General features: G+C 33.7%; 2 protein-coding genes and 2 long non-coding RNA genes across 4 annotated transcripts; 3 read left to right on the plus strand and 1 right to left on the minus strand.

The window, feature by feature from the left end:
* The first annotated feature begins 10,565 nt into the window (after positions 1-10,565).
* LOC129871255 (alpha-xylosidase 1-like) lies at positions 10,566-16,688 on the plus strand. The gene is made up of 3 exons (XM_055946161.1): positions 10,566-10,861; positions 11,368-12,059; positions 14,718-16,688. The coding sequence occupies exons 1-3, from the start codon at positions 10,632-10,634 to the stop codon at positions 16,583-16,585; spliced, it is 2,790 nt and encodes a 929-aa protein (XP_055802136.1). The 5' UTR covers positions 10,566-10,631; the 3' UTR covers positions 16,586-16,688.
* Positions 16,689-34,979: 18,291 nt separating this feature from the next.
* Positions 34,980-37,268, plus strand: LOC129871214 (ethylene-responsive transcription factor ERF119-like). Its single transcript, XM_055946103.1, has 2 exons — positions 34,980-35,408; positions 35,618-37,268. The coding sequence occupies exon 2, from the start codon at positions 35,803-35,805 to the stop codon at positions 36,859-36,861; it is 1,059 nt and encodes a 352-aa protein (XP_055802078.1). The 5' UTR covers positions 34,980-35,408; positions 35,618-35,802; the 3' UTR covers positions 36,862-37,268.
* Positions 37,269-44,702: 7,434 nt separating this feature from the next.
* LOC129870353 (uncharacterized) lies at positions 44,703-47,899 on the minus strand. Its single transcript, XR_008762069.1, has 2 exons — positions 47,496-47,899; positions 44,703-47,349 (listed from the first exon to the last, which is right to left on the minus strand). It is a non-coding gene; the product is annotated as an uncharacterized LOC129870353 (long non-coding RNA).
* On the plus strand, positions 47,042-50,390 carry LOC129870354 (uncharacterized). Its single transcript, XR_008762070.1, has 2 exons — positions 47,042-47,251; positions 49,977-50,390. It is a non-coding gene; the product is annotated as an uncharacterized LOC129870354 (long non-coding RNA).
* The last annotated feature ends 21,699 nt before the right edge of the window (positions 50,391-72,089 follow it).

The raw sequence follows: 72,089 nt of genomic DNA on the forward strand, positions 1-72,089 counted from the left end.
GGATTGAATTGACTGTCTAATTGGGTTAGATGATAGCCAAGATGATATGGAGCTGTTACGACTTTACGAAATCGCATTTGGATGAGTAAATCTCCCATAATCCGATTTGGCGTGAAAGGTATGGTTTATGACGCCATGGGTTGAAGGTGTGTGGTGAAATGGAAGTTTGGAGCTCAAGTTATGAGCTCTTTGTTTCTGTGCAACCCGCTAGAGTGAGAATAATTTCACTAGAGCGGGATGGTTCCACTGTGGCGGGACAGACGGGACTTAAGTCGGAAAAAAAGCCAAAATGAATTATTTTATTCCCACTTCGTTCTTGAAGGAACCAAAATAACCTAGGGTGATTTTCTACTGGTTTTCAGCCCAATATGTACCAAAGGTAAGTAATTTACTCCCTAAACTTGTAAATTGATTCCCAAAACCCATAATCTATGGTGGGCGATCTTGATGGAGGGTTTTTGTCTTGAAACTAATGGTAGAAAGTAGCCCTAGAATGGGGGTTAGGATCATGGATTTGGCCTAGGGTGAGAATTGTACAATAATTCATATTAGTTAGGCCATTTTATTGATCCTTTGAATGTGTTTACTGTGTTTTGACCAAAAACAAGAGTAACAAATCCACAAAGGAAAAGCTCATGCACCTTAGAGTTGTTGAAGCTTGAATTCGAGGTAGGTGATGATTTTGTTTCCCGTATGTGTTTCATGTATTTTCTAAATTACTTTATTGTATGCATATGTGTATATGAATAGAAAAGCATGCTACGAACTATGTGAAATGATCACTACTGGCCTGTTTTGTGATGAACCTGTTCTTGGTGATATAATGTTGACAATTGTTGGTAATTTGTGATTGCTTAGTATGTTTGGATCGGGTGTCACGTTCTGACATAAAATAAGTGTTTGCAGGTCCCATGAGAGGTCCCTTATATGAAATTTCATGATATTGGGATTAATGAACTGTGATCTTGTTGAGTACTGTTTGAGATGAAAATGGTTAAGTTATTTCGTATATATGCACTTATTATGTTGGATTTACTTGTGCATGACTCGCTTAATGGCTAGCCGCATGATCCTACCAGAACACTATTTATTTTGTGTACTGATAGTACACTTGCTCTATCTTTGTTGAGTACAAGACATATTTAGCCGGCTACGGAGAGACCTCGCTTAGAGGTGTAATTATGTTCGAGTTCAAGGGTAAGCTATTTCTTTCAAGCTGCCATGGACACTCTTTTATTCCTAGTCCTTCTTTCGGCACTTAGCTTCAGACACTATTGTTATGTTTTTTTCGGGGTTGCATCCCCTTTCTAGATTTGTTAGTTGTTTAGAGTTTTGATACGATTGACTTTTAGTTTCTATGATAATATTTTGCATGGTTTAAGTTCGTTGACTGGGTTCTAGCTGAGTTTATGGGAACTCGGCGCTATTATTTATATTTAAGCTACTCGGCGCCAAAATAGGCCATGAGTGACACCCACACTTAACCTCCTAGGTGGAGAACCAATGATACAAACCCCAACTTACATTAACGATTCAACTTATAAACCACGATAATAATGCGGAAGCTCAAACGTTATTAAAATAAGACATAACAAAAGTCACTAAAATCAATTACGTAACATTCCCTAAAATCTGAAAGTCCTCACATAAAGACATCTAAATTCTAAAACTAAGTCTGAAAATGTCAAACACCAAAATAAAAAATAACAAAATGTGTCCGAAAACTAAGGACACCATGCCATGACAGAGAGAATCCATCACGAGCTAAAAGGATGGCTCACCCTGAAATCTTATAAACTGGAGACTGACTAGAGCTAAGGTCGAGTCGAAGTCGGTGGAACACTCGCTGCACTCCACAAAATAAAACAAGACAAATACAAGTAGGGGTCAGTACAAGACAATATGTACTGAGTAGGTATCATTAGTTGACTCAAAATAGAAATCAATATGCATAAAGTAATAGCGGGTAGTCAACCATAACACTTATCAGGTGACAACCAACAAGATCAAGATCAAGTGACAACACAATGAACAATTACATAACCAGTCAACAATATTAAGATCACATATGAGGACTCAGGCCTGCACATCACGCTCTTTTGGAAAATGAGTTATTGGAGATTAGTTTGTATTAAGTCATTTTAATTTGTTTTTCTTTAATATTATCGTGTCGGAATGTGACACCCGATCCAAATATACCATGCTAGAATATGACACCCGATCCAAATATATCATATCGGAATATGACACCCGATCCAAATATATTTAATTTATTATTCTTTATTATTATATTCTACTTTATTAGCAATATTTTATCAAGCCTTCTTTATTCAAGGCACCATTTTTGATAGGACAATTTCAAGATTATAGATTTTACGGTCTTGGGATCTCAGACCAATCACAACAACATATCAACCATCCAAATCACAATAATTAAATGCATAGTAAACTTCACACATTACTCAATGACTATCAACCACTATTAAGAGTCTATCTATGATATAGAATAAACCATAACCTTCCTTAACCGAAGAACCAAAGTCAAGCAAGCTAATTCTCCGATGCTTTTGCTTTCCTCAATGCCTCAAAATATTTTCAATCTACCAAATATACAATATTCGTAAGCAAACGAGTCTGTAGACATCCATATTATAATATGTCTAGTCTAGACCCAAAACTCACCTACAATTAACATAATTCTAATGGTATTCATACAACACAATATCCTAATATTTAATTACCTATCTCAATATATTAAAACTTGAATTATAATGTGATAACCAAAAAAAATTCAACCCAAAGCCCGATTATTGCACCAGTACCCTCAACTATAAAAAAGAAAAGAAAAGAAGAAAATATATATCACAAAACCCAATCCTAATAATACGTAATAATCATTGTTCTGCCAATGATTAACTCATTCTTAATTTCTCAATTAATTTTGCACTTGTGAAACAATTAGTACACCTATAAAAATTAAAGCTTCCAAACTAATATTGTAATATTAAAATACCCATCCTTGCAACCATCAACATATGCATACAGAGGAATATAGTTAGGCGAAAGTTTTCATTACCTCAAGCCGTTCTCGTCGTTCTTCTCTGTCTCCGCACAGGTAAGGTTTTCTCTCTATTATTTCATTTCTTTTCTATTTAATTATGTATAAAAAGTAATAGACCCTATCCTTTTTCTTTAATAATTGGTATAGAGTATTAAATAAATTATCAACTTAGCCCACTAATTAAATTAGTTATTTAAATTTACCATTCAACTAAATAACTATGGTTATCGAATAGTCCAAATACCCATTAAAAGTTTACGGAATGAGTCTTTTATAAAATAAAAAGTTCTAGTTCTCAAAATGACCTAATAGGTCATTACAACAGACACCAATTTACCCACCGTTCATCCCCGAATGGTCAAGAGAAAAGCAAGGGTAGAAAAGGATATCTGACTCGACGAACAGATGTGGATATCTTCCACGCATATCTGCCTCAGTCTCTCAAGTTGACTCCTCAATCAGATGATTCTTCCATTGAACCTGCACAGACGCAATCTCCCTTGACCTCAACTTACGGACCTCCCTATCAAGAATAGCTACAGGCTTTTCCTTGTAAGACAAATTCTTATCAAGCAAGACCGAATTCCAGCGAATAATATAGTTGCCATCACCATGATATTTCTTTAACATAGACACATGAAACACTGGGTGTACTTTGGAAAAACCTGGAGGAAAATCCAACTCATAGGCCACCTCTCCAATACGCTTAAGAACTTTAAACGACCCAATATACCTCAGACTGAGCTTACCTCGCTTACCAAATCTCATCACACCCTTCATAGGTGAAACCTTCAACAACAATTGCTCTCCCTCCATAAACTCCATGTCCTTGACCTTTCGGTCTGCATACTCCTTCAGCCTGCTCTGAGCTGCTAGAAGCTTCTCTTGAATAAATTTTACCTTCTCTAGTGATTCCCTCAAAATATCAGTTCCCTAGGGTCTCACCTCAAATGCATCAAACCAACCAATAGGAGACCTATATTTCCTCCCATTCAATGCCTCAAATGGAGCTATATCAATACTCGAGTGATAATTATTATTGTACGAAAACTCTGCCAAAGGTAGGAACTGATCCCAATGACCACCAAAATCTATCACGCATGCACGAAGCATATCCTCCAGTACTTGAATTATCCTTTCAGACTGCCCATTGGTCTGAGGGTGAAATGTAGTACTAAGATCCAATTTAGTACCAAACTTAGCATGCAAGGTCCTCCAAAAGTTAGAAGTAAATTGCGTGCCTCTATCTGATATAATGGAAATCAAAACTCCATGTAATCAAACAATCTCACGGATATAGAGTTTGGCTAACTTCTCAGCATCATAAGTCACCTTGACTGGAATGAAGTGGGAAAACTTAGTTAACCTATCAACAATCACCCATATCGAATCAAACTTACCTAATGTCTTTGGAAGGCCGACCACAAAATCCATTGGACGACAAAATCAACAATGTCATGCTTCATTCTACACCACAATAATGTTATCTCAGATCGCGATAAATCTTAGTTGCACCAGGATGTATAGAGTACCTCAAAGTGTGAGCCTCTGCAAGAATAGTCTCAATTAAATTATCAATACGGGGCACACATACCTTTCCCTTAATCCTCAAGACGTCTTTCTCATCGATCACAGCCTTTTTAGCCTCTCTCTGCAAGACCATATCACGAATCCGACTCAGCTTCTCATCATCAAACTGCTTTTCTTTAATCTTATCAAGAATAGAAGATCTTGCCTCCACACAGGCTAAGAATCCCCCTTTCTCAGTTACTTCTAGCCTCATAAAGTCATTAGCCAGAGTTTGTACCTCTCTAGCCAATAGACGTCTGGAAACCCGCAAATGAGCTAAACTTCTCATGCTCCTTATTTTTTCGCTCAAGGCATCGACCACTACATTCGCTTTTCTTGGGTGATAAAGGATAGTGATATCATAGTCCTTGAGTAATTTCATCCACCTTCTCTATCTCAAATTCAAGTCTCTCTAAGTGAACACATGTTGTAAACTGCGATGATCTATATACACTTCACACTTCACACATGTTGCTAATGAAGTGGATTGTAATAATAAATAATGATAAATTAAATATATTTGGATCTGGTGTCACATTCCGACATGATATATTTGGATTGAGTGTCATATTGCGACACAGTACATTTAGATTGGGTGTCACGTTCTGACACGGTAATATTAAAGAAAAACAAATTAAAATGACTTAAACTCGACCTCATCTCTAGTCAGTCTCTAGTTCAAATAATTATGTGTGTTCATGCTGATTATTCCATGTGAATTACTTGAGTAATGTGAATCATGAAATAAAGGGTGAATGTGAATGACTTAGTGTTGATAGATCTCATGCCATGAACCTATTTGATTACCTGTCACTGTAGGTTATGATTTAGTCTCTATAATAGAGAGACTCGTAATAGTGATTAAGTAATACTGTGATGTTTACCATGTATTTAGTCGTTGTGGATTGTGATTGTGTTTGTGATTGTCATATTGGATCGAATTTCACTTTCAGACACATATATTGAATTGGGTGTTACATTTCGACACATATATATTGAATCGGGTGTCGTATTTTGACACACATATTGGATCGGGTGTCACATTCTGACACATATATTATTTGGGCATGAGTTCCATGAGAGAACCATTGTGTGACTATCATTTGTGAATTGATCTTGACTATATGTGTGATAATAGACAACTAACCCGATTATAATTGAGCATGCCCATCTTGTGTAATAATTGATATGAAAATATCGAAGATTCAAGTGTTACCATATTGACTGTTTTATTTGAGATTTACACTTTGAAACTGTATATTACCCTTAAAATGGTTAATTGGTAATGTGTTTATGTATATACCTGTTCGGATTATGTTATGGTGGGTAGATATGTCCGTATCGTAGGTATGAGGCTTTGAGTAAACAGGTGGAGCGCAGTTGATGTGTGGTCTAGTAAGATTGATAACTTAGAGTTAGATATTGATGGTGTCTTGTTGCTACATGTGAAAATTGATGGATTGGGAGAGAATTCAGAAATTCTGTCTCCGGACAAACCGCCCTGGCGGAAGGAATCCCACTACGGCGAGGTCACCAGAGCGGAATTGGTCCTGCCATGATGGGCTAGTACGATTGTAACGATCCATTAGGTCATTTTGAGCACTAGGGCTTTTTATTTCATAAAAGATTCATCCCGTAAATTTTTAATGGATATTTTGGACTATTTAATAACTATGGTTATTTAGTTGAGAGGTAAATTTAGATAACTAATTTAATTAATGGGCTAAAGTGATAATTTATTTTATACCCTATACCATTTATCTCATATTATTAAATTAGGTTAAAGATATTTGACACTTTTAATACATAAGAATTTTATATATGATCATAATTAGATTTATGTCATTAGAAGAAACTGAGGCTTAATCCTAAGCTTGAGATTGAGGAAATTAATTATAGATTCAAGTAAGTTTTTGGATTTAAGCTAGATATATAGTAATATAGGTGTCTATGGACTCGTTTACTTACGAATATTATGTACTTGTTAGATTGGAAATTTTCTAAGGCATTGAGGAAATGAAAGGCGTTGGAGAATTAGTTTGCTTGAGTTCGGTTCTTCGGTTGAGGTAGGTTATGATTTTTATTCTATATCATAGATAGACTCTTAATAGTGATTTATATTCATTGAGTAATGTATGAAGTTTACTACGTATTTAATTGTTGTGGTTTGAATGGTTGATATATTGTTGTGATTAGTCTGAAATCCCGAGGCCATCATATCCATAATCTTGAACGTGCCCTATCAAAAATATGGTGCCTTGAATAAAGAAGGCTTGATGAATTTTTTTTAATGAAGTGGAATGTAATCATGAAGAATGATAAATTAATTATATTTAGATCGAATGTCACATTTCGACACGATATATTTGGATTGGGTGTCACATTCCGATACAGTATATTTAGATCGGGTGTCACATTTCGACACAGTATATTTAGATCGGATATCACATTTTGGCACGATAATATTAAAGGAAAATAAATTAAAATGAGTTAATACTACCCAATCTCCAATAACTCATTTTCCAAAAGAGTGTGATGTGGAGGCTTGAGTCCTCATGTGTGATTTTAATATTGTTGACTGATTATGTATCTGTTCATTGGTTGCCACCTGTTAAGTGTTGTTGTTGGTTTCCCATTATTACTTATTGCATATTGATTCCTATTGGCCGATAATACCTATTCAGTACATGTTGTCCTGTACTGACCCTTACTTGTATCTTTTCTTGTTTTATTTTGTGGAGTGCAGCGAGTGTTCCACCGACTTCGACTCGACCTCAACTCTAATCGGTCTCCAATTCATAAGATTTCAGGGTGAGCTATCATTCTAACTCGTGATAAATTCTCTCGGTTATGTCATAATGTTCTTAGTTTTCGGACACACTTTGTTATTTATTTATTCTACTATTTGACATTTTCAGACTTAGTTTAGAATTTAGATGTGCTTAATGTGATGACTTTCAGATTTTGAGGAACGTTATGTAATAAATTTTAGTGGCTTTTGCTATTCCTAACTTTAATAAGATTGAGCTTCCGCATTATTAGCGTGGTTTATAAGTTGAATTATTAATGTAAGTTGAGGTTTGTATCGTTGGTTCTCTCACCTAGGAGGTTAAGTGTGAGTGACACTCATGGCCCAATTTGGGTCGTGACAACGATTATGAGAGGAGCCTTAGTCCACCTAAATATTTTTCTCTCTCAAGTGAGATGCTAATTATTCTAGGGCCAGGTGTTGGTGAAAAAGTTAAAGATAGAAGACTGGTTAGACAAAGTTAGTGGTGGCCCGTAATTCAGAAAATCCTCCAGGTGATAGAAGGGGTAGGCCTTGATCTGTATTAGAGTTGGCAGTAGACTAACTAGAAGGGATGAGAGTTAGGCTTGAGCGTCTTTAATGAGGTTAATGAGAATGATAAGAATTTGTACATAAAGGTTTGGCGGTGTGTTTTCTCAAGATCATGTTTTCTTCTGGTTGATTTCTTTATATTATACGGTGAGTATCGAATTGACCAATAATGCCTACCAGTATGTGTTGTTTTTACTGATACTAATCCTTCTATGCCACTTGGCATAGTCTGGTTGCAGGGTCAGTGATGTTTCATAGGTGAAGACGCAGATGAGTCTCTAACAGCTTCTACTCTTTCTTTTTTATGGTGGGAGCTGTATCTTGTTTTTATTGATAAACTGTACTCTTAGATGCTCTTATACCTATTTAGAGTAGTATAGTTGGGAGTGCTAAAGTATCTTGTAATAAATCTTAGAGTTTTAAAATTCAATTATAATGTATTTTTGATTTTTCAGGCTGCTATTTTAGTATTAGTTTAACTTCTGCATGATATTTCTGGAAGGATTCTCCTATCTAGGTGTTAGAGTAGGTGTCCGCACGCATGATTTTTCAGGCCCGATGGGTTGAATCGTGATGTCCATTTATTTAGTTCTACAGTTCTACATTCTTTGCACTTATTCTTATTATACGTACTTACATAATAATTTAGTCGATTGCATGATGTTGTAGTATTTCGGATTTATTAGTGCAACCGTAAAAGTAAGTTTTTTCATTCCATTACTCATCCAATCCGTTTTTATTCGGTTGAAAATCCATTATCCCCTCCCTTAACTATAAACAAAACGCAAAAAGTAGTAAGAGAAAACATATATATAAGTGTTACCAATTAATTAAGATTAAACTAGTTAGTTTTGGGGTTGAATTAGACCTAAGTGTCATATATTTTCATGGTATCATACTATCATCAGGTCTATCCTTGTTTGGACTTCCGATCCATGCTTCAGTTACGGCTAGGCGTAAAGAGAGTGTTAGAATAAGTTTGAAATCTCACATTAGTTGGAGGATGGATTGACAGTCTGCTTATATGAATTTAGAACATTCTCTCCATGAACTATCTTTTGAAGTTAAGTCTCATACGCCATAACTTTAAAACATGAAAATTAAAAAATATCTAGATTTAACTTTACAGAGAAAATAATTTTTATTTTTTGTATTTACCTTAAAAGTATCTTACTCACTCTGCTAAAGCACCATGACATATTAAGGATTTCCCGAATAAAATAAAATATTCATAGGTAAATTAACCCGCAATAACACTCAACCATTCGCTAATCTCTAATAATACCATTCGCTAATCTCTAATAATGTTGTCACTAAGAATAACATAGCGTGTAAAAGGAATTTTGATTAGTGCAATTTGAAAGTATGAATAAAGGAAAATCAAAAGAGATTGGTGGGACCAAAAGAACATCAAAATCACATGATAATTTGGAAGTTATTGTGTGATGCATCACAACTCACAAGTATTGTATGATTCCTTCATATTAGTTTAATTTTTATACACTAAAACAACGGTGTGAAACAAATATTATACAATACTAGTTCACCTTAAAAATAGTTACGTTATAGTAATTGTCAATAAAAGGTGTATATCTTAATGCTATAAAATCACTCTTGCCAATAGATATGACATTTAATCGATCGGTGAGATGCAGAAAAAATCTCTTCCACTTTTTATTTCAAAGAAACATACCTTATGAGATCGGTTAAGTGATAAAAAAAATTGGGAAATATTAATACATAAAAATATAGTAATCTCATGGTAATTTTTTTTAATTCAAAATGCATAAAAATATCACATGAAAGTATAATACAAATTTATAGAATTAAACACTGTAATCTTAAAAAGAATATACCGATCAACTACTTCAAAAGGTTTTTTTAAAAAAAAAATAAAAAAAATAGTTGAAGTAGATATCATATTGAAACACTGGACCCGCCCCGCAACCCACAAAGATTTTTTTATTTTTATTTTTTAAAATAGAAACTGCCGTGCACCCGCATATGTCTAAATCCGCACCCACATCCGCACCGGTCTCATTGCCATCTTACTTGCCAAGTGAAACATATTAGGCTACCCTTCATATTTTTATATTTACTACTAAAAATTTACTATTTCTCCATTTATTTTTAAATGAAAAATATTCAGTAACTATTTTCATCGATATATAATTTATTGAATTGATGAGAAGAGAAAAAGTAGTGGAGTAACATTTTTTATACGAAAAAATTAGGAAGTTTTCCACTATTTCAATGACAATCTGTATTCTACGATCCATTTTTTCAATGAGCGGATTAGGTGAAAAAATGAGTGGAAAAATCATATTTTATAACGTAAAATGTCCACTTATTCGCGATGAAAAAAACTTTTATTGCAAATAGTGATTTATATTATACATTCATCAGGTATAGTTTAAGCAATTAGATAGACAACTATTTAGATTAATTTTTTATGATTTTTTAATAGATTACCAAGTCAGCCACTATAGTGTAACATCCATGAAAGGTAAATTAGTAATTTAGAAAATAAGATATATTATCTGTTACTATATAATAAGTTAACAATACACAAATAGGTGCAAATGAAAATTTGCCTTGTATATAAGTCTCAAAAACCTCAAAGATTCACTATTGCTAGTTGATTCTTTTCACAACAAAATCATGTTTTTCTGTTCCTTCTTATCACCTTCTCCCCTTACGTGTTTACTAATCTTGATTCTATGTATAGTTGGTGTTGATTTTGTCTCCACAACACAAACTAAGATTGGCCAAGGTTACAAGTTGATCTCCATTGAAAAATCACTAGATGGAGGCCTTATAGGTCACCTCCAAGTCAAGGAGAAGAACAATATTTATGGGCCAGATATTCCTCTTTTGCAACTCTATGTTAAGTAAGTTTTTCCCTTTTTCATGACTCAAAAGAAAATAAATAAATCATTTGTTAGACTTGCATGAATTGACATCATTCTTGAAAAGAAAAAAATTGAATCTTTATGTTAAGTTTGTGATTGTTATCCAGACATGAACATCATTCTTGAAAAAAATAATTGAATCTTTATGTTAATTTTGTAATTTTATCCAGGCATGAACATCATTCTGGAAAAAAAAACATTGAATCTTTATATCAATTTTGTGATTATTATCCAGACATGAACATCATTCTTGAAAAACATTGAATATTTATGTTAATTTTGTGATTATTATCCAAACATGAACATCATTCTTGAAAAATTGAATATTATTGTTAATTTTGTTAGTAATTATTATCCGGACATGAACATGGTTCTTGGAAAAAAAATTGAATCTTTGCGTCAATTTTGTAATTATTATCCGGGCATAAACAACATTCTTGAAAAAGAAATTGAATCCTTGTATTAATTTAGTGGTTATTATCCAGACATGAGACAGATGATCGTTTGAGGATTCATATAACTGATACAGAAGAGCAGAGGTGGGAGGTTCCTTATAACTTATTACAAAGAAAAACACCCCCATCATTGAAACAAAATGTTGATAAATCAAGAAAGAACCTTTTTTCATCAGTAGCGGAGTCAGAATATCCAGGAAGTGAGTTAATATTCAGTTACAAAAATGACCCTTTTAGTTTTTGTGTGAAAAGAAAATCAAACGGACAGACCCTTTTCAATTCAAGCTCTGATGATTCAGACTCATATAACAATTTGGTTTTTAAAGACCAATATCTTGAAATATCAACAAAATTGCCCAAAAATGCTTCTTTATATGGTCTAGGTGAAAACACACAACCCCATGGAATTAAAATTTACCCAAATGACCCTTACACTTTGTACACAACTGATCAACCAGCTATTAATTTGAATATGGATTTGTATGGATCACACCCTATGTATATGGATTTGAGGAATGTGAATGGAGTGGCAAATGCTCATGTAGTTTTGTTGCTAAATAGCAATGGGATGGATGTGTTTTACAAGGGAGATTCTTTAACATACAAAGTGATTGGGGGTGTTTTGGACTTTTACTTCTTTTCTGGTCCCACACCTCTTGATGTTGTTGATCAGTATACTTCATTCATAGGCAGGCCTGCTCCAATGCCTTATTGGTCTTTTGGTAAGTTTCAAATTCTCTCATCTTCCTTAATGCATTTTATTTTGGCATAATACATAAACGTGTTTTTAATTCTATCTCATTTTTTTATGTTTTTAAATCTTGAATGTGCATAAGTAAGTATTTAAATATGTATAAAATTGAACAAGCAAACATATCGTCCTATATAACATAACTTGAATTATACTATGTAGGTTGCGTGTGTAATTTTATATAAGTTTAAGTATTTATTTGTTCGCACTAAAAGCTAGAGCCCATAAATAAAAGTTAAAAGAATACATTTATGTTTTATGTCTTGTAATTTATGATGATACTCTTTGATATTTGTTATGTTTTATTGGTGCAACTCCCAAATTAAGTCAATTTTTATTATGACAACATTATTTGTTCAATATTTTTTGAAGCTGTTATAACAAGATAATACTACAAAGAATGTATAATAGCTATAGTCGGTTCCAAAAAATTAGACTGTTATAATAAAATATTATTATATAAAATGTTTGTTATATATAGAGAAAGAGGTACGACTATAGAGCCTTTTTGGATAAAGTTATTTTAAGTAACTTATAAGTTGAAAACTGATTATAAGTTAAAAAAATAAAAAATAAGTAGGTGCATCCTAACTTATTTTTTTTGACTTATAAGCTGTTTTCAACTTATAAGCTGCTTAAAATAAGTCACAACTTACAAGTAACTTATAAGTCAATTCAAACGAGCTCTATACTTTCCTTTGTCCATTTATTTCCTCTTTCCATCTTGACTCTTTTTCCGCTCATTACGAAAATATTACATACACAATATAGTTTATTAAATTATTTTTATTTAATAAATATATTACTCTTAATTTTTTGGAAATTGAGTATTTAATAATTAAATTGCATTAAATATACACATTAAAATTTAAATTCGTAATTATTATGAATAACTTTATCGTTGGCTTGAGATGAAGGCTGTGGGAGAATATTTGTCTTGATTAGAACCCGTGAGTAGGCTTTCAATAAGTTTAGTCTCTTTTGTTTCTATTAGGGTAATTTGAATAAGTTAGAACCCGTGTTATGGACAAAACAAAAACACCCTTCAATTTTTGTCTATCGGCGTTATTTCCTTAATAAAATTTTGTTACGTATAACGTAGGAAAATTGGTAGCACGTGGATCATTTTTTTTATTACACAGGGGTAGGTAGGGAAAGGAAATTGGATGAGAGAATTATAAGATGAAAATTAAATCCTCACCAGCTAAAATGAAATTCAGATAGAGTCAATCAATTAAGATCCTGAATAATCTTTATCAACAAATTAAAGTATTCTTCTAACAATTTGGCTTGAATAGACACAGTTCTCCTCAATGGGTTTATAGTTATATAATATAACAGTAACATACTCAGTATAATTCTACAAATAGGATTTAGAAAAGATGATAGTGTACATATAGCTTGTTTGGATTGGCTTATTTTTAACCAGCTTATAAGTTGAAAATTGCTTATAAGTTTTTTTAAAAAAAATACGTGCAGACCAACTTTTTTTTTGACTTATAAGTTGTTTTCAACTTATAAACTGTTTAAAATAAGTTCATCCAAATAAACCCAACTATTTATTGGGGCTTATTTTAAGGACAAAATAATTTTAAGTTGGTCAGTCAAACACTCAATAAAAGATGAAAACAGCTTATAAAAAGCTTATAAGTCAATCCAAATGGTCTCTATTCTTATCCATAATTTAAAAAGGTAGAAAAATTGTATTCAATAGACCCTCGACCGATACATATTTCTCCCATGAATTATTGAATAGGAAGATCATAATATTGATTTTAACGTTAAAAGAAAAAGGGACTTCTTGTATACTTAAATCTAGAAAGCTAAGGGGTAACTACTGAAGGAATATTCTTAGAAGAAAAAAGAAAGTACGCAATTTCTCTTTTTACATAAGTAGAAAGACAATAGACATCTTTTATTTCTTTGCCACTTTGGCTAATCATAATAATGCACTATGAAAGGTCTAAGTAGAAGATATTAATTAAGTTTTGTATGGATGGCCTCTATTACGAGATGTTCTTTTGTTTTTGTCCTCAAAATTGATGGTTTTTAATTTTTATTTTTATTTATTATTTAATAAAATTTTGTGGATCAAAATATTCTTATCTATTTAAATCTAATTTGCTTGTAATAAGCTTAGAAAACTTTTATTTTGCTCGACATAAGTTATGCTACATAAGTTGTGTAGTATTTTTCAAAATTTATTATAGTGTTCAAAAACTAAAGTTACGCCTTTTGGGGCATATGTTCTTTATTAGTTTTAGAGAAAAAAAAATTGATAGCTAATATGGAATGGTAGAGTGCACCTGTAGCAGTGTAGGTCTGTCTCAGAGACATAACTTGTTATGCCTTTTATGGCATAGCTTGTGGAATATTAGAATATGAAAATATAAATCAACACCCCGCGAAAAGTTATTTATTATTTCGGTGTCAGGACTTATAACACTTGATCTCTTCTTCGTTGTATCAGTATAATTTAACCGGTTATAATAAGTTACTCAATATATATATAACACGTACGGTTCCAAACCAACTACCAAATGACCCCTTAATATTTGGTAAATGTTGTTATTATCTTATTGTATGTATCTCCTAATTAAAACTATCTTCTCCTTGTTGATTGCTACAGGATTCCATCAATGCAGATGGGGTTACCACAATTTATCAGTAATTGAAGATGTTGTTGAGAACTACAACAAAGCCAAAATCCCTCTTGATGTTATCTGGAATGATGATGATCACATGGATGGTAAAAAGGATTTCACTCTCAATCCTGTCAATTACCCTCGTCCGAATTTGCTAGCATTCTTGGAGAAAATTCATGCCCGAGGCATGAAGTACATTGTCATCGTTGATCCTGGAATCGGCGTTAACAACACTTATGGTGTTTACCAAAGAGGTATAGCCAATGATGTCTTCATCAAATATGAAGGCAAGCCTTATTTAGCTCAAGTCTGGCCTGGTGCTGTCAATTTCCCCGATTTTCTCAATCCCAAGACTGTTGAGTGGTGGGGTGATGAAATCAGGAGGTTCCACGAACTTGTGCCTGTTGATGGACTCTGGATTGACATGAATGAAGTTTCCAACTTTTGTTCAGGTTTGTGTACAATCCCTCAAGGAAGAATATGTCCTAATGGCACCGGTCCCGGGTGGATATGCTGCCTGGATTGCAAAAACATAACGAATACTAGATGGGATGATCCGCCTTATAAGATTAATGCTAGTGGAATGCAAGCACCAGTTGGTTACAAGACCATAGCGACTAGCGCGGTTCATTATAATGGAGTTGGGGAATATGATGCTCATAGCATTTACGGGTTTTCTCAGTCCATTGCTACTCACAAGGCTCTTCAAGGACTCGAGGGCAAGCGTCCTTTTATATTGTCTCGTTCCACATTTGTTGGTTCGGGACATTATGCTGCACATTGGACAGGGGATAACAGAGGAACTTGGGATGATTTGAGATATTCAATATCTACAGTGTTGAATTTTGGCTTATTTGGTGTTCCTATGGTTGGTGCAGATATATGTGGATTCTATCCTGCACCTACAGAGGAGCTTTGTAACCGTTGGATTGAAGTTGGCGCGTTCTATCCTTTCTCAAGGGATCACGCGAACTACTATTCCCCAAGGCAAGAACTTTACCAATGGGAGAGCGTGGCTGAATCTGCGCGAAATGCATTAGGAATGAGATATAAGTTACTACCATATTTCTACACTTTGAACTACGAGGCACATACTACTGGTGCGCCAATTGCTCGTCCCCTCTTCTTCTCTTTCCCAAATCTACCAGAGGTTTACGACGTGAGCACACAATTTTTGGTAGGAAGCAAGGTCATGGTCTCGCCGGTGTTAGATCAGGGGAAAACAGAGGTGAAAGCTCTGTTTCCCCCGGGGACATGGTACAATTTATTCGATATGACACAAGCAATTGTCACAAAAGAGCTACATTACATCACATTAGACGCGCCTCTAAATGTGGTCAATGTACATTTGTACCAAAACGCCATAATACCAATGCAGCGCGGTGGAATGATATCAAAAGAAGCAAGAATGACACCTTTTACCCTCATAGTGACCTTCCCATCGGAGATGAATGACATAGAAGCTAAAGGAAATCTTTTCCTCGACGATGATGAGCTTCCAGAGATGAAGTTAGGAAACGGGCACTCAACGTATATCGATTTCCATGCAACAGCAAGTAATGGAACAGTGAAGTTGTGGTCAGAAATTCAAGAAAGCAAGTTTGCATTGGATAAGGGATGGTTCATTGAGAAGGTTATAGTTTTAGGCATCAATGGCACTGATGGAACTTTTGAAATAAACGTCGATGGACAAACGATCGAAGATACTTCAAAAGTGAAGTATAGAACAGAAAAACACAAGTACATAGACAATTTGCATGATGAAGAAGATAAGAGAAAGAGTATGATGATGGACATTCATGGACTGGAATTGCCATTAGGGAAGAATTTTGTTATGTCCTGGAAAATGTGAACCAAAACTAGTTATTATGTGTGCATAAATTGCCTATGTCCTATATTATTAGGATTTAGGTCCTCAAGGTTATTAATGAAAAGGAGATGAATTTTGGTAGTTATTTCCAATTTTACCATATTTGGTTGGTAAAAATATTTTGAAAAACATTTACTCTAAGAAAACAAGTTATTTAAAAATGAGGAAAATGACTTTCCTAACGAAAACAAGTTCTATAAGTAATTTTTCAAGTTCTATGTCTTCTTCCCATCCACTCAACACCTCCACTTCCCATCTTTTGACAATTCCGACCCCCTCCACACCCCGAACTCCACTCATCACCCAATCCCACCCTCAATAATATTTTGCTAGCTTATATATAAATGCATTTGGGATTTTAGATGAGATTAAAAATTTAGCTCGTCAATATTTAGTTGCCAAAGATAGTAACCAAAAAAATATATTCTCATTCATCATTATTTAGGAGAAAATTTAAAATTTAACTAATGTGTAACCCAATGAATTCAATTATTCTCAAAATTATTCAATGTTTAACCAACGATCTTAAAATTATTCAATGTTTAGCCACTTTTTAATGAGAATTAGTGTAATGATTTCCAGTAATTCTTGTCTGGGATTAGAACCCCATATTGATGAAACAAAGCACAAACACTTCACAACTTTATCATAAACTATATTCTGTTAGTTTAGTAGGCTAAATTTGTCTATAAAAGAGGAAAAAGTATATTCTGTTATAAAATAAACGCAAAATAGAAAGAGCGATAGTGAGAGAAAGAGAGAAAAAAGATAATTGCCATATCAGTATATATTATGCTATTGCCAAAATCTGGCCATTTATAGCCAGAAGAATGAAGCAAAATATAGTGGGCAACTTGTCCACTTTAAGTGGGCCCCACACAAAAAGGAAAAATAATTGCAAGTGGACATCCAACTTTGTTCCACTTGCTGTTTAACACTCCCTCTTGGATGTCTATGTGAAATGTGTCTCATTAAAAACTAACAAGAAATAATATACATAGTTATTCTGAGCATCCATAGATGTTGTGCCTCATTAAAACCTTACTAGAAAAAAAACCCAGTGGGAAAAATCCTAGTGAAGAAAAAAGAGTACACACATCTGGTAATACGCCTTGAGTCCTGCCTCATTAAAAACCTTACCAGAAAAACCTAGCGGGACAAAACCTTGGCTAAAGGAAAAAGAGTACTGCGCGTATTTTACTCCCCTTGATGAAAACATCACTTAATATCTCGAAGATGATGCATTCCAATTTTTATCTCATTTTCTCAAAGGTTGAAGTAGGCAATGCCTTGGTAAACATATCTGCTAAATTGTCACTTGAACGAACTTGTTGGATATCTATTTCACCCTTCTTTTGAAGATCATGAGTAAAAAAGAATTTTGGTGAAATATGTTTTGTTCTGTCTCCTTTGATGTATCCTCCCTTCAGTTGAGCTATACATGCAGCATTGTCTTCATACAATATTGTTTGAACGTCTCTTTTAAAAGAAATGTCACATGTTTCTTGAATGAGTTGAGTTATTGATCTTAACCAAACGCATTCTCGACTTGCTTCATGGATGACTATTATCTCTGCATGATTTGAGGAAGTGGAAACCATAGTTTTCTTTGTTGAACGCCATGATATAGTTGTACCACCACATGTAAATAAATAACCTATCTGTGATCGACCTTTATGGGGATCAAACAAATATTTCGCATCTGCGTAACCAATCAATTGTGACGTGGATTCATTTGGTAAAACAATCTCATATCAATGGTCTTTTGGAGATATCTGAATATATGCTTAATTTCATTCCAGTGTCTTCGTGTTGAAGAAGAATTAAATCTTGATAACAAGCTTATAGAGAAAGTTATATCTGGTCTAGAATTGTTGGCAAGATACATTAACACACCAATTGCACTAAGATATGGTATTTCAGCACCAATAAGCTCTTCATCATTTTCATGAGGTTGAAATAAATCTGTATTAATATCAAGAGATCTCACAACCATTGGGGTACTCAATGGATGTGCTTTATCCATATAAAACCTCTTTAAAATATTTTCAATATATGTTGACTGATGTACAAATATCTCATTTGTAAAATATTCAATTTGTAGACCAAGACAAAATTTTGTCTTTTCGAGGTCTTTCATTTTGAACTCTATTTTCAACATTTTACTGCCTTTGAAAGTTCTTTTGGACTTCCAATAATATTCAAATCATCAACATATACTGCTATTATGACAAATTCAGATCCAGACCTTTTCATAAAGACACAAGAGCAAATTGAATCATTTTTATATCTTTTAGCAAATATTCACTAAGACAATTGTACAACATGCACCCTGATTGTTTCAACCCATATAAAGATTTCTGAAGTTTTATTGAGCAAGTTTCTCGAGAATCCTTATATGTTTCAGACACTTTGAACCCTTTGAGAATTTTCATAAAAATGTTGTGGTCCAATGAGCCATATATATAGGCAATGACCACGTCCATTAGGTGTATTTCAAACTTTTCATGAACTGCCAAATTCATTAGATACCTAAAGGTGATTGCATACACCACAGGGAAATATGTTTCCATATAGTCAATGCCAAGCCTTTGCGAAAATCTTGGGCTACAATTCGTGCTTTATATCTTACAACTTCACCTTTTTCATTTCGTTTACGCACAAAAACCATTTGTACCCTACTAGCTTAACACCTTCAGGTGTTCGGGTTATTGATCCAAAAACTTTACGTTTTTCAAGTGAAATTAACTCTACTTGAATTGCATCCTTCCATTTTGGCCAATCATTTCTCTGTCTACATTCATCGACAGATTTTGGTTCAAGATCCTTATCTTGTTGCATTATTTTAATGGCAACATTATAAGCAAAAATATTATCGACCACAATATTATTTTAATTCCACCGTTTTCCTGTCGAGATATAATTTATTGAGATTTCTTTATTCTCATTATTTTCAGGTACTTGGACCTCCTCGGTGGTATCATCATTTGTTGTGTCTCTAGGCTCTTCTTGAGCAATTGCCTCCAAATTATGATTATCTTGATAATTTATTCTTTTTTTGAGGATTTTCATCTTTGAAACCAATTGGTCTTCCACGTTTTAAGCGTGGCCTAGACTTATTTGTCTGAACAAATTATCCTACCGGGACATCAACTCGAACTTGAGCATTGACAGTCGGGATATGCGATTTAGTAACCCGTGAAAGGTTAGTAAATGTATTCAGCAGTTGATTTGCAATATTCTGCAAATAAATCATCTTTTGAACTTTTTGCTCACATTGATTTGTTTGAGGATCTAAATGAGATAGTGATAATGAATTCCAATCTATCTCATTTTTTAATTGCTTATATTCTCCCCCTAATATTGGATATATTGATTCATCAAAATGACAATCAGCAAATCTTGCCGTAAATAAATCTCCAGTCATAAGTTCCAAATATTTTATAATAGAAGGAAATTCATACCCAACATATATTCCAACCTTCTTTGGAGACCCATTTTTGTGCGGTGCGGTGGAGCAATTGAGACATATACCGTACACCCAAATATTCTAAGATGGGATATATTTGGCTCTCTTCTAAAAGCCAACTGTAACGGAGAAAATTCATGAAAATTTATTGGCCTTATGCGTACAAGTATTGCTGCATGCAAAATAGTATGCCCCCATACTGAAATAAGAAGTTTTATCCTCATCAACAATGGTCTAGCTATCAATTGGAGGCGTTTAATCAATGATTCTATTAGACCATTTTGAGTATGAACATGAGCGATCCGATGCTCAAATTTTATTCCAATCGACATACAATAATTATTAAAGAATTGAGATGTAAATTCACCAGTATTATTAAGATGAATTGTCTTTATTGCATAATCTGGAAATTGTGCTCTTAACCTTATAATTTGAGCTAACAATCTCGCAAAAGTCATGTTGCAAGTTGATAATAAGCACACATGTGATCATCTTGTAGATGCATCTATCAAGACCATATAATATTTAAATGGTATACATGAAGGGTGAATTGGCCCACATATATCACCATATATACGTTCCAGAAATGCAGGAGATTTTATCCCAACCGTAGTTGCTGATGGTTTACTAATCAGTTTTTCTTGGGAACAAGCAACATAAGAAATTTTTTTAGATTAAAGAATTTTCTGATTCTTCAAAGTATGTCCATGTGAATTCTCAATAATTTTGCGCATCATATTATAATCGAGATGACCCAACCAGTCATCTCAAATAATAAAACCATTAGAATCGGTAAACCTTTTATTTACTATGGCATGTGATTCAATAGTACCAATATTTGTATGGTACAATCCAGAAGAAAGTGCAGGTAATTTTTCGTGCACAATTTTCTTCTCCGTATTTATTGTAGTAATATAAAGGTATTCAACATTTTCTTTATTCGCAATCTCAATATGATAGCCATTTTGCAGAATAACATTGAAACTTAACAAGTTTCTTTGAGACTTACTACAATACAATGCATTATCAATTACCAATATAGTTCTTTCAGGTAGTAATAAGACCGCTTTTCCAGAGCCTTCAATCAATTTTGTACTACTAGATATTGTATTTACATAGGCCTTTTTCATAATCAAATGACAGAAATATTTTTTTTCTTTTAATATCGTATGAGTTGTGACACTATCCAAAAGGCACATATCTTCATTATTCATCTAGGATTCAATTGAAGACTGAAAAATTTATTTATCTTCATAAAATAAAAATATATTATAAGAGAGAAAATAAATAAATTGCTAGAATAACATAAGTCCTTTTTTTTCTTCTTTTAAATGGATAAACGTAAAAACATGATAATCAAAAGTACATAAAAATGACAACATATTGTAAATCATATAATAAAATTTAGGCATAACCCATTGGTGGCCCCTCAAAATTGGCTCCAACTTTCACTTAGACACCTCAACTAAGCTTTGTTCATTTTAGACACCTCAAGTAAGGTTCTGATGTGTCATTTTGACACTTTTTTTTACAATCACCCAAATATCTAAAGTGTGTGTAATACACTTGCCGCTGATGTATCAAAGTGACCAATTAAATGAAGAAACGTGACAAATATATCAAAAATAATTTTAAAATAATGACTTTTGATTAGAAAAAATGGTCATTAACTTCATTTAATTGGTCATTGTGACACATCAGCGGCAAGTGTATTACACACACTTTAGATATTTGGGTGATTGTAAAAAAAGTGTCAAAATGACACATCAGAACCTTATTTGAGGTGTTTAAAATGAACAAATCTTAGTTGAAGTGTCTAAGTGAAAATTGGTGCCAACTATGAGGGGTCACCGATGGGTTCCGCCTAAAATTTAACATCAATTATAATCCTTAGAGAAGTCTTCAACCTCCAAATGAGTAATATCATTGAGATCATTAAAATCGTCATCCTTCAAATCCATATTTGCTTCAATATTATCATTATGTGAATGTCTTGCCTCAACATTATTTTCAAACGCCAAGTGTGACTCTATCCGAGCAATAGAAGAAGAGGCACCGCCTTTGTTTGCCTTTCTTTTGAAGAAATTTTGATAAAGCCTTACAAAATGCTTAGGCGTCCGACATTCATTTTTTCAGTGACCCTTCATGCCACAACAATGACAGTTACTTCTTGAAGGACCACTTTGAGAACTCATATTATTCTCCCTTTTATGTTGACCACCACCACGATGATTATTATATCGTCTTCTACGTGCTTCTATCTGTAACGACCCATTAGGTCATTTTGAGAATTAGAGGTTTTTACTTCATTAAAGACCCATCCCGTAAATTTGTTTTATGGGTATTTTGGACTATTCAATAACTCTGCTTATTTAGTTAAGGGGTAAATTTAGATAACCTATTTAATTAATGGACTAAAGTGATAATTTATTTAATGTCCTGTACCAATTGTTCAATACATATAAAAGTATATTAATGGGATTTAGCTTTTATTTATTAATTAATTCATGATTAGTTGCCCTAACTAAGTAGAAAAGAAAAGAGAAGAAATAGAGAAAAGGACGAGAAACTTACCTCGCAGACGACGACGGAAGAGGTCTCCACACTACGAATTCATGTAAGCTTAAATGGGGTTCATATTAGTATTATTTTACTATTCTTATGAAAGTAATAGGAATTTGGCTTGTTGTAATTTGGCGTAATCTGTGAACTTCAATACTAATATTACTATATTATTTTATATTATAAATCAAGTTTGACATATTGAGATATGTAATTAAATATTAGGTGTAGTGTTTATATGAAATTCATCCAAGTTATATTATTTGGAGGAATTAAGACTTAACCCTAGGCTTGAGTTTTTAGGAAATTGATAATAGAATTTGGTGAATTATTGAGTGTAGGTTAAACATATATATAGTATGGATGTCTACGAACTCGTTTACTTATAAATATTGTACAATTGATAGATTGGAAACGTGAGTCTTTGAAGGAAGGAAAGACATTCGTGAATTAGCTTGCTTGGATTCGATTCTTCGATTGAGGTAGGTTATGGTTTTTATTCTATATCATAGATAGACTCTTAATAGTGATTGATATTCGTTGAGTAATGTGTGAAGTTTACTATGTATTTAATTGTTGTGGTTTGGATGGTTGATATGTTGTTGTGATTGGTCTGAAATCCCGAGGCCATGAAATCCATAATCTTGAACTTGCCCTATCAAAAATGGTGCCTTGAATAAAGAAGGCTTGATGAAATATTGTTAATGAAGTGGAATGTAATAATGAAGAATGATAAATTAATTATATTTGGATCGGGTGTCACGTTCCGACACGGTATATTTGGATCGGGTGTCACGTTCCGACACGGTATATTTGGATCGGGTGTCACGCTCCGACACGATATATTTGGATCGGGTGTCACGTTCCGACACGATAATATTAAAGGAAAATAAATTAAAATGACTTAATACTACCCAATCTCCAATAACTCACTTTCCAAAAGGGTGTGATATGGAGGCTTGAGTCCTCATGTGTGATCTTAATATTGTTGATTGGTTATGAAATGGTTCATTGTATTGTCACTTGATCTTGATCTTGTTGGTTGCCACCTGTTAAGTATTACGGTTGATTTCCAGCTATTACTTATTGCATATTGATTCATATTTTGAGTCGGCCGATGATACCTACTCAGTACATGTTATCCTGTACTGACCCCTACTTGTATCTTTCTTTGTTTTATTTGTGGAGTGCAGCGAGTCTTCCATTGGTTTCGACTCGACCTCAATTCTAGTCAGTGTCCAGTTCATCGGATTGTAGGGTGAGTTATCCTTCTAGCTGGCGATGGAATCTCTTGTCATGGCATGACGTTCTTAGTTTTCGGACATGTTATGTTATTTATTTGGTGTTTGATAATTTCAGACTTAGTTTTAGAATTTAGATGTCCTTCATGTGATGACTTTCAGGTTTTGGGAAAAACGTATTTATTTGAACTTCCGCGTTATTATTATATTTATTAGTTGGGGTTTGTATCGTTGGTTCTCCCACCTAGGAGGTTAAGTGTGGGTGCCACTCACGACCCATTTTGGGTCGTGACACTATCATATTTGCTTTCGGTAACGGAGCAATTTCAGTGGGATGAGCTTCATGATTTTTCATTAAAAAAGCATTGTGTTGCTCAGCCACCAGAAGGCATGAGATCTATTCAGAGTATTTTTGAAAACTTTTTTCACGGTATTGTTGTTGTAATATCACATTAGAGGCATGAAAAGTAGTTAGTGTCTTTTCTAACATGTCCTCATCATTTATAATTTCCTCACATAATTTTAATTGGGAAGTTATTCTAAATACAATAGAATTATATTCAATTACACTTTTAAAATCTTGAAACCGTAAGTGCATCCACTCATAACGAGCCCTTGGCAATACCGTTGCCTTGAAGTGGTCATACCTCCCTTTTAAATCTTTCCACAATTCAAGTGGATCTTTCACTGTCAAGTATTCAACCTTCAGGCTTTCATCTAGATGATGATGAAGGAAAATCATAACCTTTACTTTATCCTGACTTAATACTTTATTTCCTTCGATAATGTCATCACCAAGACCCTTAGCGATAAGGTGGATTTCAGCATCAAATACCCATGACAAATATTTTTTGCCAGAAATATCAAATGCCACAAACTCCAATTTTGACAAGTTTGACATGATAAAAATTAATTTAAAAATAATAAAGACAACTAAAATTAAATTTCTTCAGTAGATATACCTGATATAGAAGTTAATTTTTTTAAAAAAGATTAGAATTTCATGCTGATAACATATTATAAAATAAACGCAAATCAGAAAAAGAGATAGTGAGAGAAAGAGAGAAAAGAGATAATTGTCGTATTAGTATATATTCTGCTATTGCCAAAATCTGGCCATTTATAGCAAAAAGAATAAAGCAAAATATAGTAGGCAACTTATCCATTTTAAGTGGTCCCCACACAAAAAGAAAAAATAATTGCAAGTGGACATTCAACTTTGTTCCACTTGCTGTTTAACATATTCAACTACTTTTAAATGGACAGAGAACAAAATTTTAAATATGACCTAAAAATAGTCATATTGTGCAAATAATCCATTTACTCTAAGATATTTTGTTATTTGTTCTTTTTTTATTAGGTTAGGAATCTTGAGATTATGAGCCCAGAAGCTGAGCCCATTTCAGTCTTTATTGAGACTTTTCAAAGGAAAAAAAAGAAAAATTACATATCTATACATCCTTATTTATTATATTTTTTATTATTTTTTACCATTCTAAAATATTTTTAAAATTTCTCTTTTTCCTCCAAAACCCCACACATCCGGATACATCACTTCTTATTTGATTCCCTGCCCAAAAGAGAGACCCAAGTCCTAGTAGCCCTGCCAAATGGTGATTTTGTTAGTGATTCTATTTTCATTCCTCCAGTCTCTCCTATTTTTACTCCCCTCAATCAATATTACTTTATTCATTATAATTTTGAATTTCAAATTTATTCTCTCTCCAATCCATCGATTTCAACTTTCTGAATAGGTAGTTTTTTGTCTTCTCTATCTGAAAATTCATACATTTGTATTTTTTTTGATTTTGCATATTGAAAGTCTTGATATAAATGGATGATGCTCCTTCTTTTAGCATCGGAAGTATCCAGTTAAACTTACCTAATATTGATCGTGTTTATGATTGATCTGATGATGAAGATTGAGCTAAAAACTGATCAAACAATTGCACGATTCATAATCAATGACGAATCAGAAAGTTTAGAAGGCGAAACTGAACAAAGATATATCTTCGTCCTTTAAAGTGGCTGTGGAAAAGACCCATCCCCCCTCCCCCCCCCCAAAAAAAAAATGGATAGAAAATTTGAGTTTTTTTTTTTGCCTTATCAGATTGTTGTTTTCTTTCTATTTTTGTTGTTCATCTTTCTATGATACATATAGATTCAAATTTTTAATGTATCTAGTTGTTTTTGTTTCTTAAATTAATGTGTAATGCCTTCATTTCAACATTATGATATATTAAATTTGAATTGTGTTTTCGAGATGGGTAGCTTTATCATAATGCATTACTATTTATGTATCTTGTTTAAATTGATAAGTATTATATCTCCACTAGATACATTAAATAAGTAATTATCGCCTATAAAATGTTAAATTTGAGATAGATACATTAATGTATGGTAGTCGCTATGCATCATATATATTTATTATAAATTTAAATTTATGTATCATGTCCAAAACAATAGTGCATGATACATTACTATCTATGTGCATTATTTTATTTGAAAAATATTGTATTCTATAAAAGATACGTTATAAATGTAATTGTTGTCAATAACATTTTTTTTGTGTGTGATAAATAACACAGTTATAAGTTGATATATATATGATACATGTAATAAAATTTGAAATGGTTGAATTTTAATATATATTATGTATCTGTACATATCAATTAATTTGATACACAATGCTTTATCTATAGAACATTAGAGTTTATGTATCGAGTGCATTTTTTGGGTAATGTGCATGGACACCTAACCTTCTAATTTGAATAAATATGAACAAAAATTAAAAACTGCAGATACATAACAACAACTGATACATGGTAGGTTATACAATTTTTAATAATTATGTATCAGGTAAATAATTAAAGGCATGAATACATAAGTTTAAATATAAAAATAGACTCGAACTCATATGCATCAGAAAAAGATTAACAACAAAAATCACAAAAAAAATAATCAATTAGTTGCTCAATAATATGAAAAAAGAAAAGGTATATTTTCATATTATCAAAAAATTGTAGATGAAAAGCTATAAAAAAATTAAAAGTTGATAACTGATGATTAAAAAGAAAAAATGGATGAAGAAGAAGACGAACTAGAAAATTTGTTATGATTTGGGATAAATTGAGAAGAAGAACCTTTGAAATTTGAATTGTTTGAATTTGAAAGAGATTGATATCAATTTATTTTGCATGATTTGTGGAATTAACATCTAATTTTACCTTTAATTTCCTTTTTAAACATAACAATCAAGTTGTATAATGTATCAGAATTAATATATCCAGATTCTCCTATGTATCTGGATGACACAAATTTGAAGGGATTTTTGTAAATTGAAAAAGGGTAGGGATAGAATGTAATTTGCTCCTAACACTATGAAATTTATGTAAGTTAATAATGCTTTGCACGATATTCGAACCCAAGATGTTTCGTCAAACTTTGAATCCCTTAGCCACAGAGCTACACTTCTCATTAGTATTAAGGGGGTTCATTACAGTATATATACTCATAAAATCAGAATTTGACTTTGTATATACAATGTATTTTTTCAACAAAGGATATTCGGGTGAACCCCCTAACCTCCACGTAGCTCCGCTCATGCCTCTCACACGTGGATAGTTGGTGATCTACTCAGAGTATAATGAGGACTCACTCGTCATGTCTTTTATTTTATTTTTCAGACCTATGTTTGTTCATTATGTTTGGTGAGCTAGGAGTTTGTCCTACGTCCCGTCTAAGTTTAGTAGAAGCATGGTCAGACTATAGTAGTGTGGGTCATTCATGGTTATTATTATGTTTGAATTCTCCTTATATTGAGATTTGCATGCTGCGACTATCTTCCACATTTATGTCTACTCTTGATTTCATATTGTTTATGTTATGCTATGTATGCTAAGAGGCTTTGTTGGAATTCTTCGGAATTCTAATCGCCGTGTCACACCTAGCTAGGGCCTAGCTTGGGTCGTGACAATTTTCGTATAGACATAATACATAAGCATACTCTTTATCTTAGCCTCAACTGGCATCTATTCCCTCCAACTTTGGATGTGCACAAGTAGACACTTAAATTTGTACAAAATAGAACAAGTAAGCACATGCGTCTTACGTAACATAATACACCAATGATGCCACATAGAACGTAGATTGGTCATGTAGGAAGCCACATAAGATGCATATATCTATTTGTGCACACCCAAAGTTTGAGGCATAGATACAAGCTAAAGCTAAGTTAAGGAGAACAAGTCCAATTCAAAACCCATACCTTATATCTTATAGGCATAACTTAGTTCATATAGAACTTATGTCGGCACAAGTTTAGTTTTAGAACCCACAAGCTATGTCTTGCAATGAGATAGATGGTAGAGGGTTGCATGTGCCTAAAATCGATGATTCACTTGTGCCCTTGTCCATAGGGACCTCGTGGCATACAACCAAAATGACTCCCACTAGATAGCCGTCTCTTTATCTCTTTTTACAGCCTCGTAGACGGACGAAAGAAGAAAAGTTACAGAACGGGGCAGTGAAGGCTCGCGAAGTAGACAGCAAGCAGCAAACAAGAGCTTCTCAGCCCCCTAACCTTTCTCTTTGTTTTATAATACTTCTTTTTTGAATTAGGTAAGCTTGAAGCTGGTTGCACTTCAAAATAGTTACTAGAAGCACTGCAAGCACACTTCCTATCTAGGCAAACCAAACCCGAAAAAGCACCTCCCCCCGACTAACTTGAGGATCAAGACTAGAATATCCATGGATGGACTCTGACTCTAAACAAAGGAATTTGAGCTTTATCAACATTGATAAGCTTTCTAGTTTGTGCAGGCAGCTGGTGACAAAATTTATTTTGTACACGGCCGGGGGTACGTTACACTATGATTTTGCATCAGAAGCAAAACATAACTTAGTTCCTACAGAGCTTATATCGATAGAAACATAAGTTCAGTTTTCAATACCTAGAAAGTTATGTCGTTAGACATAACTTATTAATTCAAAACTTTTGTCGGACTAGGCAAAAATCTTCTAAATATATGCAGAGTGAATTAGATACTACACAACTTATGCCAGACAACTTAATTCCTACAAAACTTATGTCAAACAAAACAAAATTTCTCTAAACTTATGTTTTGCGAAATTAGGTCATAGATAAGGATACTTTAACATACAAATTTTCATTAAATGAGAAATTGGGACAAAAATTAAAATAATCCCAAAATAGTTGTACTCCATGCAAAATTTCATTATTAATCGAAGGGAAAAGGGCCTGATAGTCATTTTGAAAGTGACTCATATATACCCTTATTGCTACACAAATGACTCACATATACTCTTTTCTTCTAACAGAAGTGAAAAAATTAATTTTAAATTTATTTTTTAAAGTTTTTAATTAAAATAATAATTCATACAGGGGTATATTTGATCCTTCTCACACATAATTTTTTTTGACTTTTTTGATTCATCGGCTAATTTGAATTTGTTATTTTTATGGTCAAATTTATATTTCTCAGTACTTTTATCGTAAAATTTATTATACAAGCTCCAATTTTTTTATAGATACAAAAACTAAATTACAATATAGCAGCAAAAAAATAGTTTTAAATTACAATATATATGCAAAATAAAATAGTTTAATTTTTTTTTCTTATTTGTTTCTTTTTTTTTCTATTCACATTTTTTTTATCTCTCTTATATTTACACCAAAGAACGAAAAAATAAAAATTAGAAACTCAAATAATGATAATCAAACAAGTCAAAAATAATTCATGCGTGAAAAAGATTATATATACCCCTAAACTTTGCTAAAAAAAATCACATGTATGAGTATATATATATATTTTTTATTTTTTTACTTTCTCAAAAAAAATTATACCCCATAGATGAATTTTTTTTAAAATTAAAAATCAAAATTATTTTTTCACTTTCTTAAGATGAAAAGGATATATGTGACCTATTTTTGTAACGGTGGGGGTATATGTGAGCAACTTTTGTAACGATGGAGGTATATGTGACCCGTTTGTGTAACGGTGGGGATATATATGAGTAACTTTCATAACGAGGATATATCAGCTCTAAATGACAAAGTTAAGGAGTATATCAGGACCTTTTCCCTTAATCGAATTATCTAATAAAATCATGGTTCCTTTATTTATAACACAAACGTCATTTAACTATGCCTACCACACTCAAAAGGTCAACCTGATTTCTCAAAAAAATTCAGTGTGCCCATTCTTCATATGAAAATAAATTTAGGTTCATCTTTCATTGCTCCTGAAACACTTAACCTGGTCGTTTTCTGTACTCTTGTAGGGAGCAAATAGGGCACTCAATTAATAATTTCACGCAGTGAATCCTTGTATCTCTTTATTGGAGATATATTGTTTGTCACGTTATTGGCACTTGGCAGCCATTGTTAGAAAGAAAATTAATTAATGGTGTAGCCCACATTATGTATTGGCCTACACCTACCGTTTATGAAAGGGAAGGCTTTGTACTGAGTCCATGCGCAATAATTGGAGATGTCTAAGTTTCTTCTTTTTCTCAAAAGATAAGATGTTTGACTTTCAATATATGTATGTAGTTGTTAAAATCTACTTAAACCATCATTTTAGTGGATGATATATTGTCATTTTTTTGTGTTTTATTGTGATATATTGGGATAAAATTAGGCTAATATTTCTAGTTAGCTAGTTGTATTATTATTCATTAACTGTTTAGTTTGCTTATTAATATCTCTATTTGGTTCGAATGATATCAGGTTAAAAATTATTCAAGTTGCACAAAAGTTTTATGTCCAATAAGATTTCTTATATGGTTGTACCCAAGATATTTGCATAAAATGACAGTAGTTCTAGATTGAATACATACAATCAAATCTTTATTTGATGTCAAATATAATAAATATTGTTAGGACTATTTTAATTCTTTGTGGATTTGAGACCTGGTTAGTAAGTAGTAGGGGTTTTCTAGGTAGAGATTACCTACAACAGTTTTAGCCTAATCGACTCTACAGATTAGAAATGGTGGCTTTGCGAGTCCTAGTGGTCAACTTAGCCAGGGTTCAGTGTAGACTTTTTGTGAGCTTGAACTTTAAATTTTGTGAACTTGAATTTGATTTTAGGTTGAATTTGTGCATACATTACTAGCCAAAACTTAATGCCTTAGGTTCTTGATTTTAGGTTGAACCCATTATTAGTCAAGAGAAATATATCATACTGCCTTTAGGTTAGGTAAATATTGAATTGATTGTGTCGTTGTAAATATTGAATTAGGTAAACATTTTTTTAGTAATTTTTTTTAAAAAATATAAACATTGCTAATTTGTAATCTGTTAGCTTGTATTAGCTTGAAAATTTGTGAACTTGATCAATATAATTTTAGGTTAACATATATGAACTTGGATTTGTGAATTTATGAAGTTCATTTTTATATTCGGTTAAATTGTAGGATTGTGAACTTGAACTTTAGAATTTGTGAACTTCAATTTGATTTTAGGTCGAATTTGTAACTTGAATTTATTATTAGCCAATAATAAATGACTTAGTGTCACGATCCCGACCTGCCGTGATTGTCACCTACACTAATCTTCCGGTGGAAGAACCACTATTTCATCCCAACTAACAATACTCATAAGAGATAGACAATTTAAAGATGCGAAAGCAGGTATAATAAAGAAAATAAGGCTGAGTTCCCATAAACTCAGAACATTTTAGTCAAACAACCCAACATACGAAATTTTAACTCCTAGGAACTGAACGTCGATGTACCAAAACTCTAAACAAAATAAGAAGTCTAGGAAAGGGGATGCAACCCCCTAAAAGTCATAATAATAACAATGTCTGAAATGTAAGTCCTGAAAGAAGGACTAGAATAAGAAAAGCCCATGACAGCTTGAAAGAATTGTCTCACCCTTGAACCCTGACAGCTAACAATCTTCTATTCTAGGTCTCTCAGCAGCCGTTTGAATATGTCATGTACTCAACAAAGACAGAGCAAGTGTAGTATTAGTACACAAAGACAATAGTGTATTGGTAGGATCACACGGCTAGTCAGTAAGCGAGGCATGAACAAGTAAGTACAACACCGAAAACACATATATACAGAATAGCCTCAACCATTACTATCTCATATCCAGTACTATACATAATCACAGTTTAATAGTCCCAATTATCATGCAATTTCACATAAGGGTCCTCTCATAAGATCTACAACACTCATTTATATGTCGGAACATGACTCCCAGTCCAATGTTTGTGTCGGAACGTGACACCTGATTCAAATATATGTCGGAATGTGACACGTAGAAAGTCTCAAATTCAGGATCTTCCACTGCACGGATCTCTTGGAAAACAAAGTCATAGGCACGTAGGTTCAGATCCGTGACATCCGATCCAAATTTGTATCGAAACGTGAAATCCGATCCAACATACAAGTCAAACCATAATCACAATGAATAGTCCAACTATCATATCTACTAAGAATAGGTTCATTACAATTCATGGCCAGTAAGTAGTCATTTCACATAATTCATTTCATTATTCATTATTCATATACACATATGCATACGCAAATTAATTTAACAAGTACATGTGTCACATATGGGAAGACAAACAATCACCTACCTTAAACTCAAGGTTTGATAACTCTAAAATATAGGAGCTTTCCCTTTCCGAGTTCGTTCAGCTTGTTCTTGGTCTAAAGACAGTCAATACATACAAATGATCAATATAATAGTCTAATTTACATGAATTATAGCATAACTCCCATTCTTAGACCAACCCATGATCCTAACTCCCATCTAGAGCTATTTTCCATCATTAGTTTCAGGACAAAATCCTCTCCCCAATGATTACCAACCATAAGTCAAGGTTCTAGGAATCGAATTATAAAGTAGAAGAGTAATAATCTTACATTTGGCGTGAGAAATCGTGGAAAATGATCAAAAGAGACCTGGGTCACCTCCTAACTTCTTAAGAACAGTTTTGCAGAAGGAATATCGTTTATGGGATTTTTTCTGACTTTAAGTCACGTCTGTCCCATCACAGCGGGACCATCCCGCTTTGGTGGCCTCACCCTGGAGGGATAGGAGGAGCTAGAGAGCTCGTAAAGAGTCTCAAAGTCTCCCCTTTCGCAACACACCCTCATCCCAAGATGCCCTAAAATATACCTTTAACGCCTAGTTTCATTCCGGAAATTTTACTCACCCGAATGTGATTCCGTAAAGCTGTACAGGATCCATATCGTCTTGGCTATCAACTAAACTATAGGTTCACTCCCCCATCCATTTTCGGATCACTCTAGACCTCACTTGACTCATAATTCGTCTAAGTCTGGCCTAGGCTCAAAATTTCGCAAGTCATTACCTGATTCCTTCCTTATTGGCTTGTCCGTAACGACGGAAATAAATCATTATACTTAGGTTCTTGATTTGTAGGTAGGTTGAATTCATTATTAGCCAAAAAGATATCTCGTAACGCCTTTAGGTTAGATTCTTGAATTGTGAATACTTTAGGTTAGTGATTTGTCAATTACATTATTAGTGAATTGTTTAGTGCATCACGTTCTCCAGGATCCTCCTCAAGTAGCGGAAACATTGAGTGTGATGAGCATTATGTGGCATCGCACATTAGCACCCCTTTTCCCTATTGACATGTTATTGTTTTTGACATTTTATGGACATGTTTGAAGTTTACTATTTTAGTTTTGAAAAACTTGATAGGTCTTTTTAGTTGATAAATTTGTGTGTTTGGTGATGTTATTTATGATATTTTGTGTGTGAGGTTATTTTTACACTGTTTTGGCATTGTTTTGGAGCGCATGAAACTGTATATTGAATTGCATTGTATTTGACAGGTGGGATGCAAAAACTGTTGGGTCTTGCTGCCCAAAAAATTATAGAAAAAAGACGGAAATAAATTATTGTCCATCCCTTTTTTGCAAGACTTTTTTTATAATTTTTTCAGAAAAGTCACACTGTCCATCTCATTGTTCTTCAATACGAAGAACAATGACACAGACAATGATTCTTTCCTTTATCGTTTTTCTGGAAAAAAAATTCAAATTCTTTTTAGAAAGACGATCTTGTCATTGCTTTGTTTTTCAATATGAAGAACAATGCGACATACATGATCAATTCGTGATCATTCCACCCAGCCTAGGGCTTCCCACCATCAATTTCAAGCTAAAACCCCTCCTCAAGGTTACCATCATTAATTCTAATGTTTAAAAATAGAATTTAAAAGTTAGGGGAGTAATTAACTTACCTTAATCGATGAATACGATGGAAAACTGATGAAAAAGGCCCTAAGTCACCCTTGAAGTTCCCCAAAATGAGATAGCCAAATAATGATCAGTTTTGAGGATTTTCTGCACTAAATACTGACTTGCCCTGCTATAGCTATCCGACCCTGCTATAGCGGGCCTGCCTTAGCGACCCAACCCCGACTTTAACTGATTGCATGATACTGTAGCTCTGTAAATCTCAGGAAAATGCCTTTTTCACAACATATCTTCTTCCTTTGACATTTCAAACCATCCCTTTCACGCTGAATTCGTTTTCGGGAGTTTGCTCGTCCGAATTCGATTTCATAAAGCCGTATGGATTCTTTAATGTCTTGACTATTAAGAAAATCAAACCACACTCGAAAATCATCCTCAATCTATTCCCAGATTGCCCTAGACCTCACCCAACTCACATTCAGTTCAAGTCTAGCCTAGTCTCGAAACTTTTAAATTATTTCCCAAAAAAAAATTCTGACCTAATTCTTTCAACTTTGGTCTACCCTTAACGACCGAAACGAATCATTACAGAAAATCACAAATATTTTTCGATATATACTCTTAAAAAATTCCTCTATAAAATTTTAAAATGATACATTAAAAATATATATTTTTATGTCAATTTGATTCTTTTTTTTTTTTACCCATCAAATCAAATCCATTCGATTTTTTTAGTTGATTTGTTTCTTCATTTTAATTTTGTTTGTACAATTCTAATAGTTGGCAAACTATCTGCTTGAGTCGTTTACAAACTGCCTACGTGATTTAATTTGTATGTTGTTTGCTTTATTACAAAGCCTAAAAAGATTGCTCAAATTTTCTCAGAAATTCATTTATAAATTGTCTGTTTAAGTTATTCCAAATGTTGTCTGAAACAAAATCAGAAAGACGCAGCCACTTAACAGTGACAATCCATTAGGACACTGCTTTATTTCTACAAATTTTTGATTTTAAAAAACTTATCAAATCTTTTGTCTGATTCTGGAAAAAGAATATCATATTCCTGACCATAGATTCCTAATCCTTTTCCTTTCTATAAATACGAATATCTCATCCTATTTATCCCCCTTTTTCCTCACTTTTTTGGGCCAAATTAACAAGAAAAAAAAGTGGGTTTTCAGAGATTTATGTCGGCAAGTTTTAATCTAGCTGTGATCGAATTTGAGGCGCCATTGAAGTTTTTGTTTTCAGTTTCTTCACTCTTCTTTGCTCTGTGTCTCCAATTTTCCACAATTTTTTCGATGGGTTTGAGGCCCAAAAGGTACAATTTTACCCACCTTAAACCCTTTGTAGTCTTGATTTCTGGTATGGTCACTCAATTAATAATTGATTATCGCAAAAGTAAGTAAAAGTGATTTTTTTTGTGAGATAATAATTATTAGTTGAGTGAAGATAGCATTGAATTGTGGGTTTTTGGTGATTTTGGAAGCTGATCTATTGTGGGGTTTTGTTCTTTTATTTTTTTGGCAGGAATTGTTCTGGAGCTGTATTTTTTGAAGGATTTCATATAAAGCAATTTTTACATCTTATTTTGCTCTTGAGAACGTCACTTACTTGATACAAAGTGTAATCTTTACTACTTTTTCCCTGTTTTTTTCCTTTAAATTTTGAATTTTCCTTTTATAAAGAACAATTTTTTTGCCAATATTGAGGTTATGCTTAAGCCTATGTCATCAAAACTTGAGAATCTTGGTAGAAACATGAAGAACAAAGTTGATACAAATAGATTAGTGAGAAAAATTAGGATTGTTTGTTATGATCCTGATGCTACTGATGATTCCTCGGACGATGAGGGGATCGATGATTCGAGGTGTAAGCGTTTCGTTAGAGAGATTAAGTTGCAGATTGGCAACTCTTTTAATCCTCTCAAATCCTCTGAAACTGAATGTTCATTTCAAGATAGCAACAATGGAGAGAAAAAAACAAAGAAAGAGGGTTTAGTTAAACCCCTGATTCAACCAAGGCCAGCAGGGGGTTTATTATTGAAATACAAAGGTGTTCGTCAACGAAAATGGGGTAAATGGGCTGCCGAAATTCGTGATCCGTTTAAAGGTAGACGGGTCTGGTTGGGTACTTATAATACTGCTGTGGAAGCTTCTCGAGCTTATGAATTGAAACGTCTTGAATTTGAAAATATGGCGAAGAATAGTAGCACAAATGTGTCCGAGGAGAGTTCTGGTTCAATGGTCTCTGAGCACCATAATCAAAGCCAAAATGTTGCTAGTGGTGTCTCAGAGGACTATGCAGAAAGCTCGGTTTCGCATACTTCACACACCTTGTCATCAGAAGTTCTTGAATTGGACACCTTAACTTCTGTATCTGTGTCTACTTCCATTTTAGGACTTAATGGCCTAAACGATAATGAGAAGGCGAACAATGTTGCTTTGGAGGCTACTGTTGCTGAACAAGAAGTACCTGAGTTGACACTAATGGAGGAAACTCTATCCTTGGCTCGAATTGGTGAAAGTATGGACCTTGATATGGAGCTCGAGTCATTCCTCATTGGCGCTGATGATTTCAATCAGCAGTTAGATGAGTTTGTTGTCAATGATTTTGAGGACCCTCCGGTTTGTGTGATCGAGGGTGATGAGCAGTTGTCTACTGGTTTACCTGATTTTGATGACTTCGATTTCGATGGCTACAATGAATCCTTTTCATGGATGGATGATGCTCCACGGACGAATGGAACACCCCTCAATATAGCATGCCCATAATTTTGCAGCTAGATGATTAGTTTATGTTTTGGTAATATAGTATTAAGTGTCAATAGAGTTGTCTCAAGAATCAGTTAATTAGATGCTTGAGACCGTGATTTTTCCTTAATTGAGTTCTATTTGTTTGCTCGTTCTAAGAGAAGTTTTCGAGTCAAGGGGATGTTTTCGTCGTTTTCAAAGAAATTGTGAGTCCCTTTGGGTTTTCCCGTGCTCTTAGAGCCGTCCAAGGACTTCAATCTCAATGTGCTTAGTCTTCGAGTGTCGGTTGCCAATGAAAGGGCTTGAAAACGAGCGTCATTTTATTTCCCTATTATGCATCTTCTTTTAAACTATGTTATCTGTGATGAGTATGATATGAAATCTCTCAAAGAGCTTTTTAAGAGAGCTCTTTGGTTGTCTGTTCTTCATTTGATTGCCATTGTAAACTCATCTGTTTGATGCTTTCTTGGCCAAGTTGTGTTAACACTTCTTGTCTCGTAAGTTTGTGGATTCAAAACATTTCTTTCAAATCATGTTCCCAAAAATGATTTTCTTGAGCTGAATATGTATCAAAAACAACATTTCTATATCTTTACAAAGATATGAATAAGGTCCTAGACTCCACTTATGAGACTATACCAAGAATTTTGTTCTAATTGAGTGGATTCAAAACATTTTTTTTTCAAATCATGGTATGAAAAATAATTTTCTTGAGCTGAGTGTCTATCGGAAATAATCTTTCTACCCTACAAAGATGGAATAAGGTATTAGACTCCACTTATTAAACTATACATGTTGTAAGTTAGTGGATTCAAGTTTGGGGCTCAAAAAGCGTTATGGTTGAAATTGAAAAGCTACACATGCCTGACATTCTGATTTAATGTACTTTTGCTCTTTATGCAATGAACTTCCACAAGGACTGAGCTTTAGGGTACTAGTGAACTGTGCTAAAATCCAGAACACCATTTTTTACAATTTGTTGGGTCTTATCTTTTAGGATAGCAAGAACCAAAGGTGGTTGAAAGATGTCACTCCATTTATATCACCTAGTTTAATTCGACACTAAAGTTTAAAAAAAATAGAAAGATAGATTGGTTAAACTTGTGGTTTTAACTATGTTAAAATATTTCGGTGATTATATGGCTTGTGATATTAAACATATCTTAATAGTTGTCACAACATACATAGCGAAATTTTAAGTAAAGTCTAAGAAGAGTAGTGCATATATAGTATTACTCCAATCTAAAGACTCTAACTTTTATGAAGGTAAATATATTGTTTTCGATAGAGATATTCACATGGTTATAAAAATATTTATCAAGAAATAAACTGAAAATTTAAGTTATATCATTTATAAGTATAAAATATATATATTTTTAAATGAACTAATAATAATAGATGAAATATTTGTTGGAGGGTGCATGACTTTTGGAAGCTTAGAGAGCTAGATTCTTGCTGACAATCTATATCAATGTCGAACCATAGGCAGGGCGTCTCTATCATAATGCCGTTAAAATAATTGTTCGGAGTTCTAAATTTTTTAGTGCTTTCCATTTTTTCTAAAGAATATATATATATATATATATATATATTTATTTATTTTATTTAATGTGGAGGTCATGGTAATAATTAAGAAATTGAATAATATTTAATTAACTGTAGCATCTTTTTTTATGTGGCTATCTATTTTGTCAAACATATTTATATTTTGGTTATTATCATGAATCCACATTACAATTCTTATATTTATATATTTTATTCCTCAATCAACTTTTATTATATCATTATTGAATATTCTAACGTCTTCTAAACGGTTAAACCTTTTGCATTATGCAAAATCTATTGTTTTGCGTTTATAAAAAAATTAAATTTATTTTTTGATGTATTCTTTAAATTTTAAGCACTGCAAAAAATTCATACTAGTATCATTATATAAACCTTTTAAATTTTGAGTCAAATTCTATTATTTTAACTTTATATTATATTTCTTCATTGAATATTTTCATTGTTAACATTCTAATTTCATAAGGTCTACGTAATCCTACCTTCTCGAGACTTCACTTGTAGGATTACATTGAGTATGTTATAGTTACTCAATTTACATATAACAACTTAAAGAAAAAAAAATCTCTATGAAGTTTGATTTTAGGCTCCCGAACTTGTTGAGATGACCCTGACCATAAGCAACAACTTGTTGTCCTTGACAATAAAGTAGTAAAAACATCACCTTCAACTAGAAAAAGGTTGATTTCATTCACGTGACCCGTTTTTCTTTTTAATCAATTAAAAAAAATGGCATATTTTTTTTATTTGGCAAATATTAAAGATACTATAAACATTTTATCTATGTAATTGAGTTTCACTTATTTGGCAAAAAGTTCACAAAGTATTTTCTTATTCATCTCATTTGATTTATGATATTAATAATTATTATCACAAAACGTTATCCTAGAATAATAAAGAATTCATCATTGTTAATCAGTGGTCTCAAATTCGAGTCTCAAAAACGAAAACATTCATGATAGGGAATGCTTTAGCGTCATGAACTCAAATTAGTCAGATTCTAAAGTGAGTACATGATATCAAGGTAGAATCTATTTATTTTTTTAATAAAATGTATGAAATGAAATTTCTTCGTTTTGCCTATTCTTTTTCCTATTGATTGCGATTTGTATATTATCTATTTGGATGCCTAGCTTGTAGCTGACTGTGCCGTTATGGCTGTGATTGAATGTTACAAATGCCAAACTCTTTGATTCCAAATGGGACCAAACCTGTCACTTTATCTTCTAATTTTATGTACTTTTGATATTTATACAATGAACTAATTCCTGCTGCACTGTGCTCTGATGTGCAAATGAAAGTGTACTAAATCCTCCAACAACCATCATAATTAATAAGATTTAATTTGATATTGAAATCTTCAAATCTAATGCTATTTGCAAAAGTGGCATCAAAACAAGGTCCAAATCAAATAAGTCTCAATGATTAATACCCTATGTTGGAATGCAAGGAGTATTGATACTCAGGGTTCACTAGATAGACTTCAAAAACTCAAAGACTATCACAAAATATCTATGATGGCAATTCTTGAACCATTCTCAAACCAATCACACCTCAATTCGCATAAAATTCAGCTTAATATGGACAGTGCTATTCATAATTCCAACAACAAAATTTGGCTCTTCTGGAATAAAGATGTAGCATGCTCCATTATAGATCAGGATGAGCAGCAGATTACCTGTGAGATCAAACATGTTACATGGCATATTACCTATCTCACAACCTTTGTTTATGCTAAATGTAAAGATCATTTGAGAAGAGATCTTTGGGATAAACTACTGCTATATTCCAGTGTAGGCAAACCATGGTGTACAATAGGGGATTTTAATGTAATCACTGGCATTGAAGAGAAGCTGGGGGGCATACCCTACAACATGAACAAAAGTTTTGAATTCATAAGTACTATTGAAGCTTGTGGACTCATAGACTTGGGTTTTCATGGTGCAAAGTATACATGGTGTAACAACAGAGATAATGATGCCAGGATTTGGAAGAGACTAGATAGAGCTATGGTAAATGATAAGTGGTTAGACATGATGCCCATGACTACTATTACTCATTTAGCTTCCACTGGATCAGACCATTGCCCTTTATTCATGGAGTGTGCAGAGAGACAGAACAATGCCCCTAAGTATTTTAAGTTTCTACATTGCTGGGTTGATAATGATAGCTTCCTTGATGTAGTGAAAACGTGCTGGGGAAAACCTGCCGCAGGAAATCCTATGAGAAGATTTCAGGAAAAAATGAAAAGAGTGCGAAGCACTCTGAGTAAGTGGTCAAGACAAGAATATGGTGATATTTTTTCTTCCATCACTGATTTTGAGACAAAAGTTAGAGAGGCTGAGGATGCAATAATCAGTGATAACTCCGAAGAAAATAGAACCAAGTTGAACTTGATCAATGCCAAATACATCAGGTATCTAAAGATAGAGCAATCCATCCTCAAACAAAAAACTCAACTCCAATGGTTTAAGGAAGGGGATGCCAACTCCAATTACTTCCATGCTATCATTAGAGGGAGAAGGAGAAGACTGTATATTCACAAAATTGAGGATGATCAGGGTAATAGTATTCAGGGAAATGAGGAAATTGCCAAGGCTGCATGTCATTACTTTGAAAAGATATTTACTACAGACAACAAGAAAATCAATGAAGATTTCCTTAAGTACATACCTAGAAAGGTCAGTGACAATCAAAATCACATGTTGCAAAGGGTACCTACTAAAGAGGAGTTACAGAAAGTGATTTTCTCTATGAATGGTACTTCTGCTGCAGGTCCTGATGGGATGAGTGGCAAGTTCTTCCAGGTATGCTGGGACATTATCAGTGAGGACCTTTTGGAGCTGATTCTGTTTTTCTTTAATGGCCATGACATCCCAAAATACGTCTCCCATGCATGTCTGGTTCTACTCCCAAAAGTTGAACATCCTAATAGACTATCTGAATTCAGACCTATATCTCTCAGCAATTTTAGTAGCAAAATAATCTCCAAACTCCTTAGTAGCAGACTGGCTCCCATCCTTCCACATCTTATTTCTGATAATCAGTCTGGATTTGTCCAAGGAAGGAGCATACCTGAGAACATTATGCTGGCTTAAGAAATTATGCATAACATAAACAAACCCAAAATTGGAGATAATGTGGTTATTAAACTTGACATGGCCAAGGCTTATGATAGAGTCTCATGGTCCTTTATCTGTCTTGTCATGAGAAAGATGGGATTTGGGGAAACCTTCATAGACATGGTATGGAGAATAATGTCTAACAATTGGTACTCTGTCATCATAAATGGCAGCAGGCATGGTTTTTTCCACTCAACAAGAGGTCTCAAACAGGGAGACCCACTCTCTCCTGCTCTCTTTGTTCTTGGTGCAGAAGTATTGACCAGAATGTTAAACAACCTTCATCAGCACTATCTATACACTGGTTTTCAAATGGAGAAAAGGGGTCCTCAAATTAACCACTTGAGTTTTGCAGATGACATTATTATTTTCACCTCAACTTCCAAGTATTCCCTTCAACTCATCATAAAGACTCTTCAGATGTATGAAGGCATTTCTGGGCAGCTTATTAATAAGGACAAAAGCCAAATCTTAATCCCTACCAATACCCCTGATGATATAATGGATAGAGTAGTGACCATCACTGGTTATAAATGCACTCATGGGCCTATGACATACTTGGGATGTCCATTGTATATAGGAAGACAAAGGGTCATATATTTCACTGGTATAGTTTCAAAAGTGATTGCTAAAATTCAAGGGTGGCAGACAAAGATGCTAAGCTATGGGGGAGAGCCACTTTGATCAAATCAGTGCTTCAATCACTTCCTATACATCTGTTATCTGCCATAACCCCTATCAGAACCACTTTGAAACAAATAAAATGCCTTATTGCTGACTTCTTCTGGGGTTGGGATAAGGAGAAAAGGAAGTACCATTGGGCCTCTTGGGAAACCCTTAGCTTACCATATGAGGAGGGAGGTATTGATGTAAAAAACTTGGAAGATATATATCTGGCAATGCAATACAAACATTGGTGGTTGTTCAGAACTAAGAGATCTTTATGGGGGGATTTCTTGAGAGCTAAATACTGCCAAAGAGCTCACCCTGTCACAAAAAAGTGGCACACAGGTCAATCTCTCATGTGGAAGAACATGATGAAGAACAAAGGTGACATAGAACCTCACATTAAGTGGACCTTATGTTCAGGGAACTGCAGTTTCTGGTGGGATGATTGGCTGGGTATTGGCCCTCTAGCCAATCACTATGAATATATTCCAAGATTCAACAACTCCACTGTCTCCATGTTCTTGACAAATGGAAAATGGAATGAAGAGAAAATTAGGCAACAGGCCCCTCAACACATGATACACACAATTCTCAATACTAAAATCATGTACCAACAAAACACACTAGATCAAGCTCAATGGAAGCTGCAATCACATGGAAATTTCACTTGTAAATTAGCTTGGGAAAATGTGAGAAAGAAAAAAAACAAGACATTGACAGATAGGATGACATGGCATACTAACATCCCTTTCAAGGCTTCATTCTTGCTTTGGAGAGCATTGAGACACAAACTGCCAACCAATGATAAACTGATTTCTTTTGGGAGAGAAACTGCAGAGTGCTCATGCTGCTACAGGCCTGGTTTGGACAACATAGAACACATATTTGTCTCTGGAAGCTTTGCTAAACACATCTGGACATATTTCTCCAACTGGGGGGGAATCAGGCAGGACCACAACTCCATTAGAGACATCTTGATGAGATGGTGGACCTACAAACCAAACAATGCTGTACATAAACTCATGTTGCAAGCCCTCCCTATATTTATTTGCTGGAATGTCTGGAAGAACAGGTGTGCAAGTAAATATGGAGGAAAGAAATCTAGTACTACTAGGGTGAAGTTCAATATAATCAAAGAAATATACATGCTTATTACCACAGTTTTTCCATATATCCAATGGCCACCAGCTTGGAAAGATCTAATTATTTGGATAGAAAACTGTAAGCATGACATAAAAGTAACCCAGGTTAAATGGCTCAAACCCCCCCTAACATAGTTAAACTTAACACTGATGGGAGTGCCATAGGCAATCCAGGAAAGATAGGAGCAGGAGGCATAGTAAGGGATCATAAGGGTAATTTGATATATGCTTTTGCCTCTCCTTTGGGAGTTGGAACAAATAATCAAGCGGAAGTGCAGGCAACCAGTTTTGGCATTAATTGGTGCATTCAAAAAGGTTATAATAGAGTAATATTGGAAGTAGATTCGAAACTTGTGATCAAGTGGCTGAATCTGGACATCAAACCACCCTGGAACATTCAAAACTACGTTAATGAACTCCAACAACTGGTCCAACTGCTAGAATACTTCCAATGCAAACATGTTTTTCGGGAAGCAAATTTTCCAGCTGATACATTATCTAAGTACAGCCATACACTTGATAATACACAACACTTCTACAACCTTCAACAACTTCCACAAGAAACCAAGGGCTACATAAAGCTAGACAAGATAGGAATGGCAAGCTTCAGGAGAAGAAGATTAAAAAGGATAAAACAACCTTCTTGAACATGTTTATCTCTAATTTTCCCAACTTGGCTACGATTGGTGTTGCTGCAACTTTCCTTGGACCTACTTGGTACGACATGTCTAAAAAGAGCAAAGATGAAAAGAATTTCCCCAACCCATGCGAGATAGAAGGTTCGTATACTTGTTCTTGAATAGGACTAGTGTAGGCTACTTTCTTGTATTCTCATGGAAGGGGAGAGTCTCCCTCATTTATGCTTTCTTAGTTGATTTGTATCGAGAGGAGTCCTCTCACAGGTTTAATGCTTTCTAGTTATAGTTAGTCTCTTTTTGTATCGGGGATGAGTTAGCCGACCTTAAGAGGTTAGCCGACTTATGAACCACCATAGGATCGGAGGTAAGGTTTATGTCCCCCTCCTTGTATTTTATTTTGATTATTTATGGTAAGGTTTGGGGGTGCTGCTCAATCCCTGACTGTGCACGAGAGGTGGGAGCCTCGTGTAGGGTCTGTTCCCAAAAAAAAAAAAAAAAAAAAAAAAATCTTCAAATCTTGTGCTTTTGACCTTTCTATTGAGTGGTGGCTCTTGAAGTTTTGTAGGTGCCATGGTGGGCCAGTATTTTTGTTGATCACTTTGGTCCAGTATTTTCTTGAAATTTTGATTTTCTATTTTTAAAAGTTCTATTATTAACGTACTGAATTAATTAGGTATACGTAGACAATAAAATTAATGTTAAAAAAATAATAATCAAGACAGAAAAACATCACAATAATTATAATATTTAATTTCAAATTTAATGAGTGTTACAATCGTTATATACTCCTTCGATTCTATCAACAATAATGTAAACTATGTTAAATTTGAATTTGATTTGATCAAAGGTCTTGAATAACTTGGGGTTGAATCTTTTATCTTGAATTTGATTTGACTTATTCACTGAAAACACTTGGATGTCTGTCACGAATAATGAATTTAAACTCCACACTACGAACAAAAATTTTCAGCTCGAAATTCCTTTGAACATTGACTTAGAGTCCGTTTAAATTGACTTATAAGTTCCTTCTAAGTTGTTTTCAGCTTTTTAAAGTGTTTGGCTTGCCAACTTAATTATTTTGTGCTTAAAATAAGCCTCAATAAATAATTGAATTTGTTTGAATGAACTTATTTTAAGCAACTTATAAGTTGAAAACAACTTATGAGTCAAAAAAAATAAGTTGGGCTACACCTACTTATTTTTTTTTAACTTATAAACAGTTTACAACTTATAAATTACTTAAAAATAAGTTCATCCAAACAGGCTCTTAATGTACCATCCTAATAAATAGTTACTTAAATTAAGTGTCAAGTCAATTAACAAGGGTATGTTAAAAAAAACAGGGAGTAATAATTCATATCTATCTCCATCTATCTATCTATGTCACGATTCAAAATGAGATATGAGTGGCATCTACACTTAACATCTTAGGTGGGAGAACCAACAATACAAACTCCAACTTATATTAGTGACTCAACTTATAAAATACGACAATAATGCAGAAGCCCAACTTACGAAAATAAGAAACAACAATTCACTAGAATTTACATATCCTTCTAAAAACCTGAAAGTATCCTTCTAAAAACCTGAAAGTCATCACATCAAAGACATCTAATTCTAAATACAAAGTCTAAAAATATCAAACACCAGAATTAACAAATAACATAGTTTGTGTCCTAAAATAAAGGACATTATGCCATGATCGAGAGAATTCAACACGAGCTTTAAGGAATAGCTCACCCTGGAACCTGATGTGTTGGACACTAACTAGACTGAGGGCGAGTCGAAGTCAATAAAACACTCATTGCACTCCACAAAATCAAACAAAGAAAAAAATACAAGTAGAAGTCAATACAGGACAACATGTACTGAGTAGATATCATCAGCCGACTCAAAATAGAAATCAAATTGCATAAAGTAATAACAGAAAATCAACCATAACACTTAACAGGTGGCAACAACAAGGTCAATAACAACACAATGAAACAATTACGTAGTCAGTCAACAATATTAAGAGAATTCATGAGGACTCAGGCCTACAAACCAAGCACTTTTGGGAAATAAGTTATTTGAGATTGAGTAATATTAAGTCATTTTATTTATTTATTTTTAATATTACCGTGTCGAAATATGACACTCGTTTCAATAATATCGTGTCGTTTTGTGACACCCGATTCAAATATATCGTGTCGGCTCATGACACCTGATTCAAATAATGATGTGTCGACTCATGACATCCGATCCAAACATATTGTGTCGGCTAATGACACCCGATCCAAATATATATTTAATTTCTCATTCTTTATTATCACATTCCACTTCAGTAACAATATTTTATCAAATTTTCTTTATTCAAGACATCACTTTTGATAAGGCAAGTTCAAGATTATGAATTTCATGATTTTGAGATTGCATCACAAAAACATATCAACCATCCAAACCATAACAATTAAATGCATAATAAACTTCATACATTACTCAATGACTATCAATCGTTGTTATTAAGAATATATCTATGATATAGAATAAATCATAACATATCTCAGTCGAAGAATCAAAGTCTAGCAAACTAATTTACTAGTGTTTTTCCTTTCTTCAATGTCTCAGAACGTTTCCAATCTAATAGGTATACAATATTCGTAAGCAAGCGAATCCATAGACACCCATATTACTATAATTAATTTCCTAAATATCTAAGGTTAAGTTTTAATTTCTACAAATAACTTAATTTCAATAATTTTCATATAATATAATACACCTAATATTTAATTATATATCTCAATATAATAAAACTTGAATTATAAAGTAATAACCTAAGATAAATTTCAAACATCGGAGCCACAATCAGAAACCAATGGTGTCCATTTACGAGTTAACAGTATGCAACACTAGCACATCATTACCCACTTAAACCTTCAATCATTTAATAATCATTAGTGTAAGAATTTTGAGTCAGGAATCGCTCATGTGTGACCTGACCCGACTCAGATCTGATCAAATCCGACTCATTTCATTTTTCAAATAAGAAGACAAGGTAGAGTTACATTGATTTAAATTAAGGGGAATAACTACAAATGTAACTGATTATTAATTTTGGAACTGATTTTTCTTTTAAAAACAGCAAGAAAACAACAAAAAGAAAAATCATTTTTCTTATTCACATCCAAAACAGACATTTAGTTTTGTGAACACAATACTCTTGTTTCCAAGAGAGATGAAGTGGACTTGGGGCAATTCATAGTCGTAGCAAATTCAACACTTCTGCTGTAAATAAAAGGTACACAATTCGTTGATTTTGCTTCGATTTAATTACAATGGTATTAGAGCTGTGGTTGATTGCTCCATACCTGAAAAGCTATTTGTTGAAATAGTACCCTTTTTTTTTTTGTTAGAATTTTTTTTTCCAGAAATCAGTGAAAATCAAATATTAGAATAAAATTACCGATTATGGATTTAGTATAGAGAAAATCCGTAATATATAATATATATCCCAAAAAAGAAAGACTGCACAAGAATCTCACCTTTAAGAAATCATATAAGGTCGGGAACATATCGGAAAAGAACCGACGTGAATTGAACACACAATTTTCTGATATAAAATCAGACGCGCTGTCTTTGTGCCACTCATTCGGTTATAGATCTGAAAAATTTCCTTCATATTTCTTGTGATGGTGTGTAGATCTGTGCACTTAATTTTTCCAATCTTTCTTTTTCTTTAAGGCATCAAATTTGTGGGTGCGTAGCTCTGTGCATTTAATTTTGTTCGATCTTTCATTTTTCTTCAAGGCATCAGATTTGTGTGATTTTTTTGCCTAGTATTAATGGAGAATGAAAAGGAATTGTGTAGTTCTATCATAAGTGGAAAAGGAGTTTTAATGTTTTTTTGGTTCACACAGTAAATCCTCTTCTTTAATTATACATTGGAAATCGTGTTCAATACAATATACTCTTAAATTTTATTGGGACTCTATTTTCTTGGTGGAATTTTTTAAAGAAAAGGTTAATAGTACATAGTACTAGTACAGTGGTACTTCATTCCTATATATATTTTTTATTATTTCCATGTTAATATATATTAACATATACACATATATTAACATATGTTAATTATAATTTAATTATGTGTATTAAATTGATTCGTATAAATTTGTTTAGTCCTTATGTTTCTTAAACAGTTTTTATATTTTCTACGTATAATAGTGACATATGTTGTCACATTGAATAGTATAACCATTCTAATTGTTTCCTTATTTCTATTTCAAACATGACTGAACGGAAACAAACTCGAATTACTCCAAGTCGGAGTTCTCGAAATCGAGCAAAGGGACAATGTAGAAGAGCACGTCGCCGTATGATATGTTTTCGATGGCGTGAGATCATACGGATTGGTGTTCCAAGAGCGACACAAAGTATGTTAAGAAATCAAAGGGTTATTCGAAGAGAAAGAGAGTAGAAACTAAGAGAGTTCAAGTCTTTTAAGATGTCCTCTACTATTTTCGTTGCTAACTTTATTAAATTATTTGAATTAAAGCTCGTAGAACTGAAAAATTATGTAGAACTCTCGGATTGAGAAACTTTAGCTATATTAGTAGACTCTCTTCGTGAACTATGGGGCGAGAGACTAGTTAAAGTATATCACGAGGTTTGGCCAAGCGAACCTTTTAGGGTGTATATACGTTATCTCAAATTCAAGTGGGGGGGGGGACTTTATTTCAAATGACTTGTAACTTGAATTAGTTTAATTTGTTTATTTCAATATATGAATTATGTTATTTCTCTCTTTTATATGAATATCTTTTATTATTTATCTATTTAAATGCGATGAGACTTAATTGAATGTCATCATTAAAATACTCACGAAGAAATTTATTTTTCATTCTTGATTAAATATTTAATTTGTGGATGATGATTGGAAACTTAGTGACCATTTCGATTCTACGTTAAATATGAAGTCAATTATGAAAATTGATTTGCTTGAGTGAGTATACGAATTTCATGTATATATTGTTTAAAGTAATATTGATGAATAAAAACTTGCTTGAATTGTCTCGCATTAACAGAAATGACATCTAAAAGTATGATTGTTGACTTGGGCAAAGGTGAAAAGCTAAAAGGTGAAAATTACGATATTTGGAGTAGTAAAATATGTATGTACTAGAAGAGAAAATTGCTCTTGAAGGTATAAATCATGTTTTAAGTCAATCAGAAGTGGGTAATACTACTCAACATAGGAGAGATCTTGAAACTTATAAAGCTTGGAAAAAGACTGATTCCACTGCATATGGAATAATTGTAAGCTCTGTTGTTGATGACCTCATTCATGGATGTGAGGAATTTCTTAATGCTCATGCAATGTGGGCACACTTATGAGGAACATATGGGGGTACTTCTGTGACCCACCTTAGACAACTGACTATCAAGTTTGACACTTTCAAGAAGCGTCATGATCAAAGCATCAAGCAACACCTTAGGGTGATGTCAAACATGATAGCACAACTCAAAAGTACTGGTCACGTTCTCTTGGATGAGCAACAGGTTTGGGCAGTGATTCGGTCTCTTTCTAGTAATTGGAAACATTTGAAGGTTAACTTGACCCACAATGATAACATCAAAAAAAAAATCGATGTTGCTCGACATGTTGAACTTGAAGATGAGCGACTTGGTGCTGCTAAAGTTGCTTCTAATGCCTTTGTGGCTGAATCTAGTTGTACAAAGTTTTTAGGCTTCAACCTCAAGAAAAAATCAAAAAAGAAAGGAAAGGCAAAGGAGACCGAAGAAGGACCCTCTAAGAAAAAGAACAAACTAAATTCCAAGAAGGAAAAATAGATTTTTCAAGAAGAGAGACAAGAGAAAAATGAAGTGCTACAATTGCCAATTTCTAGGGCATTTTGCTCGTGAATGTACCGAGCCGAAAAAAATAGCATTTCTATACGCATCTCTAAGTGCTACATATGTTTCTATCACTTCTTTACTAACTAAATTTTATCCCACGTGGATTGTAGACTCAGGATCCTCCGACCATGTGAGTTGAGATAGAGAAGCGTTTGTGGAGTTCAGTCAAGTTTCACCTGGATCAAGATGGATATATGTAGGAAATAATGCAAGATTTGAAGTCAAAGAGATTGACACTTGCAAAGTTGACTTGCGTGGTGGCCGATCTTTGATGTTGCATGACGTCTTATATGCTCCAGAGATTCGACGAAACTTAGTACCTATATCTGTTCTTTTAGATGTTGTTTTTGATTTGTTTTTTAGTCGTAATGGTGTTCGAATAACTCTAGATAATGTCTTTTATGGTTTTGAATTTCGTTATGATCGATTTATCAATTTAAATTGTAATGCTTCAACTTATGACTATTATGTTGACCGTTGTGTAATGACATGTTATTCTAGTAACAATGATATTGATTTTATTACATGGCATACAAGATTAGGTCACTTAGGGCAAGATCTAATGAATAGGTTGGCAAAAGAAGGACATTTAGGTCCTTTCTCCAAAATTGATATGCCAACTTGTGAAAATTGTCTTGCTGGAAAGATTATACGTAAATCATTTGAAAATGCTAAAAGAGCTGACATACCAGTTTAATTAATCCATTTTGATATTTGTGGTCTAATGAATGTGAGGGCAAGTTTTGGTGCCACATACTTCATCACATTTATTGATGATTTCACGCTCTTTGGTTATGTCTATTTGATTTCTCATAAATTTGAAGCACTTAAGTGCTTTAAAAGATATATGATTGAAATTGAAAATCAATTAGATAAAAGAATAAATGTTTTAAGAACCGATCAAGGTCGTGAATATTTGTTAAAATAATTTGAAGAACTATGTACTAAAAAAAGACATTATTAGACAGTTAACTACTCTTTATACACCTCAACAAAATGGTGTAGTTGAGAGAAGGAATATAACATTGTTGGATATGACAAGATCAATGATGGCGCAGGAAAATTTGTTAATTTTTTTCTGGAGAGATGCATTATTAACTGCAGCCTACATATTGAATAAAGTGCCTTCTAAATCAATATCTTCCACTCCTTATGAACTTTGGACTGGTCATTAAACAAACCTGAATGATCTACGATCTTGGGTTTGTACTGCATATATTAAAGATCGTTTTGGTGAGTTTGGTAAACTAAGTCCAAAAAAAAAGAAATGTATCTTTATAAGATACTTAGAATGCTCTAAAGGATATGTGTTCATTGATAAATTAGAAGATGAAAGTATTATTGAAATTGAATCACGAGATGTCAGATTTTTGGAAATTGATTTTCCAAAAAAGGGTGATATAAATGAAGGAAAGCCTCTCTACGAAATGTTAAATTCAGAAGATCAAATAATGTCGTCAGACATACTTAATAGGACAATTGATCAACTAATAATTTATGGTCCTATTAGGAGTTTGGAATTCCAAAATCCTATAGAGGAATCTGAACTTCAATTACATAAGAGTACAAGAAAAGAAGTAGCTAAACGATCTTATGAGATTGAGGATTATGTTTTCTTGGTATCTCCCATGGATTTGAATTAACCTAATTCTGTGACTGAGGCTTTATTAAGCCCTAAAAAGAATGAATGGTTAAAAGCGATGAAAAAAGAATTAGAGTCCATGAAAATCAATAAAGTCTAGGATCTAGTTGACCTTCCTTAGGAACGTAGAGTTATTGGAAATAAATGGATTCTTAAGGTTAAACGCAAATCGAATGGGTCAATAGAAAGACACAAAGCATGATTGGTGGCAAAAAGGTTTTACTCAAGAAGTTGGAATAGATTATGAGGAAATTTTTTCACCAGTTGTGAAGTTTACCTCTATACGATTACTTTTGGCCATTGTTGCACATTTAAATCTAGAATTACACCAAATGGATATGAAGATCGCTTTTCTCAATGAAAAACTAAACGAGGAAAACTACATGGAATAACCTGTAGGTTTCGTTGTTAAAGACCAAGAAAAAGAAAGTTTGTAAATTGAAAAGATCAATTTATGGCCTAAAGCTTCTTTGAAGCAGTGGTACTTGAGATTTCATAAAGAGGTGACATTTTATTTTACCATGATCGATGAAGACCTTTGCATCTATATGAAAAAGTCCAATAATTTTTTTTAATTCTTTCACTTTACGTGGATGATATTTTATTAGCCGAAAATAATTTAGTATATGTAAAAACTGTCAAGTCATGGCTTTCAAAGTCATTTGATATGAAATACATGGGTGAAGCAGACTATATATTGGGTATTAAGATCCAAAGAGATCGTTCTAAGAAATTCTTGAGTTTATTTCAAGAAGCATACATAAAGAAAATATTGGAACGCTTTCGAATGAATAATTGCAAACCCATGAATACTCCTATAGCAAGAGGTGAAACTTTAAACCTTGAAATGTGTGCAAAGACTGAAAAAGAGAAGAAAGACATGTCTCGAGTTCCATATTCGAGTACTGTCGGGTGTTTAATGTATGCTATAATGTGTACTCGCCCAAACATTTGTTATGCCATGGGTCTGTTTAGAAGGTATCAATCCAATCATGGAAGAGACCATTGAGTAGTGAAAAGAATATTCCGACCTCTGAAGGAAACTATAGATTATTCACTATACTATAGTGGATTTGATTTACTCTTGAGAGATTACACAAATGTTGATTGGGCTGGTGATAGAAATGATAGAAAATCAACCTCCGGTTATGCTTTCTTACTTAATGGTGGTGCTGTTTCTTGGAAAAGTAAGAAACAAACTTGCACAACTCTTTCAACCATAGAATCTGAATTCGTAGCTTGTGCTTTTGCAGTACAAGAGGCTGTTTGGTTAAAGAGATTCTTTGAGCATTTAAATATTGTAAAGAATTCTAAGGGTCCCATGATATTAAATTGCGACAGTCAGGAGGCTATCACATATACAAGTATCCTAAGTATCACAGCAAAATCAAACACATTGACATCAAGTGTAATTTTGTGAGAGACATACTAGCAAGTGGATAAATAAATTTACAATACATTCCTACTCGTGAAATGATAGCTGATCCTTTTACAAAAGCGATATCTAGAGACTTGTTTGAGAAACATGTTAAGGCTCTAGGTTTGCATAGAATATAATGATATTTATGTATTGTAAAACAACTTGGTTGTTATAATATTCTCATCAATATAAACTATTGAATTTATATTCATATCTTATATACATATGATAATGTTATTAGAAATAAAGTATGTCGGACAAGTCACGAGATTAACTCTCTCACACGAGCAATCGCCTCTTACATTAGAGAATATGAAGAGATGTTTCTCACTATCATGATATAACTTGTTTTATATACCAAACAAGAGTTTCTTTAAGAAAATGAATTTGAGAATCGTTAAAAAGAGAAACTTGGGTTAGACATCTAGAGATGTCTAGATCAAGGACTGTACGATCTTGGATAATTAAAAGAATGAGACACATGCACCAATATAAGGTGAAAACATCGTAGCACGTGTTTTATACCACGTGTGTTAAGCGATCAATTGGTTAATGACAGAATGGTTCCCTACTTCTTCATTGTTTGAGATCCGAAAAAGTTCAATTAACTTTTCATTAGAATACCCTTTGATCTTTTACTGTTTCTTGAAGTTTCGATCGGTGTTGCTACTTTAGCATGTTACTAATAGCCATGAGTAATTCGTTCATGCAGTGCATGTCTAGGAAAGCAGTTGATTTAGAACAGATAGATTCAAGTAGAAAGAAAAGATAATTAAAATGAATAGTTTAACTTGTATACACAAACCGACTATTACACTCGAGTGTAATTGTGTATATAAAGTTAAACATAAATTCGAGTTCACCTCTATAAGAGGATGAGGGATCAGATTTATAACTACTGAATTAGTATATGATATCTAGGGTATTGTGAGTAATAGTTTTCTCATATAAATAGTGAATTCTTTCCATGTGATTGGATTCCTAAGTGGAGCTATTAAAACCTTATAGGTAAGCTCTCGATGCTCATAGGTTGCACAAACTATTTGTAGTATGAATTGGATGTCTTGTTAATGTTGTATTAGTTAGGTCTTGTCCACTATGTGCGAAGTGGGAGATGTAAGAATTTTGGGTCATGGATCGCCCATGTGTGACCTGACCCAGATCCGATCCGGATCTGAGCCATTTCGTTTCTTAGATAAGAAGATAAGGTAAAGGAGTAACCTTGATTCAAATTAAAGGGGGGAACAGTTACAAGTGTAACTGATTATTAATTTAAAAATCCCTTTAAGTTTGGGACAAATATTTCTTTGAAAAACAGCGAGAGAACAACAAAAAGAAAAATCATACTTTTTCTTATTCACATCCAAAAACAGACATTTAGTTTTTTGAACACAGTACTTCGTTTCCAAGAGAAACGAAGTGGACTTGGAGCAATTCATAGTCGTAGCAAATTCAACACTTCCTCTGCAAATAAAAAATACACAACCGGTTGATTTTGTTTTGATTTAATTACTATTAGTTAATAAAGAGAACTTCAAGTCTTTGTCCCCACCAAAACCTAAACCCTTAACACTAACTACTGCCACGTTCCAAAATTCATTCTTCACTCTTTAGTTTGTATTAATATGCTACTACATTTTATCACATATACATACCATAATTACTTCTAACCAATTACTAGAGGAAATAGAGGGAATCCTTACCTAATCGTTATTCTCTGTTCGTCCTCGTCCACCGCTGGTAAGTTTTCTCACTTTGTTCTTTTCTTTTCTAAAATAATTATGTACTAAAAGTGATAAAACTCATTAACTTATTTTAATAAATAAAGTGGTATAGAATATTAAATAAATTAACACTTTAACCCACAAATTAAATTAGTTACCTAGAATTACCCATCAACTAAATAACTGCAATTATCGAATAATCCAAAATTCTATTTAAAATTTACAGAATGAGTCTTTTATGAAATAAAAAGCTCCAATACTCAAAATGACCTAATGGGTCGTTACAATCTATCTAGTCTAATACCAATGTATTAAAAAATTCTTTTACAATTAATTTACAAGGATATCATTCATTCTCTAACAAAAAAAAAATTAAAACATCTCGAAACTACTCTTTGATACCTATATATCAGGTAAAAAATTGAATTATGATAGCATAGTATATCTTCCTAATACGAAAAGAAAGATGAAAAATTGTACTATTTTAAAACGATGGTGGGGGTACTTTTTTAAGCTCAATTTTAATTTTTCCCACTTTGATATATTGATTTTGGGGAAAATTGTGAATTCTAAGAAAATGTAGACATTTTAGGATTACGACTAGCATAAATAAATTATAATTACTCTAGATTATCCTAAGCAACATACCTCAATTAGTAGGGTTGATCCTTGCCTTCATTGTCCAAACCTAAGGATGTTAAGTGGGCTGGAGCGGATTAGACATAACTGGATCGATTCGGTCTGGAATCAACAGTGATAAATCATTGTTCGGCCTAACCCCAAATCCATTAACCCATTTTTCTAGGCCAATCAGGGCGGTCAAGGTTTAGGCCCATTAGGCTTAATGAGCCAGACTCTTTTTTTTAAAATTTTTTTTATTGATGTTTATTAATTCAAAATTTTGTGTCAATTATTAATATGGTGTATTGTTATTTATTTAATTTTAAAATAACTATAACTATTTATAATAATAGAATACTTACAATTACATTATATAAATTATATATATACTTATAATGTATACCAAATATACTTACAATATATTATTTAAGTATCTCTCTCTCCCTTAACTGTATCTCTTCCTCTTTTCCTTCTTTGAGTAAAACTCCTTTTCTCCACCACGTTTTTCTCCTTTCCTTTCTTCCTCCCACTCACTAAAGGTCAAATTCTTACCCCTGTCTCCAATTGTTGTCGCCTTTCTGAATCATCAATGAAGGTAATTAACGAGTTTGGTGAAAAGATCTACGCACGTAACGAAAGTGATGGCATCATCATGAGTTCTTAACAGAAACATTGTGTCCAACTCAAATGCAAAATTCTTACAAACATAGCGATCACATCACAGATATACAAATTCTTCTAAGAGATATTCTTATAGTAAGTCTACATATTTTTGTTATGTTATCGTCTACATTGTGAGATTCAATTATTCTCAAATATATCTACGTATTGAACGTTTATCTAACTTTTCCTCCATTGGTAATGGTAATGGAATTAGTGTTTATTCTTTTGTTGTATTTGTTTGTTAAAAATTCTTGATGAATTCTTGATTTTTGATTGGACTTTCCACATCTGAAAGTATTCCTTTGTTTCAATATTTGATTTTTCAGTTTGGAAAACATTCAGAAATCGTTGAGAAGGAGCCTGAAAGATACCTTTATGAGCTTGGATTTTGTGACTTTCATGAAAATTTTAATGGTTTTTAATTTTTTTTCAAGAACGGAAGAGGTTTGGGACATAAGAGGGAAGTTTACGGGGATGCAAGCTTCAAAAGGTGATATGTCTAAGGGCTATTCTTTCCTGAAATTTTTGTTGCATAATATTTTGTTGATATGTCTTTAATCTGCATCAAGACACTTCTTAATTAGATTCTACTAGACAACAATATATACTAGACCAATCTTGGTTTTTAGCCCGCGTTGCCTGCCCTGCTAATGTGTCACCATGCTTACCATGTGTTAAGGCTCTATCTTGACTTGCCTCACTCCACCCTGCCCCAATTGTTGGGGGCTATTTTGTATTTATTGTTTTTCCTTAATGAACGGAAAAAGAACTAAATTGACCGTTAAAATAGGATGGAAAGAATATCTTTTTATAACCCAGATACTCGAACCATGGCATTTAGAACATGACCTTTACTTTAGACTCCCTAATAATGTTATCACTAATTTATAATATCCAAATTAGACAGAACCAATTGAGAAGAAGTGGGAACAAAATTATTAGATGAAACATTATGATGAGTTGCATCACAATAACCTCTCAATATATTAGTTTCTTTGCGGGTGAAATCAAGTGTAGTAAACATAGTAGGCCAGCAATGATGTATGATGACAGAAATAGCTTGGCAACAAGGCAAGTCAATATCAATTGTCCCAATTGTGAAGTAAGCAACTATCTCATTTGTGCATGATTTTGTCTCTGCAAATGCATTAATACACTTCACTATACTCCCTTGGTTTGCTACATCAAGTCTTGCCAGTAATATTGATATTTTACTGAACCAGTTAGTAAGAATGGCAAATACATATAATATTTTGATTCATTTTGGTTTCTGAATTTATAGGCTTTGAAACACTCACCTACATGTTACAAGTCTTGTACTCTTTCCTAAGTCATCAATGAATGATTTTACAACTATGTTGTGTTCTATTATATTACTTGAGTAATTATTTTTTTCTTCCAAAATCACTATAGTGATGAAATAATATATATTTCAAAGGCTTCATCTAGAAATAATGAGAAAGCATCTTCATCAATTTTAAGTCCTAAAATGAGAACATTCATGTGTTTCTACTTGCCAGAGTTTAAAAAAAAAAAACTTTACTTTGTGCGTGAATTATATTTGGCTGGGAATGGATAATGGTTCTCAAACTTTCATATTTGTATTTCTTGATATGATAGAATTTTAAAATCGTCCTGTGCAGTAATGTTTGCAATAGGAAAACTTTTTTGTGTAGGTATGGCCATGAGGAGTTGATCACATTTTTTCCTGCAACTACTTTCAATAGGGGCAAAAAAGATAGTATATAATTGTACTGCATATTATGCCATTTGTGGATTAATGCTATATCTATTTAGTGTTGTACTTATATTATTAAGATTATTGGGATAGTGACCTTCTATCGAACTGTTTATGATATTTAGTATCTGTTAGTGTTCTCTTAAAATAAAAAGTCTTTTAAATAAAGATGATTTCATTTGAATTAATTTTTTTAATATGTATCTCCCCTTGTATGTTTATTCTTTGAAATTGTATGTATATCTTGCCATATATATTTATTATTTTTAATAATTCATATTTTTGTGTACTTAGAAGAAGTATTCACAACCGCGTGAAGCGCGATCAAATTCACTAGTTATAATAATATATTTACATTATTTTATATATATACTTACAATGTATATCAAATATACTATTTATTATAATAGTATACCTACATTATATTTTGAATTTTTATATGTCTATACTTGTTTAAGTAATATTTGCTAACATTATTTTTTCAAGTATTGAATTATTATAGTAACTACAAATATAATTTTCAATATATGATTATGTAAAGTAATTAAACTTATTTAATTGAAGATATACAAAATTTATGAAAAAGAAATTAAGAAATACAAAGACTCAATGAGTCTTTGACTTTTTTAATATATTGATAAAATTTAAAACATACAAAGTTACAATTAGTTGTCTCTAATTTCATAAACTTAAATTAGAAAAAATTAAAAATGAAATAGACAAATTGTAAAAGGGCAGCCCGGTGCACTAAGGCTCCTCTTTTTTAACATTAAAAAGAATTGACTCATAATTTTCAAAATAAACTAATTCGTATTTGGACTTGCTTGTGTCGAATGATTTTCAATTGAAATTATTTTTTCAAGTTCTTCTTCCTCTTCTTTCGTATCTTGTAGTTTTTCTTTATTTCTTCACTATGATCTAATCCAATCTTTTAAGCAAATTAAAACATTCATGGCATTGCTCCCCAATGAGTGTCGATTATCTCTGATATACTGCCCTTCTTGACGAAATGCGCTTTCTGATGCAACAGTTGACATTAGAACATTTAGCACATCTCAGGCCACGGTTGAAAGTACTGAATATTGTTTTTGGTTATTCTTCTACCAATTGAATGTGCTAGCATTATTTTGATATGACTCTGGGCTTGTCTCAAAAATATTGCCTCTTCCAATCCTTCATTTTATGTGTTGATCCACATCCTTTTTAGTTTACACATAGAAGGCCATGTTTGAGATTGGCCTGAGCTCCACTTCTTCATCAAATATGAGATTTTTCATAGTACTTACACAGAGATGAGATCTTTCATAGTACTTAGCTAATACAATGCTTTTCCAAAGGGATTAAGTGGTTTTGATTCTCCACCACTGTTTAATAGTAAAAGAATCACAAGTATCTTACAGTCTCCTAAAATTAGCCCCACCTTCCTCAAAGATGAAAAGCAAAGTTTTTTCCAAGAGGCTTAATGATCCCCTACACCCTCTTAATGAAATCAATGTATTAGGAGACATAATCAAACAACTCTTCATGAATATTAACTAACTGTCCAGACACTTTCTTATAAGTAGCCATAGTATCCATTAATAGCCTTAAGGATCTTCTTTTGCCACTAGAGATCTGAACAATATCATCCGCATATGTTAAGTGGTTGATTAGAGGTCCCTTCTTATGCATATGAAATCCAATGAAATCAGCATGGTCAACAAGGCTATTAATTTCCTAGAAAGGTATTCTGCAGAGTAGAAAGAGTGAGGGGATATGGAATCCCCTTGTCTCAAACCTTTCTCTAATTTAAATAAAGATTGTCGAGAACCATTAATTACCAGAGAGTACCGTTCAATTCAGGTCTCACAAAAAACCATTCTCCTTATCATCTCACATAGGAAAGGCAAAGAAACTCTATCGTACGCCTTAGCCATATCTACTACTTTTAAGGCAACATTTCCTTTATCATTTGTCTTGTTAATGTCTTGGATGATTTCTTGAGGAAAAAAGGATGTTTTATGTGATGGATGTGCCTTTTACAAAGCCACTCTGATTGGGACTAATCAAATCGTGAAGAATTTTGCGACTTTGGAAAAGATTTTACTAATGATATTACAAAGGCTAATAGGTCTTAAGTTTGGAGAAGTTTTGTGGGGAGGTGACTTTGGGATCCAAAACAATGCAGGTGTGGGTGAAAAACTTAGGAATAGTAACTCCATAAAAATAAGCTGTCATGGTTAGAGTAATATCAGGGGAAATAATAGACCTGCAGGCTTAGAAGAATTTAGCACTAAAACCATCAGGCCCCGGGCCACTTTCAGGGTCCATATAAAAAATACACTATTTTATTTCCTCATGAGTAGGCATAGCTGATACGAAGCTATTGGATGAGCGGGTTCAACACAGTGATGTAGAAGTTGTTAGATAACAGACAGATTTGGATGAACAACAAAATGAAGTCACTGTTAATGAACATGTGGGCAAGAGAATCGAATACGTGAAGAATATCTGTAGTTGAATGGGCATCATAATGAATCGGGCATAGATAAAGAAGATAGGCAATTAAGTGGCCAGCAAAATTATGTAACTGGAAACAAAGTTTTTCATAGAAGAGTTCAAAGGAGTTGATTACATAAACAGAAAGGGAAAAGAAGAACTTGATGCTACTGATGGGGATCATTGCAATCCTTCATTGCTATTGGGAGTTGCTGTAGAGGTCCATCCAATGCCACAAATATTTTTTTACTTTATTGTAAGGTTTAAAATTAGAGAGTCAAAAATGTGGACTTGCTAGTTAGCAAATCTCAACAATCAAAAGATCACCATTTTTGTCAAACCAAATATCACCAATAAACCTGCACTCTTGCTCATTTGTAAGAACACACCAAGATAGACATAAAAAATCTTAGAGATCAAAGTGAGGTATACCGTAGACTATAAGAAAATAGTGTGTGAAGAAAAATAGAGTGTGAGCGATATTTCTAGCAAGGTGGAAAATCAAAAGAGTGTTATTCTTTTTGAGTGCATTGTGGTCACTTTGAGTATTGTACTAATGACTATTCAGTGTAAAATTTCTTACTATAGTGATATAAATTGCTCCTCTTGGCTTGTGGTTTTTCTCTTATTTAAAAGGGGTTTTAAGTAAAATTCTTGGTGTCATTTTCCCCATTTTATTTTTATTATTTTGATTATATATATTTTTGAGTTAATTCGTATTTTTTCCAACAAACTGGTATTAGAGAGTTGGTTCTCATTATCTATATTTTTGGAGAAACGATGGAAGCCAACACAAGTAGAATGATTACTTTGAATGACGTTAAGTATGTCGTTTGGAAGAAAAAAAATTAAAGATCTGTTCTATGTTCTTCGTCTTTCGCCAGGGCTTATACTTCATTAATGTCCTTATTGCCTTTCACGCTTTTCAGGACCTTGATCTAAGCCCTCAGTTTCTCAACCAGTATTTACCACTATAAAGTCTGAAACTAAAACAGATGAAGAATGAAATTTATTGCACAGATAGGTTTGTGGATTTATTTGGCAATGGGTTGATAATAATGTGTTGAACTATATTTCTGAAGAGACACATGCTCGAACCCTATGAGAGAAAATTAAAAACTTATATGCTCGGAAGACTGAGAACAAAAAAATGTTCTTAATAAAGCAGATGACATATCACCTAAATAATGTTAGTGGCTTGGTTATCATGGTGATGCCAGAATCATGTCCCGGATTAATATGTTGATGTTGATGATAGCAATGATATTGTTATTGATGATGCTCCTGCTCATGAAGTTGTGGATGAATCAAATATTCCTCTTAGGAGGTCCACAAGACAATGTATTTCCTCCTCTCATTATTCACCTCATGAGTATGTGTTACTTACTGACAGGGGTAAACCTGAATGTTATGAGGAGGCCATGGAAGATGAGAACAAGGATCACTGGATTGAAGCCATGCAAGATAAGATGAAATATCTGCCTGAGAACCACACTTATGAGTTGGTGAAATTGCCTAAGGGCATGAAAGCTTTGAAGAACAAGTGGTTGTTCAAAGTTAAAGAACACAACTTGAAGCTCATATACAAAGCTAGATTGGTTGTTAAGGGATTTGGTCAAAGAAAAAGTATTGACTTTGACAAAATATTTTCTCCTGTCGTGAAAATGTCCTCCATTCATACAGTTCTTGGTTTGACTGCTATTCTTAATTAAGAGATTGAGCAGATGGATGTGAAGATATTTTTTCTTCATGATGACCTAGAAGAGGAGATTTATATGGAACAACCTTAGGACTTCAAAGTAAATGGTAAAAGAAAATTTTGTTTGCAAACTCAAAAAGAGTCTCTATGGCCTAAAACAAGCTCCTAGACAATGGTAAAAGAAGTTTGAATACATTATAGGGGAGAAAAGCTACAAGAAGACTTCTTCAGATCACTGTGTATTTGTACAAAAAATTTCTGATGATGATTTTATCATCCTCTTTCTATATGTTGATGATATGTTTATTGTGGGCAGGAATACTTTCAAGATTGACGAGTTGAAGAAAGATTTATGTAAGTCTTTTGCTATGAAAGACTTGGGTCATGCTAAGAAAATTTTGGGCATGAGAATTACTCGTCTCAGGGATGAAAGGAAGATTAATTTGTCACAAAGTAGTACATTGAATGTGTATTGGAGCTCTTCAAGATGAAGAATGTTAAGTCTTTTAGCACACCTCTTGCTGGTCATATGATGTTGAGCAAGAAGATATTTCTTACAGCTAGGGAGGAAAAAGAGAGCATGGCCAATGTTCTATCTTCCTCAATCGTCGAAAGTTTAATGTATGCAATAGACCTAATATTGTTCACATAATTGGTGTTGTCAGCAGGTTTCTCGATAATTCGTGAAAAGAGCATTGGGGAGATGTAAAGTGGATATTCAGGTATTTGAAAGGAAGCTCAGATGAATGCTTGTGTTTTGGAGGATCAAATCCAATCTTGTTGGGCTATACTGATGCTGATATGGAAGGTGACCTTGATAACAGAAAATTCACTACGGGATATTTGTTTACTTTTTTAGGGGGAGCTATATCATGGCAGTCAAAGTTGCAGAATTATGTTGCATTTTCTACAACTGAAGCTGAGTATATTGCAGCTACTGAAGCCGGCAAGGAGATGATATGGCTCAAACAATTTCTTCAAGAGCTTGGCTTGCATCAAAAAGAGTATGTCATCTATTGTGATAGTCAAAATGTAATAGACTTGAGCAAAAACTCCATGTACCATGTAAGGGCGAAATACATAGATGTGAGCTATCATTGGATTAGAGAAAAGATAGAAGACGAATCTATGAAGGTTGAAAAGATCTCTACAAATGAGAATCCTATAGATATGCTGACTAAAGTGATAACAAGGAACAAGTTTGAATTGTGCAAAGAACTTTTTAGCATGATCTCTCTATGATAAGACAAAAATACCTCATTTTGTGCATGAGACTGAAGGGGAGATTTGTAGAGGTTCATTTTATGCCAAAAATAGTTTTTTACGTTGTTTCAAGGTTTAAAATTAGAGAGTAAAAAAATATGAATTTGGTAGTTGGTAAATCTCAACAACCAAAAGATCACCATTTTTGTCAAATCAAATCTCACTAATAAACCTACTAAAGTTTGAAATATTTGTTTTATTATGATGGCATTGACATCATAGGGAATTTGTTTTTTCTATAAATAGAGCACTCTTGATAATTTGTAAGAACACACCAATATAGAGAGAAAAATATTAGAAAGCAAAGTAAGGTATACCGTATACTATAAGAAAATAGTATGTGAAGAAAAATAGAGTCTGAGCGATATTTCTAGTAAGGTATAAAATCAAAAGAGTATAATTCCTTTTTAGTATGTTGTGGTCACTTTGAGTATTGTACTCGTGACTACCTAGTGTAAAATTCTTTATTATAGTGATATCAATTGCTCCTCTTGGTTAGTGATTTTTTTCTTTTTTAAGAGGGTTTCACGTAAAAATTTTGGTGTCATTTTTTCCCTATTTTATTTCCATTATTTTAGCCATATATATTTTTGTGATAATCCGCATTTTTTCCAACAGCTGTATATGTTGTAATTTTGGGTCTATGCTTATTGAACCTCCTGAGCTTATGATGATAAAAGAGATTGGGCATTTACAGGATTCAGAATTATAGCAACCGAAGCTTAGTCTCAACATAGTTGAGGAAACAACTGATATTAGTAACATATATCCACAAGAAATTCTAGAAAATGAATAACTTGGAAAGAACCTGACTTGACTTTGAAGTCCTGAAGCACCTCCATATTTTGAGTTTCTGGTAGTGGAGGATACCACAACAAATAAAGAACATAACTCTTCGTCTGTAGGTTTGGACTCACCAAAAGAAGATTGTGTTGTGCATCAGAGTTTTGAGAGACCTGGTGAAGAGGAACCTGTTGAAGCCTAAGAAGCAACATATAAGCACCATGGCTGGCAGTAAACATATAGGCTAATGCAGACTTTGCCTAGGTACAAAGTAAAGGAACAGATGGTCTCTCGAACCTCTAACCGTCTATCCGAGTTAACCTCATACCTATATTGTTAGGTGATGATACTCATAATTAATACAAATGCATTTATATCCCCTATATGGGAGCCATGCAGTGTTATTAAAAGCGAAAAGTGCAAAAAACCAATAAGGTTCATTGGGGCTTTAAGCACAAAGTGCAAATAAAGTGTGGGATTTATTGAGAAAAGGTGCAAATGGATAAAACATACAAACATATATTTGGTTATTCCAAGACTAATAATTATAAGCTTGAATCACAAATATATGGACAAAGAAAATGATTGTTTTTACGATAAAGTGAAATATCAATAGTTTGATGTCTCCTCTTCTAGAAATGCTCATTCACAGGGAAAAGTATGTCTTAGAGACTTGATGACATTAAAGCGCACATTAAGTGAGATGAAGAGATCAAAGTGTTTTGAGTCTCGCTTCAGGGCTTAAGTGCGTCTTTGATAACACTGGAGCCATGTAGGGTAAACTAGGGATGATTTCCATTCGAGCAGCAAATCCATTCTGCAGAATGCATTCTACTTCTTTTAATCCATGTTTTATCCCTTAATTTCCTCATCTCGAGTTCCATTAATGATTGTCCATTTATTCTATTGGTAGCTAAGCAATAACATAGTAACAGAAAGATTAAAATAACAATTAATATGGTAGAAAAGCATAAACAACTTGAGATTAAGATAAAATGTTCATACTTTGGCTGTAACCCTAGAATAAGGGCATTTAGCTGCTCATAATTAATACGACTACACTTACAAAGATACATGTTTCAAGAAAGAAATAAGGCTAGAAGTAAGAGAGGAAAAGTAACAGAAGAAGAAGCTAAGTCACCTCTCTCCTATGCTCCAATGTGTCAACCCCCTCAAAAATGCCCCAAGGAGCTTTTTTAGAAGGGGAAATAACCATGATAATGACATGGCAATATTCAAGCAGTTTTTGATAATGAAAAATTTGAACCAGGTTCACTTGCTGGATGATAAAGTATGAAGACGCGGGAACTGCACAAATCCTTATTAAAGTCAAAAACTCGGAAATAAGGGAGGACATCACAATGAGGCTCTTATAAGGAAAAATAATAAGCTGAATATTTACTTTCCTTGTAGGACTCAACTAGATCTTCATACAAAGGCTATAAAAAGAAAAGACTGTTCACAAAGAGATGCGGCTTTTGTAAATTTGAAATCAAGTTTTCGTCAAGCAAGAGCAATGCAGAATTCGTAGAGCAAAATAATTGTGGAAAGAAGAACTAGAGTTAGGTTTTCTTTCTGAAAATTTGTGTATTTGAATTTCTACTTAGGGTTGTTATTGAGTGATAATTCTCTAAGGTAGAAAGTAAGGTTTGTGACAAGAAGTGGGATTTGACTTCTTGGGAGAGTTTAGTTAGCGATTATAGTTAATCGTTAAAAGTTGAGGTACTAGAGTTAGTCCCTTTGATTATTGAGTTGTAATCTAGAACCGCTCTTTTACGTTAGTGAAGTTTGTAGGAAATCCTATGAGGTGTAGGTTGTGGATTTCTTCCCTTGAGAAAGGAGGTTTTCCACAATAACTTTGTATCTTATGTTTAATGTTTTATTACACTGTTACTTATGCAAGAACCAATTATTATAATCGTTAGGTGGTCTAGGTTATTAAATTAATATCTGAGTGGATATTTTCACTCAAAGATTCAAATCTTGAAAAGGATCGGTGGTTGTACCACCTACTGCACAAGAAGGAGCATCATAGATAAGACCCCATTGTTCAATGGAAAATACTATGGGTGGTGGAAAACAGGATGATCGATCACCTGATATGAGAGAGTCCAGATCTAGGGAGTGTTATTCTTAATGGACTTACTATTCCTATGAAAACTGGAATAGATGGAACAACATGTGTACCAAAGGAAAAAAAGGAATGGAATACAGAATACAAAATGGCTATTCAAAACAATGCAAATGCTAAGAAGATTCTAATCTATTTAATAGGTCAAGATGAGTACACTAAAATCTTTGCTTGTCATGATGCAAAAGCAATATGGGATACCTTATAAACTACTCATGAGTGAACTAATCAAGTTAAGAAATCCAAGATCGATAATCTGAATCGGTAGTATGAACTACTTAGAATGATGGAAGGAGAAATAATTCAAGCTATGCATATCTGGTTCATTGCTATAATTAATGAAATTTATTTCCTAGGAGAAGTGATTCCAATTGGGAAAGCTATCAAGAAACTCTTGAGTGTTCTTCCTGAATCATGGGAAAGTAAGGTAGAAGAAATCACTGAGGCACGTGACTTGGACACCATGATGATGGACAAGCTCATTGAAAATCTATTGACCCATGAACTTAAGAAGAACCAAGAGAAGGAAATAAGAGGCAAGGGGAAAAAGAATAATCTGGTCCTTAAAGCAACTGAGAAGGATGACTTCGAGGATGAGAATATTGCACTAATGATGTAAAGATTTTAAAGAATGTTGAGAAAAGGATAAGCAAGTCAAAGGATACAACCTCAGAGAACTACTGACAAAGATCTGAGAGATCAATTATGCCACAAGCGTGGAAGTCTTGATCACTTCATCAAATTCTGTCTCTTGTGGGCTTTAGAGTATAAGAAGAATAACCTTGAAAGAATCAAAAAAGTTAGGAATGATAAGTACATTCCTACAAATAAAGAAGAATGACCTATCAAGAGGCTGATTTGACTATGAAGAAAGCATTTGCTACAATGGGATTTTTTAGTGATGAGTATAATAGGATGGAAATGGAAAACCAATCATTATTGGCAATGGAAGGCGAATGGGAGTACGAATTCCTAGCATTAGTGGCAATCACTGAGTCAGATGATAAGGAGAACCTGTGTCAGTCAACAGATATAATTATGGCATTAATGATTGGAACAGATTCAGAAGAAGATAAAGAAGACAAGAAGCAGTCTAAGGTAAGTTTTCATCAAATCAAAAAAAATCTTCATCTTTATTCCAAAAGGAAACTAGAATCTTTATCTTGTGTTCTCATAGATGCATACCATTCAACATGTGCTGCAAAGGAAAAAATGTTGGATGATTCTTCATCCTTGAGAACAGAGAATGAGACTCTAGAAACCTTGAATAAGACTATTTAAGAAAAAATAAATGATCTAAATTCCTCCAAGAAAGAGAAAAGTATATAAAAATAATATGCACTTAACTCGAGAGGAACCTATAAAAGGCTTGAAAAATGACTTGCAGTCCATAACTGAAAGGAATGAGGCCCTTCTTGAGGAACTTAAAAAAACTAAAATGGAATTAGAGCTCAATATGAGATGGAAAAATTCCTTGATAATGCTTGACAATATCCAAAAGAGTCAGTTCTCAACTAGGCATAGAATAGGTTTTAAGCTTAATTCTTTAAAAATAGGTGAAAACTATCAAGATATGCCATGTACTCACCATGGTCATAATGGGCATCAAAGCCACATGTGCAAAAAGAAAAACATGGATATTAAAAACAATCTAACCTATGTAAAAAATGCCTCTTACTGAGCAAGAATTAAGAAACTGGTTCACAAACATAAGCTCTTACCCAATTGGGCAAATAGGAACCTGATTCATCCTTTCACTCACAAATAGGGACCCAATTAGATTTGGGTACCCAAAAATAACCTTTGAATGCTTATGCAAGAACTGGTAGGGGAAAGATGAAAGAAGTGGTATCTGAACAGTATATGTTCAAGACACACAACTTGCAACAAAGATAACTTCCTCTTACTGAATGGTTTCCATGGCGGAAGTGTCGCCTTTGGAAATGGAAAGAAGTGAGAAATCATGGGAATTGGCAAAGTGGGATCTTCTCACTGGTAGGCAATCCATAATGTGTACTACGTTGAAGGACTACAAAATAACATCTTGAGCATATCACAAATGTGTAACAGAGGGAATGATGTTCTCTTCACATTAATGCATGCTAGGTAACTAGTGTAGTTTCAAAGAAACTGGTCCTCATGGGAAAAAAGGCTTAAGAATGTATACAAGGTTGAAATTATGGGTCTTGAGATGACTATGCTTTACTGTCTAAGTGCAGTTGATCATAATTCACTTCTGTGGTACAAATGATTAGGATATGCAAGCTATAAACAAATTGATATCAAAAGATCTGGTGAGAGGTCTGCCAACTAGATGATTTAATGAAATTCAAGTATGTAGAGCATGTAAAAAAGGAAAATACCTAAGATTTTCCTTCAAACTAAAAGGAATGGTAAGCACAAAGAAACCTCTGGAACTGCTACACATGGAATTATGTGGACCAATGTAAGTTCAAAGTAGAGGAGGTAAAAGGTATGTATTTTTTATTGTTGATGCCTACACCAGGTTCACATGGATTTTTTCCTAAGCACAAAAGATGAAACGTATGATATATTTGTCATCTTTGTTAAACTGTTTCAAAACAAACTAAAATGTGAATTAATGAGCATTAGATCTAATCATGGAACATAATTTCAAAACTATATGTTCTTAGAATTCAGTGCTGAAAATAATATAAATCATAATTTTTTAGCACCACGTTGTAACACCCCCCAAAATTTCCCACTAAGATTCGGACCCTTCTTGTATACGTGTAGGATCGAACTCGACTATTGTGAAGTGTATGCATGAGTTAGGATGAGTTCCTAAGTAATTGAAGAGCGTTAGAAGTGATGATGGGTCATAAGGGATCCCTAAGACCAAGCTAAGTCCAAAGAATTCATCTTGGCTAAGTTTTAGGATGCGTCTGTATAAGGGGTCGACTTCTAACGACCATACCTTTTGAAATATAGCAATCTAGGTGGCCCATGACCTATTAAATTAAAGTTTTCGAGTCTTCTTTCCAACGCCGCCAAAAGTGTAATTTCTGGAGTTCGAAGTCAAAAGTTATGACTATCCTAAGACGAGCTAGCATTGCAGGAATTTCAGGCCTGGGTTGTGACTGCTGGAAATCTGGGCTTGGCGTCGAAGTGGCGCGACGTGCCACTATCGCATGAGAAACAAGCCTCCGTAGTTTGGTCCCTGGTGCAGCGCGCCACTACGAGATGTGCAGGGTTTTTAAACCTATTTTCCAGAACCCAGAAAACATGGGCTTGGCACTATAAGGGCGCGACGCGCCACTGTCGCACCATAAAACAGCCTACGTAGTCTGGTCCTTGGTGTGATGCGCCACTAGCAGATGTGCAGGTTTTAAGCCTATTCGACTTGGCGCTGCAGTGGCGCGACGTGCCACTATCGCGCCAGAAGCATTTTTAGCCTGTTTTCCAGATTTGTAGAGAAAGGGCAATTTAGGTATTTTCCCAAATTATTTATACATCTACCTTGGGACATTTTGGACCATTATTTCAGTCCCTCTCTATCTCTAAAAGCCCTAGAAATTTCCCTCTCTTCTCCAAATCCATCTTTAACAAGGATTGCCTTCAAGAACTTCAAGAATTCAAGCCTTCCATTGAAGACCTAACATCAAAGTTTCTTCAAAGTCTTCACCAAGGTATGTAAGGCTACTCAAAGCATGGGTTGAGTCCACCCATGTGCCCTATACTTTCCTTGAGGTTAGATGTTCATAAGAATGGAGTTTCTTGATAGGCTTATGTCCAAATGAGTCTTGTCATCTATTAATTTGATTCTTGTTATGTTGATGTTGTTGAGCCAAGAAATTTCTAAAAATCTTCATGTTAGTATGAGTCGATGGAGATGAGTTGTTAAACATATTTTATTGATTTTCTTAACCATATTGATTATGTTAAATATGTTAATTTTCTTAAATATGTTGTTCATCTTGAATTGTGGATTTAAAACCTTGGAGTTGTGATGAGTCCCAAAGATTTGTTAAATGAAAAGAGGAATGATTGGATATGTTTGTATGTTGTTATAAATGCATATCTAAGTTATTCTTGAAAGATATGATTGGGAGAGGTTTGATTGTGATAGAGTTGATGAGTTGGCAAGGTTCTAAATGAGACTTGCCGATATGACTTGATTGAGTTGATTGGATGGAGTTTTATGAGCATTGAGTCTTGGGAGGAGTAGCGAGCACCAAATTGGGTAAGAGTATAGTCCATACTCAAACCCCATAAACTACGCCGCCAACGTAGGAAAGGATTGAACCGTTAAAGTCGAATGCTTTCTATGGGATTGAACCGTTAAAGTCGGATGTTTCCCATTTTATTGTCCTAAAATGATAGGACTTGACTGATCGATGAGATCCATGATTGGATGATTCGTTCATACCCTGACAAAGTATGAACGGACGTGGCAACAACGTCGGTTTGTTGTACTATCACTGGCTCATAAGTGATAGTTGTCGGATAAGAGAAACTCCCATATAGGTCTTGATAGTACTCTGAGTCGGATTGAGTGATTTGTATGTAATGTGGTCCCATCTAAACCATATTCTTGTTTAGACTTAGGACGCTTGATTGAGTTGTTCTTCTTTCTGAGTTGAGATTTCCGAGTTGGTTTGACCTTTTCTGATGTTGGTTCATTCGGCCATTTTACATACTCGTACATTCCATGTACTGATGCCATTTGGCCTGCATCATGAAATGATGCAGAGACAGGTACTAAAGATCATCAACCGGTGAACCATTGAAGATCTACTCACTCCCAGCCCGTTGGTGAGTCCTTCTAGTTTTCGGAGGATGCCGAGACTTTCTTTATTGCTTGTTTTGTTTCCTTTATTTTGATTGTTGGTAGCCATGGGCTTGTCATTGGCACCTCCCAAATTATTGATAGAGGCTTCATAGACCAGATTGTGGGAATGTTTAATTATTCATTTGAGTAGTTCTATTATAGTTGTTTGTTGATTTGATAGTTGTTTGGTCTTCGGCCCTAAATTATGAATAGTATTCCTATGATTGAGTCTTCCACTGAGAGAATATAAATGAATGAAAATGTGACTGGACCAGGTGGTTTGCTTGAAGGCCAAAAATGACTTTTGAGGGCCGGCCACGCCTAGGGTACCCTCTCAGGACATGACAAATATGGTATCAGAGCACAGAGTTCAAGAGTCCTAGGGAGTCTATGAAGCCGTGTCTAGTAGAGTTTTGCTTATGGGTGTGTTGTGCACCATACTTATAATCAGGAGGCTATAAGACATTAAGAATTGTTTTACTTCCTTCATGCTCTGAATTCATGCGATAGAGTTAAACTCTATGAAACTCCCTTTCTAATTCGTGCGTCTATACGTTGCAGACAATGCCTCCCAAATGTACTGCCAGCCAGAGAAACACTAATAATACAGAGATGACACAGTCAGAGGTACGCCCATTGAGGTCTAGGGGCCGACCTGCAAGTTATGCTGAGGCACCTCAAGTGCCTACTACTCCGCGTGCACCAACTTCGAAGGTAGATTTTCGAGGGGCAATTGCTATGCTCACTCAATTAGTGGCTTCCCAAAATGGTAACTAGAGTTCGCTAACTCTTAGCTCTAGTTTCCAAGAGCCGTCTGCTGCCACCAGAATTAGAGACTTTCTGAGAATGAATCCACCAGCATTCACGGGGTCTAAGGTTGATGAAGATCCCTAAAATTTTATTGATGAGATGTGAAAGATCCTGAAAGCTATGCATGCTACGGAGATCGAGGGGGTTGAGTTGGTGTCTTATCAGCTCAAAGATGTGGCAAACATCTGGTATAACCAATGGGAGCAAGGTAGGGATGAGGATGCTGAACCTGCTATGTGGAGTGAATTTGAGGGAGCCTTTCTTGACCACTTATTTCCTAGGGAATTGAGGCAAGCGAAAGTGGAGGAGTTTGTGAATTTGAAACAAGAAGGTATGACCGTTAAGGAGTACGGTCTGAAGTTCATCCAGCTATCCAGATATGCTTCAGAAATGATTCTAGATGTAAGGTCGAAGATGAGAAAGTTTGTCTCCGGATTAGGAAGACATGTGAAGAAGGAG

The sequence above is a fragment of the Solanum dulcamara genome, chromosome 10 (genome assembly GCF_947179165.1).
Source record: "Solanum dulcamara chromosome 10, daSolDulc1.2, whole genome shotgun sequence".
Lineage (NCBI taxonomy): Eukaryota > Viridiplantae > Streptophyta > Magnoliopsida > Solanales > Solanaceae > Solanum > Solanum dulcamara.

Bases quoted from the DNA above. Each gene is read 5' to 3' on its own strand.
- LOC129871255 (XM_055946161.1), top strand. From the start codon at position 10,632: ATGTTTTTCTGTTCCTTCTTATCACCTTCTCCCCTTACGTGTTTACTA. The intron at 10,862-11,367 runs GTAAGTTTTTCC...GTTATTATCCAG, and splicing joins CTTTTGCAACTCTATGTTAA to ACATGAGACAGATGATCGTT. The intron at 12,060-14,717 runs GTAAGTTTCAAA...TGATTGCTACAG, and splicing joins AATGCCTTATTGGTCTTTTG to GATTCCATCAATGCAGATGG.
- LOC129871214 (XM_055946103.1), top strand. From the start codon at position 35,803: ATGCTTAAGCCTATGTCATCAAAACTTGAGAATCTTGGTAGAAACATG.